Below are 72,089 nucleotides of genomic sequence, written 5' to 3' on the forward strand. Positions count from 1 at the left end.
ACCTACATTAGGTATTTCTTCTAATGTTATCCCTCCCCAATCCCCCCACCCCCTGCTATCCCTCCCCTAGCCCTCCTACCCCCAAAGAGGCCCCAGTGGGTAATGTTCTGCTCCATGTGTCCATGTGTTCTCATTGTTCAACATCCACTTAAGAGTGAGAACATGTGGTGTTTGGTTTTCTGTTCTTGTGTCATTTTGCTGAGAATGATGGTTTCCAGCTTCATCCATGTCCCTGCAAAGGACATAAACTCATCCTTTTTTAAGGCTGCATAGTATTCCATTGTGTATATGTGCCACATTTTCTTTATCCAGTCTATCATTGATGGGCATTTGAGTTGGTTCCAAGTCTTTGCTAATGTAAACAGTGCCACAGTGAACATACATGTTCATGTGCCTTTATAATAGAATGACTTGTAATCCTTTGGGTATATACAGAGTAGTGAGATTGCTGGGTCAAATGGTATTTCTATTTCTAGATTCTTGAGGAATCACCACACTGTCTTCCACAATGATTGAACTAATTTACACTCCCACCAACAGTGTAAAAGCCTTATTTCTCCATATCCTCTCCAGCATCTGTCTCCAGATGTTTTAATGATTGTCATTCTAACTGGTGTGAGATGGTATCTCAATGGAGTTTTGATTTGAATTTCTCTAATGACCAGTGATGATGAGCTTTTATTCATATGTTTGTTGGCTAAATAATGTCTTCTTTTGAAAAGTGTCTGTTCATATACTTGCCTACTTTTTGATGAGGTTGTTTGTTTTTTTCTTGTAAAATTGTTTAAATTCTTTGTAAATTCTGGATATTAGCCCTTTGTCAGATAGGTAGACTGCCAATTTTTTTCCCCATTCTATTAGTTGTCAGTTTATTCTAATGTTAGTTTCTTTTGCTGTGCAGAAGCTTTTAAGTTTAATTAGATCCCATTTGTCTATTTTGGCTTTTGTTGCCGTTGCTTTTGGTATTTTAGTCATGAAGTCCTTGCCTATGCCTATGTCCTTAATGGTATTGCCTATGTGTTTTCTTCTAGAGTCTTTATGGTGTTAGGTCTATGTTTAAATCTTTAATCCATCAGGAATTAATTTTTGTATAAGGTGTAAGGAAGGGGTCCAGTTTCAGCTATATGCATATGGCTAGCCAGTTTTCCCAACACCATTTATTAAATAGGGAGTCTTTTCCCCAAGCTTGTTTTTCTCAGGTTTGTCAAAGATCAGATGGTTGTAGGTGTGTGGCATTACTTCAGAGGCCCCTGTTCTGTTCCATTGGTCTATATCTCTGTTTTGGTACCATGCTGTTTTGATTCCTGTAGTCTTATAGTGTAGTTTGACATCAGGTAGTGTGATTCCTCCAGCTTTGTTTTTTGTTTTGTTTTTGTTTTTGCACAGGATTGTCTTGGCTATGTGGGCTCTTTTTGGTTCCATATGAAGTTTAAGGTATGTTTTTCCAGTTCTGTGAAGAAGGTCAGTGGTAGCTTGATGGAGATAGCATTGAATCTTTAAATTACTTTGGGGAGTATGGCCATTTTTACGATATTGATTCTTCCTAACCATGAGCATGGAACGTTTTTAAACTAACATTTTTTAATGCCCCCTGACCAAGACAGTCTTAACATTCTCCACATCTTGATGAAAGTTTAAATGAGATTCTTCCTGACTCTAGGCCCCTGACCTCTCTTTTCTTAGAGTGTTTACTTAAAAAAACTTGTAATCACAATTTTTTTCTCTATCTTTTTCAAATGCAGAATTTTACAAATGAGGAGTGTTTTGCCTGTCTTACAACTTAGGGATGTCTTTCTTAAGAACCTGAGGACTATCCCACTGAAAGGTAAACATAGAACTGATTTTTCCAGTTTCTGTGGGAAGGTAGAAGCCTAACTTCAATAAATGAGAACAGATGGCCTAATTACATTGACCAACCTGTTCTCTAATATCTTCTGGTACTTTATTACTAGCTAAAAAAGTACTGGAAGACATTTAAAAAGTTGGATTCAATCTCTATCCTCTATTACAACAGTCTTCAATAAAGTCTTCTTTGTCCAGTGCAACTTTACTTAGAGATCCCATATTAATCTCGTCTTGCTGCTGTAACAAATTACCACAAACTTAGTGGCCTAAAACAACACAAATTTATGATCTTACAATTCTTGCATTCATATGTCCAAAATGGGTCTCACTTGCCTAAGTCTAGCAGGCTGCATTATTTTTGGAAACTCTATGGGATGATTTTTTTTCCTGGCCTTTTCCAAATTTTAGAGTTTGCTGGCATTCCTTGGTTTTTGGACCCTTTCTTTCTCTTTAAAGCAAGCAACAGCATCAGTCTCACCTGTATGTCCATCATCACATCTTCTGTAATTCTGACTCTGATGCATTTCTCTTTCACTTATTAGGGTTTTGTAATAACACTGGAAACAACTGGCTAATCCAGGATGATCACTTCTTCTGAAAATCCGTAACTCAGTTACATCTGTCAAGTTCCTTTTGCCATATTAGGTAATGCAATCACACGTTCTAGATATTAGAATATGGACATCTTTTTTTGGAGAGGGATGGCATTGCTCTGGCAACCATACATCCTTAAATATTCTGACCTAAAATTAAGATAATTTGAAAGACCTACAAACATACTTTTTGTCAAGATAATTCCATGACTTTGATAAAGAAAACGCAATGTTTAGCAAATAATATGTATGTACACACAATATTAGATGTAATCATGTTTCCACTTAAAATTTTCTGGACTTATACTGGTGCACCGGTGATATGTATTCAGTAGAAATGACACTTCAAGTACTCTTGAACCATCCTGTTTTCACTTTAGTATTCAATACATTGCATGAGATATTTGACATTTTATTATAAAATATGTTATATAACTTTGTCAAACTGTAGGCTAATGGAAGTGTTCTGAACACACTGAAAACAGGTTAGGCTAAACTACAATGTGTGGTAGGTTAGGTGTATTATATGAATGTATTGATTTATAATATTTTCAACTTACAATGGGTTTATTGAAAAATGACCATATTGTAAGGCAAGGGACATATCTATTTTAAATGTAAATGATTCATCAGGAAAAGCTTAAAATTAAAGTAGCCAAATGGTTCTGCTGACTTGTAGTAAATAAATCTGAAGATAAGTAAAGAAAATAAAAAGTGTATTATTTTAATTTTTACATTTCTAATTTAAGTAAAGGTTAACTAGATATATTCGTATATACAAACATATACATATAAATGAAAAAAATTATCATGAATGGGAAAGCTAGAAACATGTGGTGTTATATCAGTAACTTAAATGCCATAAACCTTCTCCAGCAGTAGTGCAGTTTTTACAAAATGGTAAACAATCCTCAGGAAAAAATAACAGTACAACCATACCTCAATAGTCAAGTTGCCTTCATTTCTGGAAAGCTTATTATACACTAAAACCATACAAAACTTGATATTTCATGTGTGAAATGAAATAATATTTTAGTCTCAGATAATTAAAACCAGTTTTTTGTCTACATAAATGCATGGTCAGAATGCCAAAACTTATGTGCGATATATAGTAATACTTCACTGTGCAATATGTTATGAGATAATGTGAATCTATGGTGCCTATGCTTTCAATACCAGTAGCATACCTCCCATAACAAACATGCACAGGCTTCTCAAATGTTTTTAAAACAACCTGATGGCAATACCTCCAACCTTTGAGAGTCAGCAATCTTTCCAACTTTCTAATTTATAGGGGAAGCCACTGCAATTATCATTAATCAACTGATAACTGACATTTGGAGATTTAATATAGGGGCCATATTTGGTGTTGGAGATACATTACAGAACCAAATTTACCAAAAATTTCTTTATCAAAAAGATTTGTGTGTGTGTGTGTGTGTGTGTGTGTGTGTGGAGTGACAACAAATAATTTATAACATAGAAAAGCAAATTGTGTAATATATTAGAAATTGATGTTTTCAGCACAATCTATTTATTAAATAATATTTATTATATGCTTATTTCAAGACAGACACAAAAGAATGCTTGAGAGAAGGCAATGCCATGTAAAGCATGTAAAATGTTTGTAATTCATGTTTTTCTGCAGTGGAGCAATGAGACTCTGAGCATGGGAATGAATCTGATCTGCATTTTAAGAAAATCAAGGAGAGTTGGTAAGAGATTGTAGAAAGTACAGAAGGCAATAGTTAAGGATAGAGTAGATGAGAAAACATAGTGATAAATAAATTATCACTTGGCAGCAGAGATATATCAGACTATAGTAATGGAGACAGATAGGAGTAAATGATCTTAACAGATAGAGGTAGAATTAATAAGAGTCATTGAAGGATTAGATCTCGAAGGCTGTGGAAGAAGGCACTTTCAGGATTGACTTGGTTTCTGAATTGAGTGATTCATTGACATTTATTGATACAGAGTTGTAGGGACTTTAATCTGTGGGGAAAAAAATCTCAAATATTATTTTATTTGCCAGGATTTCAGAGTTGAAGTCTGCATATTTAAATTTCTTTGAATAATGTGAATTGAATAACCATATTCAATTAAATTTATTCGTGATATAAATAAACTCAGAGAACAGAAGGGATTGATTTTTCATCACTATTTATGACAATAGAAACAACTTTATATTTTGTCTCAGCTTTTCTCTAGAAAGTTCCTGGAAAATTTCTGACAGAGAATAACACTAAAACTCTTAGTTCCAACAACATTTGGTACCTCTTATTTTATTCTTCAAAACCCAGAAGATAAAAAAGCAAATAAATGAGGAGTAATGATGGTTTTGAGATGTGTTTTTTAAAAAGTTTTTTGCACAAATTATAAATCTAGTAAGCAGCTTCACATGTTGTTTTTTTAGATTAATCCTATGCACTGCTAAGTTTAAATATACTTAGAAGTCAATAGCATAATTTCTTTCATTGAACAAAATATTCTGATGACAGAAAAGAGCAAACACACTCAGGTTACCGAGAACTTACGATACCACATTTTTATAACCTTCAAGACAGATGATTTTACAAAAGTTTAGTCCATTAAATGAAACACAAAGGACCCCAAATTGAAAAGGAAGTGTTGCAACTCCAAGAATTGAATCTCATGAGTTTGCATATACCTTCCTTATGATTGTTTACTATGTTCAAATGTTGGCAATAACAAGAAACTATCAGTTAACAAAACTAATAGGTTGCATTATGGCACCACCTAATTTTGGTAGTGCCTCTTCAACCCACCCAAGTAGAATGGACTACTATCCAGCTGTATGGCTGGTCCTAATTTGGATTTGAGGAACAATTCTGCCTCAGGTTGGATGGATTATAAAGATGTCCATATCCCCAGTTCACTGTTAAAAATACATCCCCCTGTTGCCAACTTGCTTTTTTTTTCTTCTGTCTGCCCCGCCGCCCTGCCAAACACAGCTCACTAAGAAATATAGCCAAAGGCCTGTCCCAGGCCAAAACACACTCTTATCTTTGCCCCTATTTTATCTTCATAAACTGACTCCATAGCATCAAAAGGAACATAAAGAGTCTGTAGCTTTCTTGGTGAAGCCTAGCACCTCAAGCAGATTTAAAGCAAGGGTCTTTACCTTGGGCACTAGACTAGTCTTCATCTAAATTACACTTTCTCTAGATTTACATCTCTTATTAATTATTCGAATCCCCTTAGCTTTTATATTCCCCACAACTTCTCTGTAAAAATCTCAATAGTAGAAATAAACTATCTGTTCTACGTAAACAATGGCAAGTTATCTACATTCAAACCTCTTGGAAGCTATTTTTACTAAAATTTAATGTACTAATAGATCTATTATTACTGCTTATGTATTTATGTGACCAATGTCTCTTAAATACAAAAAAGCTATTAGATCCAGAAGCAAAAATTGAATTAGCTTATAAATGTAAATTAGTGCATACAAAAAAAAAATAAAAGCATTGAAAAATAATGTCACAAGACTGTTAAAATTAGTTTAGAAATTATTGTTTTAGTCATAATATTGACTTATTTTAAGACCTAGAACACCTTCCTAATCTGGAACATCTTATAGCATTATTTAGGGTATAAAACTTAATAATTTTTTTTTTTTTTGAGACAGAGTTTTGCTCTGTCTTGCCCAGGCATGAAGTTGGCTCACTGCAGCCTCCGACTACAGGTTTCAAGTGATTCTCCTGCCTCAGCCTCTTGAGTAGCTGCGTCTACAGGCAGGTGTCACCACACCCGGCTAATTTTGTATTTTTAATAGAGACAGGGTTTTACCATGTTGGCCAGACTGGTCTCAAACTCCTGACCTCAGGTGATCCACCCACCTCTCAAACTCCTCACCTCAGGTGATCCACCCACCTCGGCCTTCAAAAGTGCTGGGACTACAGGTATGAGCCACTGCATTCAGCAACACTTACTAACTTTTATAGCTTTGTAAAATAACTTATTTATAATAACACAATTAAAAAATACATTTTAGTTTATTTAGTTATATTAAGGTCCACAATATGTCTAAATACATGGAATTCATTTTGTATCACAGGTCCTCCATTCATGCTAAAAAAATTTATTGTATACATAGAAATAGCAGAAGTTCGTTCTGCTCATTTCAAAACTTGAATTTCAATATTAAGAGTTTATATGTGTGTGTGTTTGTTAATGTATTTTAAGAGATTACAGTCTCTAAAAACAATTTTGTTAATGTTATTTTTCTCTTTGATATAACAATCAGTATCTACCATAATGAATATGTGTTCTTTATTTTATATTTCATTTGTCTGTTGATCCTTTTTTATTATAATCTAGTTATACAAAATATCTGAACAGCCTATGCTTAGTAGCAAATATATGTTGTCCATCGTGTTCCTCAAATTAGCATTTCTAGCAACAAATTTATTGTGTTAAACAAAGGGGGATGGAATAGATACGTTTCTGAATGAGCTGCCCAGAAAACGGTCTCACTTATGGCCAAAAGTCTTGTAAAGCGCCATATTGATTTTGTTATAAGAAACATTTGATATTCTGAAAAGAAATCAATAAGAGGCCCAAATAATTTAGATACTATCTCTCAAATCAATATTAGCGTATATTACTTTCCATTAGCTATTTGATATGACATTACTTTCCATTAGCTATTTGATATAACTCTACATTTTGTGATTTACATTATTATTTATATAGTTGCTTATAAATATTAAAAACGGATCTCCTCACATTAGTTTTTAAACCATAGCTAGTTAAATTGACTTTGGTTCTGACATGTAAAATAAGAACTTTTTTCATTTTTGCCTTGTCTTTTAATGCATCTCTTTCAAAATAAGAAAATAATGTATCTATACATGTATAATTTCAAATGTTTTTATTACCTCAAAGAAAATTTTAAAGTTCAGTAGCATTTGTAAGGGAAAAACAAATTAAAAGAAACCCAATTAGTTACAATCATACAAAATTTACTTTAAAATGACCAAAATGCATTTTATTAATGTTTATATATTTAGTATTTAGCAATCATAATAATTGACTATGATTATGAAATATTTGTTTTGTTAAGCAAAACAGAGTGCAGTTGTGTTAATACAAACTTGTTTAATTAAGCAAAAAAGAATGCAATCCTTAGTGCAGAAATTTGCAATCACTTGGGATTTGACTGTTTTAAATATCGTAGTCTTAGACAACTCATTTATTTGAGGATTAGTTTTCTAAGTCAATTCCTTGTAATTGCTAAGGTATGTTAACACATAGCTTTAAAACATATATCTAATTTTCTCAAGTATGCATATTTATGTTTAGATAAGTAAGACAAACTTACCAGATCATACAATTTTAATTGAATCCCTGCCTAAAGATTAGCTCTTAAAAGAAGTTAACAGTGTCAGTTTACACATGAATAAATAAAAATTGAAAAAAATAAAAATCAATATTGATGTTTAATTTTATAATATATTCCTTTTTTAGTGAGTAACTGAGCTACATGGAATGGGGGCATTGAATTCGCCCATGTGTAGATCTGAATCATAACAGTACTCTATAACCCTGGACAAGTCCTTTAGCTTTAGAGACCATGTTTTCTATTCTATAAGTGTTATTAATAATACTACTTTCCTCAGAGGGTCATTGTGGAGATTTAATAAAATAATGCAACAGTAAGTTTTTAGAATATAATCTGATAAATGGCAAATTATTATTCTTAAATTATTTCACTTTTTAAAGTAAAACCTATTTTTCACAATTTCAGAAATTGCTATTTCTATTATAATGATCTACCATAGCTTTCTAATAGGCTATCTATTAATCATCAGATGATAGGTTTTCTTCTTGGGAATGATTTTCAAACAGAATGATAGAAATTTAAAGGTAGAGTCTTATAAAGATGATAACATAGGAATCAGAACTACTTGTTAAAATAATTATTTGTATTATATAGTTGTATCATCTTAGTGAGTTGGGGTGGGGTTGGGGGACAGTTGGGCTGAAAGTGGATTAACTGAGGCCAATTTTCCCTCATCTTTGTTACCCAGATTCCAGGGAAAGATCAATTACTCTGGACAGAAGGACCCCTTGCATAAAGTGGCTGCTTCAACTGCTCTGACCACAGCACTTTCACTGACTACAACTCTAGACACAGTAACTATTTGGGCACACCACAATAAACTGACAGGCACCTTCCACTCCCTGTGAGTCTCTTCTTGCCCTTAGACAAAACATAGCTGACAATATGTTAACAGTGTGTGCATGTGTATAAGATAGATAGGTACTAATAGATGAAGTGAATTTAAAATTTTTTAACTTCCTAAGTATTTATTTCTTAATTTTTAAATTGAAACTAAAAATCTCTGTGTTAGGTTACTCTGATTTTGCCTCAAAAGCATGTTTTGTGTGCGTGTGTGTGTGTGTGTGTATGTGTGTGCATGTGCATATGTGTATTTTCCTTTTCTGTGAATCACAGTTGTTCCTGAAAACATCTAAATTAATTTTTAAAATATATATTAAACATTTGCTCATCAAATATGTAACTTTAAAGTTTTAAGTGTAAAGGGAAAACTTTCATTTTAAACTTTGAGAAGTAGAATATACTCCGAGTTTAAAAGATTATGAAACCAAAATATATGAGTCAAAGACGGTTAGAGTAATTGATGGAAGAGAATAATAATTAATAGAAAGAAATGGGAAACTGCATAGGAATGTTTAAATAGAAAAACATGAAGCAAATTATAAACCATATTTGATAAACAATGACAAGAACACAGGAAATATAGGAACACTGCAGTATGCCTGAATAGCATTCTTCTAGTCTGTATCCCTTTCAGTGCATCTAAAGGAAACGACTTTAATAGTAAAAAGCTCATATTTTTTCTTATGTTTAGGCTGTTAAAAATACCAGTTTTGGGGAACACATTTTTCACAGACTTCACCATATCTATATTTTCTTACAAACAATTTCTAGACTATCTGATTGTCATTAGTAATCTTGTTGTCTCAATCACATGAGGTAGTACCTTATATGTAGTCTTACAATATGTAAATAGCATATTAAAATGGATTATCTGGGTATTTTATTGAGGCCAGGGGGCTTCTACATAGGAATTCATAGCTACACCTATGTTTTATTAGTAAATACTAAAATGGCAAAAACAGAATATGTCACTTTCTGTGTAATTACAATAATATGATTTTGGGTTGGCTGGAAGATGAGAGGCTTTAAATGCCAAACTTGTGCTAAAGATTAAGCCTCTCTAAAGCTTCTGCTTTAAGGAGAGATATGTGTTCTAATCATTTTACATTGGGAGAAATTCTCACTGGAGCTGACATTTCAATACCATTCAATTAATTTTGTTGATTAAGAAGTTTCCTCACCCAGAGCCAAAATTTACCTTTCTAGAACTCTTATCAAGTAACTCTAATCAAATTTTCCAACTAAATTATCTGTATTTTGTGGGAATTATGAGAACAAAATATAGTTTAGGTATTTGGAAATGTATACAATTATAAAATAATGCCACTCATAATTTTTATTTAGAGATAACTAGATAATCACTGTTAAAATTTTGAGGGATTTTTCAGATTTGTATACAGTTGAGACTATATACACATACATGCATGTAAATTTATGTATGTTTTTAACTTTAATATTATGAAAATAAGCATTTCCACATTGTATGTTTTGTGAATATGCTTTTAAGTATTGCGTAATAATCAGTAACATTGATAAGCTCCACAGTTTGCTCATTTTTAAGTTCCATTTCTGCTTATGCTATTTCAGGACAGGGCAGTGCAGATAACTTTTGCTTAACAATTAGTTTTTTCAGAATAGGCTACTGTTTCATTACACTTTAAATTCTATAGCAAATGTTCTCATTGCACCACAGTTGTTTCTTCAGGAACCTCGGACATATAATTCAATAGCATTTTGAATTTGACTTAAGGATATCATCTAGTGTAATAACTAGATTGAAACAAACAAATAGAATAAGAGATACAGGTTGGGAGTTGGCAATAAAAAGATACAATGCAGAAATAATATTGGTACTGTGAATTATAATCATTATGGTCTATGCACTTCCTGTAAATTTTGTGAAATAATAAATTTAATATATGATAAATAATTGGTGGTTGTAAACTTTGTCTAAATAAATTAAAATATTCAGCACATGTATTGTTTAGGATATTTTGGAAACAATTTTAATCAATGAGATAATCATTATTTGTTTTCATAAACGTCTAAATGTGTACTCTTAGATGAAATTTTGGCAATCCTGCTGAAACCACTTTTAAGCAGAAGAGGAATTAAACATTTAAAAAATCAAATAAATTTTAAATATTACTAAAAGGTAGTTTTATCATTTTAGTAAAACATTGTTTACCTGACAAATAGTAGAAGGTTAGAATATACTCCTGTCAATCAGGAATAACAGCTTAATGACTAGTTAGATGGACCAATTTCAAATCTCAATAGCATATATCACAAAACATAAATGAATCACATATCTAATGGATAAAATATTACTGAATGCAAAAAAACTAATATTTTTCCACAAATACTTATTGAATATCATTACATTTACACAACTATAATGTGTATTGGGTAGAGTCAAAGAAGACATTCATTTTTTTACTAAATATATACACATATACACTTACATATATCCATAAAACTATCTTAAATGGGCTTATAAATTACTCACCATAGAAGAAAAACAATACTGCCAAAAATATATTAAAGAATAGTTTTTTAAATTGATTTTCTTGAATTTTCTGTGGAGAAAATGTTACATTTAGCAAGGTTATGATAGCTTGCATATTTTATTTTTGTATATTTTTTCTTCTTGTTTTTGAAATTCTTAATATCATAAGGTATACAGTTCAGTATGATTTTGCATAATATAATGATACTGATAAGAATGTTAACAATGCTTTTTTCTGATAATCCAAATCACTTTTTATTATAATCCATTCAGTATGTCAGTTCATTTATTAAATTTGTCATTCTTATTAGTTCTAAAACTTTAAGTTTGTTTTCTAAGAATTTCAATTTCATTTTCATTAAAATCATTTTTTAATTAAGTGCTTTTCTAATTCTTTCATTAAATCTGTCATAATATAACTATCTATTTTGGTTGTTTGACTAGGTCTCCACCTTTAAGCAACTGAGTCCACTTGTTTATGTCATAATCTTTGTCTGCTAGTAAAGAGTTACTTCAAATTATTGTTTGGTTTTGTCTGTTTAGGTTTTGGGGCAGCGGAAGCTTGGATGATATTGAAAGAAAAGATTATTATTTTCTTGACTTTTGGAGACAATGAGCTTCAATAAACTTTATCCAAGGCCACAAGACTGGAATGATAATTTCTTACCTGTGTTCTAAAGAGATTCACTTGGTTCAATTCCACTCACCTTCAGGCAGTTTCTGACCTGGCCTCTCACCTTCAAGTTTCACTAGGGAAGGATTCTTTTTATCCCCAAGCCAATAAGTCCTGGAATTCCCTCCAGCTTTACACCCTGGAGGTCTGCACAGGTACTCTAACCTCAGTAACTATAGCAACTATAACAAATCTTTCTATGGCAACTCAATTACATTATTACCTAGATACAGTGTAAGGTGACAAGACTTCCATTTATTTAGACTGGCAGTTGGTAATCTCATTGCACATCAAGTTTTGCTTGAGAAAGTCACAGAAGGATAAAAAGCTATAATTGTTGGCACATAGATGAACAAATTTGCACTTCAATTTGCCATGCTTGATATAAATTGTGAATACACGTGAAAGGCTTCTGCTTCCTGGGGAGACAATAAAGTTTTTCAAGAAAGACATTTACTTGAAAACACTTAAATAAACAGAACTGAGATTTATGTGGGTCTGCTGGGACTCAGAAATTCTGCAGAAGTATTATGAGGCAGGATACAGAAAATGAGGTAACAAAAGACTGAAGATAAAGACACCTCTCTGGCTTACCTAAAATGAATGACTCTTTTCCTATATTTTTTTGAACAACTCTATAATTATGAATAACTTTGAACTATTGATGTCAAAAGAATCTTAGAATATAAGCACTAGATAAATGGTGATTGACAGAAAAAAAATTTAAGTATGTGACTGTTAGAAGAGTTAATTTCTTTGTCTAGCATTGTGGTCTTTTTACTGCTTTAAAAGCTGGTCTGTTTTACTGATCTATTTTTCTTGTCTTTAAAACAGAGCCTGGTATTGACATTATTGTAGTCTAAAACATTGTGGTCAATAATTACATCAATAGTCAAAACCAAAGCTAATTTTCTTTTTAATAAAAGGTACATTTAAAGAAATGTTTTTCTTCCATTTATACATCAGAATATTATAAAGTAGTGGGGTTTAACATCAGTTTCATAAGTTCTACACCAAAACATACTAATTTCATTCATTTAAGTATCTATCTTTCCATTTTTCACAAAAATAATAAAATCAGGGAACAAAATTGATTACCCTTTGTGTTCCAGACACTAAGTGTGTAACATATATTTACTCAAACAACTCTGTGAAATAAACGTTATCATTATCTTTCCATTGCAGATATGGAAACTGAGGGACAAAGAGATTAAGTAACATACCCAAGTTCATGTGGCCAGAAATGGAAGAATTGATATTTATTTTTATTTCTATTTTAAATTCTCATCACTTAGGTATTAAGCCAAGCATTCATTAGCTACTTTTCCTGATGCTCTCCCTCTTCCTCATCACCGTTATGCAGCAATGAAAGGGGACAAGATCATGTCCTTAGCAGGAACATGGATGGAGCTGGAGGCCATTATATTCAGCAAACGAATGCAGGAGCTGGAGATGCAGCAAGGAAGACAGCTATGACCACTGCTCCAAAGTACTTATGAGAACAGACTCAAAATTAACATGTGAACGAATAGATAATGACAGTGATAAGATCACAGAGGGGATAATACAGAGGATATATTAGAGAACTATTTGAACGTATCTAAATGGCAGAGGGGAATTCTCACTGAAGCTTTTTTTGGTGGGGTGACATTTAATCTAAAATCTGAGTAACAGTAGGAGGACTGTCTTTCCAAATGATTTGGAAAAGCATTGCAAGCAGAAAGGAAAACACATGCTAATAAAATTTTAAAATACCTGGCATATTTGAAGAATAATAACAAAATAAACAGATGTGGTTAATACTAATGAGTGAGGAGTCTTAGTGAGTGAGGCAAGATGCTATCTCAGACAAGGTCCTATAGATAACAGTCAAGAGTATGGAAAATTCTCTTATTCAATAATGAGCCATCAGAGAGTTTTAAGCAAGGTCTTGTACTGATCTGATTCACATTTTTGGAAGATGACACATGATCATAATCCAAAACTCAGTTTACTACAGGAGGCAGGCCAGTAGCCTAATGAGTCATGTGGGTTTGATGTACACAAATGGCAATGTACTGAACTGAAGGGCCCATTCTTTTTCTAAAGACATTCAAATTAATTTAAGTAAAGCATCTCCTAGCTAGATATGGCCTTCATAGATCCAGTTTGTGGTACTTGTCTAGGTATCATTTAGAAAATGAGTTGTGTAGGAGGCTATTTCAATAATGTAGGCACAAGATGATGCAATCTTGTTAGATTATTGGCAATAGAAATGGTAAGTGTGAGTATTTTAGATATATTTTGAAGTTGGAACCAATAAAACTTAGGCAAAATATGGAGAGAAGGTAGAGAAAAATAATGTGATTAAGTTTAAATCCAAGGCTTTTGGACTGAATATCTAGCTGATGATATCATTTTGTAAGATTGAAAATAATGGAGAAGAAACTTGGCTTTGAAGAATATATTAGAGATCAAAGGCTTTGATCAAAGGCTTGGAAATTTTTCAAATTTCCAAGAGGACATTTCAAGCAGTTCAAGACATAGACATGTCTAGAAGTCAGAGATGTTAGTGCTAGAATATAACTTGTGAGTCATCTTTTTGGAAATATTGTTTATGCAGTGGGACCAGATGAGATCTTCTGAAGAGATGCCGTTGGTATCAAGAACGCCAGCATTGACAGAAAATGTAGAGGAGGTATGTGCAGAAAAGGATACTGGAAAGGAGAAGCCAGGGTTTAGAAAGAAAACAAACAAAGAAACAGTAAAATCTGAGGTAAGAAATCAAGAAAAGAAAATATTTCAAGAATAAGAAACAGTCAACCTTAATCAAAGATTTGAATAATCTTCTATAGTGAAAACCAAGGAGTACCAATGGATTTGGCAACATAGTGGTTTTTGGTAACTTTGACAATGGGAGTTACAGTTGAGTGAAGAGGACATAAATTAGAATGATGTAAACTAAAAAGTGAAAAGACTAGGATGTACAGATACACAGATAGAGGATTTACAGACAGAGTACACTCACCTCTTTAAGAAGTTTTATTCTGAAAAGGAGGAGAGAAATGGGGGATAACTGGAAGGGTATTTATGGTTGAAGAGAAGTTTTATTTTGTCTTCGTTTTAACAAAATAAGACTGAAATTGTGTTTTTACAGAATAATATTGGAACATTAGCATATTGGACAAGGGAAGAATTTTGCATAGTAAAACAAGGATTGACATTGTTAAGGTGAGAGGGAATGTATAAAGAGCACACAGAACAGAATCCATTTTGAGAGCTGTAGGGATATTTCTGTGTGTGTAATAAGAAAAAAATAGACGTTTACACATTTACTTATATTGTTATATTTAGTGGTAGAAGATGAAGGAGTCTGTTTAAATTGCTTCCATCATCTCAGTGTGGTATAAAGACATCGTCATCAAATGAGGATGGTAGGGGGCACTGGATAATTTAGAAGAGGAGACTTTGTGAAATTCCCTTCTAGCGTGTGGGGAAGTAGAACTGCTTAGGAAGTGTAGTAGGATTGTCAAGAAGTATTCTTTTGAGCATTGCGGTAATGAATTCAAGAGAGATGTCCACATGGTTTTATGGTTTTCTCTACCATTTTAGATGGCTCTGTGCACAAAATAAAAAGTAGATTCGTGGGTTGACCTAACATATTAGTTTCCTAGGGATGCCATAACAAAGGACCAAAAACTGTGTGATATGGAACAATATAAATTTATTGTCTCTCAGTTCTGGGGGCCAGAAGTGAAAAATCAAGGTGTAAATAGTGCTGTGCTCTCTCTGAAAACTGTAGGGCATCCTTTTCTTGCCTCGTTTTTTAGCAATTGTTGCTGATTTAAAGCTTGCAGCTGCATAAATCCAGTCTCTACCTTTGCAGTCACATAGCATTGTCTCTGCATGCTGTCTTCACATGGCTGTCTTCTCACAAAGGCACTAGTTATATCGGACTGGGACCCACTCTACCCCAATGTGACCTCATTTTAAATTATTACACTTGCAGTTAATCTATGTCCAAATAAGTTCACACTCTGAAGTTCAGAGGTCTAGGACTTCAAAACATCCTTCTTGAGGGGCACACAATTCAGCCCATAACTTTAGAGTTGGTGGTTTTTGCCAAGTAAGACCGAAGAAAGGGAAAAAGTTAAGCATTTTCTTGTAATGCCAGGAAAGTAAGGTATGTTTTTGGAACACCCTTTCCTCATGCAGTGAGACCTTTAGTCTCAATGATCTTTCATGTACATTTCAACCTTAACATTATATGATGTGTCCATCTGAATTCTGAACTTAAACTTCATTTTAGCATTAGGGTGGTAAATCTTACTTAGCATTTTAGATAATATGAGACATTTTAAAGTTTTTTTTTCTTGATCTACTTACACAACACAAAATAAAATGAACACGTAGATTCAGCTATTTTAGGAAGATTTCAAAAAGATAAAAGGTGATCACTGGGACCATGGGTTCTAAAATATTTAGTTGGTGCATATAAATTCATAGATATTCATTATATTATTAATGTTATACCATGCTTAATAAAAAAAATCTGAAAGAAAATAAAACAAGTGGCTGAATTTGGGGTCTGTGGGCTAACTGCAGCTTACCGTAGGACTGATACTACTAAGCTTATCTATATGAAAAAGATATAATATCTTACATATCATTGATGGATGTAATTAGTGGCTTATTAGAAATGTCACTCAATTGTTATATAGAACTAAAATAGTTTATTATTATAATTTTTATAATTTCAATATCTACAGAGTAAGAAAACAAAATGTTGCAGTTCAAAAGCACATCAAATGCTGTGAGGTGCTTAATTTTCCAAGTCTGTACCTTGCTTCTAGTTCTGCTTCTAATTTTAAATTATCCAGCTTGCTGAATATCTTCATTCTGCAGGATTTTATTAAGCCTTTTGGATTACATATTGCCTTTCATCTCAGGAAAAAAATGCATATGTGCTTTTTGATGGATCTGTTATTCAAATGACAATGCTATTTGGTTTACTACATTGCATAAAACTTATATTTCAAAATATTATAAAATATTTCATTGAAATGTAATAGAAAATTAAAAATGCAAGGTAAGTGCTTTTTCTGTCCACACAATAAAGTGAAATTGACATTTTCTACAGGATAAGAAAGACTCATTTTATTTTTCAGGCCCTCCAGTAATCTTTAAGACCAAATACCTTAACAGATGGAATTAAAATGCTTACATATAATTACTAAACCTTTCAATTGAAAATTATCCCTCTGTTGTAATTTTTAAAATATTATTATTGTAAAGATAATACAAATTCATGAGAAAAATGCAGAATCTAAATGTTTCTATGTCTTGTATGACTGTTATAATCTAGGTCAATCTCTATTCTCCTTTTCTCTATTTAAAGAACTAAAGAAAGCTTTAAATACGCATTTTGAAACAAAGAAGTACACTACTGTAGCATCTGATTCTTGCATTTTGTTGTTTCCTGAGCTGCTCTAGAGACCAATCTGCATGGAATTCCTAAGTTTTATTTGACTTTTTATCGTGTGATAAATTTGTGAAATGTAGGTTGCTACCTTTGATCATCAACTCACAGATATATATAGTCACATTTATGCAATTCTTTAAATATAACTAAAGGACATATACATTTTTATTATATATATTTTTATTACATAGAAATAATATTTAAAATAATGGATTAGTATTATTACTATGTTATTTATTGCATGCATACAATAAACAACCAGTTATTAGCATAATTGACACTTTTTTGAAAGTATTACTGTATATGAGAATATTTAATATAGAGTTCTTATTAAGAATTTATATTCTAGTTGAAGAGAAAGCAATAAATTGTTATAAAACTATGATTTTGGTCTCAGATACAGAGCTAAATTCAGATCCTGATTTTCATCATTTGCTATCAGTGAGACACCGGGTTTTGTATTTTTCAGGAGAAATCCAAATTAAATTAGCTCAAACATAAAGGAAATTATTAATTCAAATACCTCTTAGGGGTAACATTTATTTCATTAACTACTCAATCTAGGAGCTCAAAAAAATTAGGCCAAGTTTCATGACGTGTATTAGTTCTGTTTTCCTCCATGTATGGACTTCCTTCTGCATGAAGTTTTGTCTTCAATGCCCAGAAAAACGGTCCCTAGTAGTTTTAACATACAATGTACGTACATGTGGGATAAAAATGTTGAGCTATCTCTCTCTATCCTCATTTTACATCTGAGAGAGGAGTCCGGTTAGCCTCAAGGGGGTTTACATGTCCTCCCACATGGCAGGAGGGTATTGATATTCATGATGGCTTGTCTAGTGGAATGAGAGAGTGGACATCACCAGAGGAAACACAGTTGTTGTTAGTGAACAAAAGGGAAGGATATGAAGAAATGATGAGAATTTTAAAATAACACAAGTCCAACTACATGACCCAATTTTAGCTTTTAACTTTTTTTTTTTTCTAAGACAGAGTCTCACTCTGTTGCCCATGCTGGAGTGCAGTGGTGCTATCTCAGCTCACTGCAACCTCTGCCTCCCAGGTTCAAGCAGTTCTCCTGCCTCATCTTTCTGAGTAGCTGGAACTACAGGAGTGTGCCACTACACCTGGCTAATTTTTGGTATTTTTAGTAGAGATGGGGTTTCACCATGTTGGCCAAGCTAGTCTTGACCTCCTGACCTCACATGATTCACCCACTTCAGCCTCCCAAAGTGCCAGGATTAAAGACATAAGCCACTATGCTTGGCCTAGCTTTATAACTTTAAAATATCAATAATAATATCTATCTGATTAACATAAAGGTATGTGAAGTGTTAACTTGCTATCTGGGACATAGTTACTGCTCATTAATGACATATATGTATAAAAAATATTTTGTTACATAAAATAACATATTATAATGATTATATTTCTTTTATTGTATACATAATATATGGTTTCTAATAATTTATTATATAATATATATTATAAATTATTATAAGATTATAATTATTAGATTATAATTATTAATATATTTTAAAAGTGACTGTTAATACTGACTTAATGCATATAAATATGTACCAAGCACTTGTGCTTAGCAATGGAGAAATAAAAATAAATCACAGTTCCTTTCTTCACAACATTAGATTAATTTGAATATATTTTTCTACTTGTATACACATACATAGATCCTTGAACATGGGGAAAGGGAACAGATAATAGGTACTTAACAAGAGGACATTATGCAAGATGCTGTATTTGACCTATGATGGTTATATGGAAATTCAGCAAGAGACTTTGATTCTAAAATTCTAGACCAGGGACATCTTCAAAGAGAAGACAATTAAGTGGAACTTAAACCACACACAGGAGTATTTTAGGTGGAGGTAGTGGGAAGGATATATCAGCATGAGCAATGGCTAGAGGTATGAATAGATGTGGCATGTTTAGGAAGTTAAGAGCATGTATTAGTTTTCTATTGCTTCATGGAGTAGTCACCACAAATTTATTTTATTCTATTTTATTTTAGTGATGGCGTCTTGCTATATTGCCCAAGCTGTCTTCAAATTCCTGGGTTTAAGTGATCCTTCTGCCTCAATCTCCCAAATAGCTTGGATTAAAGACATGAATAATCACATCTGGCTCACTACAACTTTGTAGCTTAAAGCAAAAACAATTTTAAAAAAATGTTTATTCTCATGTTTCCATGGGCCAGGTGTCTGGGAATGGTTTGACTAGTCCCTCAGGTCATGAACTTCCAAGGCTAGAATCAACAGGCTAAGAGTAAAAATAATCCTCAAGTAACAGGACTTCACAGTACCTTTTGAGATGCATTCTCATCTGGAGGTTGGACTGAGGAAGGATCCATTTCCAAGCTTATCTGGGCTGTTGGAAAAATTTGTTTTCTGTGGCTGTTTGACTGTGGTCCTGTTTTCTTACTAATGATTGTCCAAGAGCTACTGTCCACTCCTGGAAACAGCCCACAGTCCTTGCCAAGTGGCCCTTTTCACAGACCCTCTCACAATACAGCAGCTTCCTTCTTCAGAGACAAAAGGGAGAGTCTCTCTGCAGTCTGATGGATGGAGCCTTCTATAATGTAACATAACAATTAAGGTGGCTTCACATCACTTTTGCCATATAACACAATCTAATAAAAGCTCAGACAGGCCGGGCGCGATGGCCCACACCTGTAAGACCAGCACTTTGGGAGGCCGAGGTGGGTGGATCACGAAGTCAAGAGATGGAGACCATCCTGGTCAACATGGTGAAACCCCGTCTACTAAAAATACAAAAAATTAGCTAGGCATGGTGGCACATGCCTGTAGTCCCAGCTACTCGGGAGGCTGAGGCAGGAGAATTGCCTGAACCCAGGAGGCGGAGGTTGCTGTGAGCTGAGATCGCGCCATTGCACTCCAGCCTGGGTAACAAGAGCGAAACTCCGTCTCAAAAAAAAAAAAAAAAAAAAAAAAAACCTCAGACATCCCGTCATAGTTGCTATATCTTATTGGTTAAAAACAACTCACAGATTTACCCTCACACAACAAGAGGTAATTATATAGAAGCATGGAACATTTGAAATCATCATGAAATATGTTCACTGTAGAGCAATTCAAGTATAAAGTTTGAGAAGAATTGGTTACAAGACTAGAGAAGAAACAAATAGAAGCCATATTATGGAAGGTCTTGGATTTTTGCAAACAGATTCTAACATTATTTCCTAGGAAACTGAGTATCATTGAAAATGTTTAAACAGGTAAAGTGACATAGTTATATCTGTGTTTGGAAAAGATGACAGTGCTGAGAAAATGAAGAAAGAACTGGAGTAGGGAGAAAGGAGAGACAGAGAGAGGAAATAAAAGGCAGGGGTCATGAACAGCATACTGAGCCTAAATATCACAAAATGTTCACATTTAATAAATAAAATTTCCTTTAGATATTTATATATTAGAGTATTATTGATATATTGAAAACATTTTACTTAATAAAGACAAAGTTTAAAATTATTTGAACATTCTGACTCTGCATGGGATCCCTTTGGCTCTGAATATCAGCAGTACACATATCGAACCCATTTGTATTTTCTGTATTTAGACTTGGGAAATTATTTTGCAACTGAAGATACTTTACCTTTGAAATTCAGGATTAAACACAAATATTGTGTGTGAATTTCCACATTGCTCCTTTAATTCAGATAACATTTCATTTTGCCTTCAAAGGCTAATGTTCTTTTGTTTTGCATATGCTGTGAGGCCTAATGCTGACAGCAAAGCTGAATACTAAAACCATCTGTCAGGACCCAGGGGATTTTGCCATTATTCACTGCTTCCTCATGGTGTAAGGTCAATAATACAACAAGGTATATTTCAATAAATATGCAGTGAGAAGATAAATTGTCTCAAAGTAGGAACTACCAGCTGTCAATACAATTAATGACAAAAGAGCAGAGAAGTAGCTTTGAGGGAATACAGATCCATTTGGGAATTGATTTCCTTGGTTCTAAGCTTTGTTCTGCAGAACGTCTATCAGCTGAAAAGAAGCATGTGTTAAAAGCGGCATCTTTTAAAAATATTGTCATTCCACACACGATCTCTCAAACACTATTGTTACAGAATCTATGTATGTTTCATTATTGACAAATACAAGATGGGACATATATATATATATTCCTACAAATAGAAAAATAACCCATTGTGTTTTAAAGGAAGAAAGAAAAGTGCTTTAGCCATCTGTGGTGCTTGCTATAGGTATTGTATACTGTCAGTGGACTATTGACTGCTGAGATAATTAATTCGGAATGAACTAAGTTTAATGGCTTTCAAGAATAAGAAAGCAGGGTGAAACATGTCACAACCCACATTATATACACAGTTTTTGTCCAGAGATGCAATATCTATTGAATTATTTTGAGGTAGATTCACATTTCTAAGAAGAAATAATGAAAAAAATGTAAGATTAAAGAATTATACACCTTATGAATAATGAAACACCTTAAGTATTAACAATCTAATGATGTCTTAATCCCTTTTTTAAATTTTTCCTTGAAAATAATTCGTATTATTGGTGCAACCCCATATATTTTCCCCTTTTTAGGAAATATGGTAAGCAAATACTTTTTCGCTATTCCTTTTTACAAATAATAGTTCATTTGTTTTCAGTGACAAATACTTTCAAAGGAATGAACATATCCCAGTAAGGTATTTAGAAGTGGCATGGCACCGCTGCTTAGAAATGTGATTTGTTTAGTCATTAATAGGAACAGTTTTAGGGTCTCCTGAAGCTAGTTTGTCTAGGCCACTATTCTCTAAGTTTGGGTTTCCTAATGACAAAAATTAAAACAAAAGGCTTAGTTTTCCCTGTTGAAAATAAGGGAAGAGACGGGGTGCAGTGGCTCATTCCTGTAATTCCAGCTCTCTGGGAGGCCAAAATGGACAGATTGCTTAAGGTCAGGAGTTTAAAACCAGCCTGGCAACATGGTCAAACCCTATCTCTACTAAAATACAAAAGTTAGCTAGGGGTGTTGGCAGGTGCATGTAATCCCAGCTACTGGGAGTGCTGAGGCAAGAGAACCAGTGAGCTGAGATGGGCCATTGCACTCCAGCCTAGGCGACGGTGGGAGACTCCGTCTCAAAAACAAACAAACAAAATTCTTACTTTGCTACTTATATTGTGTATGTGATCTTGAGCAATTAAACCTCACTATGTCCAACTTTCCTCATCTATGAAAAGGGCATATATCAGGAGTGTGGGAAGTAGAGAGAAATATGTAAGTGAAGCACAGAGGATTTTAGGGCAATGAAATTACCTATGATACTTCCATACTGATGAATATGTGTTGTTGAACATTTGCCCAAAACCACAGTGTGTACAACACCATAAATGAACCCAATGTAAACTATGGACTGTGAGTAATTATGTATCAATGTAGTTTCATCAAGTCTAACAAATGTACCACTCTGGAGGGGGATGTTAATGATGGGGGAGGCTATGCATGTGGAGAGGAAGAGGACATGTGGAATCTTTATACTTTTCTTTCTCAAATTTTCTTTGAACCTAAGACTACTCTTAAAAAAAAAGTCTTCTTAGAAAGGGCATGAAATACATCCATCATTTGTTTTACTGGAAAGATACTATGAGGTGGTGAACTTAAATAAGTCAGTCATAATAGCATATTTCATGAGTAGTAACTGGTTTTGTTAATAGCTATTATGGTGACCTAAACCCTAAAGGGAATTTTTAAGAGGAATTCTAGAATTTTTTTTTTAGTAATGTAAAATATTATTAAACTAAACATTTAGTCTCCGAAAGTGACTGTTTCGAAGAAAAAGGAATTCATCCAAAAATATATATATTGAGTTATTAAGAATTATATTACTTACTTAAAGTCATAATTTCTTTGAAAGTGGCTTGACCTCTGATGACTCGTTTAACCTAGAGAAAATAAATCCAATTTGAGACTGGGCAAACTTTAAGATAATCACACAAGTTTCTTACTTAAAACTAATGTGTGAAATCCTGCATTTTCCTGAGGTAGAAGAAATTCCTCCTATACTAATTAGTCTTAACCAGCCTAACAAATAACTCCAACTTATAAAATATTACTAAATAGTAAGGGCTAACCCTATAAAAATCGCTTAAGAGATATAGTATCAATTTAAAAACTATGACATAATGTAGATACATTTGAAGATAATATAAATAGTGTTTAGTTCCTTTGAAATGATTTTTCTAGGCCATTGTTAAATTCCCTATAGATTGTTTACTTTGTTTCACTCATGGAGACTTCTGTAACAGCTATTCAAGAAAGATTTTGGATAAATGCCTTTCTGTTTTCTTTCTTTCTTTCTTTTTTTGACAGTCTTGCTCTGTTGTCAGGCTGGAGTGCAGTGGCACAGTCTCAGCTCACTGCCACCTCCCTCTTCCAGGTTCAAGTGATTCTCCTGAGTCTGCCTCCTGAGTAGCTGGGACTACAGGCAGGCGCCACCATGCCCAGCTAATTTTTGTGTTTTTAGTATAGGCTTGATTTCATCATGTTGGCCAGGATGGTCTGGATCTCCTGACTTGGTGATCTGCCTGCCTTAGGCTCCCAAAGTGCTGGTATTACAGGCATAAGCCACCACACCAAGCCCAAAATGCCTTTTTAGAAAAATTACAACCATAAGCATTAACACAGGATGTCAGTCTCACTCAGAGCCCTGAAAAACGGTGGTTCAAGTGAGAATGCCTGAAGTCGAAGATTTATTAGCTTTATATTAGGTTCTCTCCCTATTTATTCTCCTTTTTTACCCAGCCTAAAATCCATTGTCAATAATTATAATAATTGCCTTATAAATATCCCCTTTCTTTTCTCTTCATTTATAATATTAATTTGATCAAGCCATAACCTTGGTACATTCAGTTCTATCTGATCCCACAGAGCTAAGCAGGTCTGAAAAAAACCACATTATCAAACTAATTAGTCTTACTTTAAAGTCATAGTTTTGTGATTTAAGTTGGCCCTTAGTACAGCCTGGAATCACACAGTATTTTCCTATTCCAATGACTACCTTCCTTTCCTAGACAGCAATTTCATACATTCTCTTTCTTCCTCAACCCTATAGTGTCTAACATCTTCACTCACAGCTGACCTAGTCTTCTCCTTTATTAAGAATATGGAAAACATTAGAAGAGCTCCAAAAATATTCAGCTACTTACCAGCATCTGTACCTGTACTTCTTTAAAATCCTACAGTCCAACTTCTCTTCTTCCCTTTCCCAGGAGGAAAGGAAAGGAACTTTTCCTCCCTGTTACTATGGGGAACTTGTTCCTAGGCAAAGACTAATGACCTGATGTGGGAGTAGCACTTCACCTTTTTTTTAACCTCTTCAAGATCCAAACTCCAACAATTACCCCTTAATTCTATAATATCAGCTTTCACTGTGTCTGCAGTTTATGACTCCAATGCTGACTTCTTCCTAGATTCCAGATACTTACTTCCAGCTACCTACTTAAAGTCTATGCTTGGAAGAGTAATAGCCATTTAAATTTTATCATCATCCTCCCTACTCAAAACTTTTACCTAATGCAATATCCCCATCTCTGTTAGGGCAACACCATCTTTCTAGAAGTTCACGGCCACGTGGCGAAAGTTGCCTGAGACTATCTTTCTCTTCCAAAGGATGTCCAGCCATTTAGCACATCTTATTGGCCTTGTCTTCAAACTAGACTCAGAATTAAACTGATTACCACCATCTTCACTGCTATAATCCTAGCTTACACTTCTCTTTCTTGGATTAATGCAGTAGTCTGCTCATACTTCCCTTTTCTGACTTCTGCTTATTTTATTTTATTTTATAAGTACCAGTGAGTCAGTTATGGTGGCACATGCCTGTAGTCCCAGGCTACTTGGGAGAATGAGGTAGGAGGATCCCTAGAGTTGAAAAGTTCCAGTGTAGCCTGGGCAACAAAGTGAGACTCCCATCTCATTAAAAAAAAATAAATAAAATGTTAAAATCAGGTCATGCCATTTCATTGCTTAAAATACTCTACTTTCTATCTATTTTTGAGAGAGAGAGAGAGAGAGAGAGAGAGAGAGAGAGAGAGAGAGAGAGAGAGAGAGAGAACATAGCCCAATTACCTGCAAGATCCTAGACAACATGAACTGAATGCCTTTCAGAGATGAGCCCTGTTTTCCCACTTATTCTATCTCAGACCCTCAGGCTTTGTTCTCTGAGTCAGATACCTTTCATTTCAAGAACTTTGCACTTGCTGTTTGTTTTTTGCCTGAAAATCTTTTCATACAGATATTCATTCCTTTGCTTTCTTTATATTTTTTTGCTCAAATGTAACCTTTTCTGACAATTTTCTTTAAAATCCTACAGTTCAACTTTTCTTTTTCCCTTTCCAAGGTTGGTATTCCTCCATAACAAACTTATCACCCTGTAACATGCTATATATATATATACACACACACACACACACAAATACAAATTTGTTATTATTATTATTACTATTATTTCTTTATTGTCTGTCTCCACTCATTCTGTTATAAATTCCATGCAGGCAGACATTTTTGTCTATTTCCTTCCTTGCAGTTTCTACAGCATTTAGATTTTTTTGTTTTTGTTTTTGTTTTTTGGGACGGAGTTTCGCTCTTGTTACCCAGGCTGGAGTGCAATGGCACGATCTCGGCTCACCACAACCTCTGCCTCCTGGGTTCAGGCAATTCTCCTGCCTCAGCCTCCTGAGTAGCTGGGATTACAGGCATGCGCCACCATGCCCAGCTAATTTGTTGTATTTTTAGCAGAGACGGGGTTTCACCATTTTGACTGGGATGGTCTCACTCTCTTGACCTCCTGATCCACCGGCCCTGGCCTCCCAAAGTGCTGGGATTTGACACTTTACATATTAAAAGAAGTTTAAAAGCCTAACTTAATGACTGAAAGAAAAATGTTATCAATGATAAATGAAAAAATAAAGTTAGATGCTTACTGCATACCAACACCAAATTTAATTCTGGATGGATTAAAAAGCTTATTGTTTTTAAAAATGTACAAAGCTAGAGAAAATTAAAAATATATTGTCCATCACATTACTGACTGGCTCAGGATCTTCTCTGAATAAAAGCAAAAGAAAAAATTTGAAATTAAAAAAATATTTTAAAGAGATAGAAAATATAATGTAGAAAATTATCAATAGACATGACTACCTCCAAATATCTATAAAGAACTTAAACAAAATTTAAAACTAAACCTTTAAAATAAAAAGGATCAACAAGTTTTTAATAACCTTAAGGAAAATACAATAACAACAACAACAAAAAACCAAAATGAGTGAATATAGGAGATTAATAGTAAATTCAGAAACAGATATTTATGACTCCTGGAAGAAGGATGTAGGCTGAGTGTTAATTTTTGCCATTGTTCTAGGAAACCACATTTGCAACATTATTAACAGCCTGTTTTGCTGTACCCTTCTGTAGTGAGTTGAATATTGCCATCCCCCACCCACCCAGCTCAGCCCCGAAACTGATAGGTCTATCCTGATGAATCTGTGAATATGACCTTGTTTGGAAAAACTTCTTTGCAGATATAATTAAAGTAAGGATCCTAAGATGAGATAATCCTGGATTAGCGTGGGCCTAAAATCCAGTGATAAGTGTCATAAAGAGAAATGGGATTTGAAGGGACACACAGAGGAGAAAGTGAGGTAAAGATGGAAGTAGAGACTGAATTTATTCAAAACAAGCCAAGGAACAGTCGAGCCACTAGAAGCTGGGAGAGGGAGGAAGGGGTTCCTCACTAGAGCATTCAGAGGGAGCACAGATCTGTTGCTACCTTGATTTCAGACATCAGGACTCCAGAAATAAAAGAAAATAAATTTATATTGTTTTAAACCACCCAATTTGTAGTTATTTCTTATGGTGAACACAGAAAACAAAAACATTGTCCCAGACCTGAATGGATCAGAAAACAAAACATATTCATACACAAACACGTAGGCACACACATACACAAAAATACACACTGTTTATAGACTGAAGTAAAAAAAAAGGCATCAAATTGTTTTAACTAGAATTACAGTTTTTTCAAGAGAATGTGATTATTTTTCTGCGTGTTTGCTGGTAACATATCAAAAAATATGTATTGCCAGAGAATTTTCCCTGGGTCTTTTATGTTTCTGCACATTTTGTGTGTAAGCCATTGAATGTCCTTCTTTTCAACTACTTTTTCAAAGGTAGTCGAATAGCCAACAGCTTTGAAAAGTAGAGATAATGCCACCTGCTAGAAGAAAGAAAAAGCATATTTACTGCTCATTATGATTGGATTCCTCAGCTCAGAGCTCCTCTTCTATAATTAACCTACTGTGTGTGTGTGTGTGCAAGTGTCATCTTTCTTCTGGACCTCTTTATGTGGCCCTGTGGTAACTGAGGCTTGTGACAACAGCACAAATAGTGATGCACTTGCTGTTGCAATTGCTGTGAGTAATGAACTATCCATCTCTGATTCGGGGCTGTCATATCTTCTGGCAGAATCCATAGAATTGTGGCAGGCTAACCGGTTAGCATACAAGTAGTGTAAAACCTCAACAATTTGCTCTGTTTTTCAGACAGTCTCCATATTATGTATGATTGTCAGACATGCATCTCTGGTCTTTGTCCCCTCAGTTCATAGCTAACACTTGTAACAACCAGCTGGGCCTCATTCCCCAGTGTGCTCATGATGTCTCATATTGAGTATATTCCAAAATTGAACTGAAATTTTTGCCTTCAACTCCTTTTTATCCTATTTTTGAAACCTGTCAATATGATCACCATTTTCACAACTTGAGTAGTATATCATTCTTCCTTCTTCTGCTTCAATAAAATAAACTAATATTTCCTGTCAGTGTTACTGTCAAAATTGCTTGCGTATCCTTCTGTCTTATATTATCTCTGCTTTTGTGTTAGTCTGAGTCATTCGAGAAAAACACATGAAAATGGGATTAAACATGAAAGAATATTTTTAGGCAAAGCACCATGTGAGAGAAAATAGAAGAGATCTAGAATAGCTGGAGAATCATCAAACCAGGATGTAAAATTGCTCTTGAATGACAGAGAAAAGAAATAAAGATTGAATGGGAACTCCTGAAAATACCATGCAGTCTAAGGGATGTTGAGCAAGCCCTGGGTGATCTCAAGCCTAAACCAACTCTCAGAGGATATTCATGTCTCTCAGGAATGAACCTGTCTTCGTATTCCTGCTTTCATGTTAATATTCCTGAAGGCGGTCCAGAAGAAACACAGATAAAGATTGATATAAATGCCGTTAATCACTTTTTCTTTTTAGAGTTCTGTGAAATGCTTTCTGTTGGTTGCCACAGTACTCATGCAAATTCTTATGTCTTAATAGTAATAGTATTTGGCATTATTTAGAAATTCCCTGTGCTAATTAGTCATGAACTTTATTACTAGAATTATGCTCCTACAGTACAAATCTGACCATTTGGAATAAACTATCAAAATTGTCTTATTCCCTAATTCTATCCCTCATTGTCCCATGTCTTTAGTAGAATGTGCCTACCTCATCATTCTAAGCAAAAATATCCTGAGCTCTGTTTCTAAATTCAAGGAGTTAATTAGACATAGCAATAACATTTTTCCTGATGTTTGGTGACTTAAGCAAAACTTGGTAAGTAGAGTTAGGAGTTTTCTCTGGCAATTTCCTCTGCCTGGCATTAAAAATCTCTTTGTTAGGGGCCCAAGTTCTTCTCACCTTTTTTCCTACTTCATTCTTCTCAGGCTTTCTTATTTTGATGTTAAAATCTCTGCAACTGGCATGTCTCACAACTTAATTAGATCTGCAGACAGTTCTGATGACAAATCTGGTACTCATTGGAGCAATTAAACTCACATGTATAGGGCTTGGGACTTAAGAACACATGGGATTACTGGTACAATCTCATGGTTTAAAGCTATACTTTTCATGAATTTTATGTGAGTCATACTTATAGACACCTGCTTACATTTATTACTCAAAGTTTATAGATAGATAGAAAATATATATAATATATATGAGAGCACTGCACATTTACAGATTTTTCATTTTTTACCTTTTAGTGTTTTCCTTTTTCTCTGTCATTTAATTTTATAGGTTCTGTTTTATCAAAATCTTAATTATCCTAATTCACGATCATCTAAAGAATTAAAAAATAAATGTAATTGTATTCAGTGTTTTCACATTTTGATTATAATTTTATTAAAAATTAAATTAGTCCCCAAGCAGTGGCTCATGCCTGTAATTCCAGCACTTTGGGAGACTGAGGCAGGTGGATATCGAGGTCAAGAGATCAAAACCATCCTGGCCAACATTGTGAAACCCCATCTCTACTAAAAATGCAAAAATTAGATGGGCATGATGACATGTGCCTGTAGCTCCAGCTACTCAGGAGGCTAAGGCAGAAGAATTGCTTGAACCAGGAGGTGGAGGTTGCAGTGAGCCCAGATCTTGTCACTCTACTCCAGGATTGCAGTGCAAAATACAAACATCAGATATTTTCTGTTATGAATTAATGTGCTTGTCAATTATACTGAGACTTTGTCTCAAAAAAAAAAAGAAAATTAAACTAAATGTAAAGGTAAATAAAATTATTTATTTTATTTATATTTTCAAAACAGTATTTTTGCCAAAATATTCAAAATCATATTTTAAAGTTAAAATATATAAATTCTAACTAAATAACCAAATGAAAATAAATAATTTACAAACCATTGTTTTATTTAATGTTTGGCATTTAAATTAAGTTTTATGAAATACTTTCCTACAAATGTAACTTTATAATTTAATAAACATTACTTTTCCAAAGTAAAAATTGGTACTATATTATAGGTAAATTTATGTGTCACCGTAACTGTGTCCTGATTCTGAGTGTTTCTGTGAGGGCATTTCTGGTTGAGGTTAATATAGGAAACAGTAGACTGTAAAAGAGACTGCTCTCCCTAAGGTGGGTTGTCCTCAATCAATCAATTGCAGGCCTGAATAGAACAAAAGGCTGACCCTCTTCTGGGTAAGAATAATTCTTTCTGCCTAAGTTCTTTTGAACTGGGCCATTAGCTTTTTCTTGCCCTGAGTCTCAACTGCAACATTGGCTCATCCTGGGTTTTCAGCCTGCTGGCCTTCAGACTGAAACTCTGCCATCAGCTTTCCTCTGTCTCCAGGTTGCCCACTCACCCTGCAGGCCTTGTGAATTGTCAGTGATATGGGTTGGCTGTGTCCCCACCTGAATCTCACCTTGAATTCCCACATGCTGTGGGAGGAAACCGGTGGAAGGTAATTAAGTGATGGGAGTGAAACTTACTCATGCTATTCTTGTGTTAGTGAATAAGTCTCATGTGATCTGACAGTTTTATAAAGAGGAGTTTCCTCTCACAAGTTCTCTCTCCTCTTTTTGCCTGCTGCCATCCACGTAAGACGTGACTTCTTCCTCCACGCCTTCCACCATGATCGTGAGGCTTCCCCAGCTATTGGAACTGCAAGTCCATCAAACCTCTCTTCCCAGTCTTGGGTATGTCTTTATCACTGGTGTCAAAATGGACTAATACAGTCAGGCTCTATAATTATGTGAGCCAATTCCTTATAATACATTTCTTTATATAGAAACATATATTTACATGCATAAATGTGCAAATATTTATATAGTATTAAATATACTTATACTTTATACTATAAATAAAAATATTTACACATTTGTACATAAATATATATTATGTACATGTATATTTATATGTAATATAAATATATAATCTAATATAATATTGTATCTTTACATATAACATATATAACTAATAAACATTTTAGTCATAATCCATACATATTATGTCTAAATTATTATATACATAGACATACACACATACTTAAGAATAAAATGAATTTGTTATTATTGGACACATTTCCTCAGTCACTGCATGCCATTATGATACTGTGCTATGAGTAATATGAGTACTTCTGGTTTACTAATTAAGACACCAACAAAATGAGAAAGTGGATCCTTGAAACTACTGGGAGACTATGCTTATTTGTTCAAGAATCAATTACATCCTTGCTACCTGAGAGAAAGAATTTGGCAACTTAACTAATTTGTCTTTTATCTGAGTACTTCTATTATGCAATTCCTTTCTGCAATGCAAAATACTATTTGTCATCAACACTGACATCAACACGACCTGCAAACCTTCACGACATTCAGATGTACTTGTGTTTTTTAATGAAGACTTAGAATAACATATATGGGAAAACATTTCTTTGGACTTTAACAATGAACTTTATGTCACAGGAGCAGATATGTGGACTTTATGTGAATGCTGGCTGGTGAGACCCAAGTGACATAATGGTGTGTACATAGGTTTATATGCTCACAACTTCCGAAGCCCTTAAAAATGTTAAGTATAAATCAGAGTTTCCTCTTGCCTGTTTGTCAAAATGATATTGATAGAATTAGCCAATATATTTACCAGATTTGTTGGAATTTAATATTAACTTCAGTGTTAATCTGTATGTTCTTCCTATAGAAGAAAAAGTAGACCTATTTGGGGTAGACATTGGTAATGTTTGTGCTTCAATAGTGAACAACATACATGATTTATATCCTGTATTTACCACAATGTAATGATGTATACTCATATGTTAAAGTGATAATTACTCAATGAGTTTGTGATAGGGACTGTATAGTAAAAACCTAAGGTCCAAAAGACATTTTAATTTATAGGGCATGGATCACTGCTTTAACTGAGAGAGTGAATTGTGATGAAAGTTAACTTTCACTAAATACATATATTAATCTTAAGAAGGGTAATTTCCCAAATAACAGGATTCCCTTTTTATGTAAAGATGGCCACATGTTATGAGAATGAGTATTTAAGAATATATCTGAACAACAAATATGAGTTACTCATGGCTGTTGTCTTATATTTGAGCTTTATTGTTATACCCTTTGTATTTGGATCAGTGAAAATCAATGAGAGCCTGAGTAAGAAATTATGGAGTGCATATCAATGGGACGAGGGTCCAGAATAATATTAATAGTTCATAATCAAGCAAACAAAACTGAGGTGCACTGGTCAGAAAACAGTTTGAATAGAATAATTAAAGCAGTTATTACAGAGTTTCCACTGCAAAGGCTGCACCCTTACTACATGTAATTGAATCATAACGCATGTTTTCATCTCTCTGTATCCTTCTGAAGCATCATTGTTCTCTGGAGATTGGCTGTGCCAGCAAATGTTTAATCATACCCCTTGGACAAAAATGGATTCAAATAGGTTAACAAAACCTTTATTATTAACTTGGGAATCTTAGCAAAAGTTTCTGAGACAGAATCATCTTCAAATATCAACAAATAAGTAAATTTTATTTATTTGTTTCTGAGACAGAATCATCTTCAAATATCAACAAATAAGTAGAGTTTATTGAATAAAATAAACTCTAGAACTACATCAATAATTTGGAAATGATGAGTCAAATATAACACATTTAATATGTATAAATGTAGAGTCTGATGCTACGGTATAAGAAAGAGCTACAAAATCGAAGAGAGGACAATGGCTCAATACAAAGCATTATATATGATTTAGGTATTTAAATTTCTAATAAACTCAGTGTGAATCATCAGTAACAGATGGCTGGCAAATATGCTAATAAAATTTCAAAATAGTTTAATAGAAGTGTAACATCTAGAATGAAGGCAACAATGTGTTTAGTTTTTAGAGTTTTAGACCAGCACTTTAAAGGTATAGTGACAAAGTAGAAAACATTTACATGACAATTATAGGAATAATGAGAGTAAATAAAACCTAGGGATATTTACGTTGTAAAAGACAAAACTCACAGTTGTCTGTTACTATGTGAAAAATTATAGAAAAAAAGTGGGTTAGAATTGCTCTGTAGATCTTACATTCTTTTTAGATAAGTTGGTCAAAAACCAAACTTTGAGTAAGTGGCATTTTATCAGAGAGGTGAAGTAGGTGATGGATTGAGCAGAATAAACATCTAGGAGAAATACATCTTGTTTGAGGGAACAGCAACTGCTCAGTGTTGAGATCAGAATGAAAAAAATACTAAGATCATAGACCCATGTACATGTGTCACATATAACATGTTTGCATATATACACACACACACACACACATATATATATACACATATATGAATACACACACACACATACACACACACACACACACACACACACTGATATATTCAACCATATATATTCTTTAAACAAATCATTTCACCTATGGGCAGTTGAGAGACTTTGGTTAGAGAGACATCTTCAAAGCAGAAGAAAGACGACAGGAAGCATTTTAGCAATGAAATCTCTTCAAACTAATCAGTGCTGCTTTCTTAAAGGGTGGTTCAGTGAATGCAGTTAATCTTTTAAATTGTTTTCCGGATTGTATCATTGAAAATAAATTATACTACATTATTTAACTGAAAGTTAGAGTTGTAATGACTGTTGTAAGCTTTTTCCACATATATTTAAGCAAAATGATTATGATTCAAGTTTATTTTCTATATGAAATAAGAAGAAAAAATAATAAATGCCATTAAAGAGCTGACTCTTTAAAGACAGATTTATTTCAGTTTATCTGCAAATATTCTCTCATTTATGATAAATTTGCTTATCATTGACTTTGCTAAATTAACCTTGTTGCTAGTATTGTCTTGTTTTCTTTGCTCCCAGAATATTATTTCAGGATTGTGTGTGTATGTGTGTGTGTGTTGTGTGTTATATTCCAAAAGTACCCTTTTGTTGATTATAATTTTCTGAGGACAATCTTAAAGATTATGTCAGATCCCATCTCAAATGTGAGTATTGCACTTAATTTGATTAAATTAAAAAATTAAAATTTATTAGATGTGATGATAGAAAGAAAGCAAATATGTAGTAAAGCAAACACTCAAACTAAAAAAAAGCTTTTATTCATAAAATACAAATAAATCCTTAAAGTCATATGACACTTTATTACAAAGCAGGTTCATATATATTTTTAATTTAATCTTCACATTAAAGAATTTGGTTGGATAGGTATTATGTATATTATTTTGAAAATCAGATTCATAAATACTCAGCAACTTTACAAAGTTACTAGAAAAGTCAGAATTTCCAGCTCAGCATCGTTTACACTTCAGTTGACCAGTTTCCAGAAAGATTTTGCTAAAAAACTCAATAAACTGATCAATTAAGAATAGAGAATGACCTATGCAAACCAGATGAATTTGTAATAACATATATCAATTACTACAGCATTCAATACTGTAACTTTTGTATTTTTTTAAAGCTCTTTGGATTTTCAGACCCTGGATTCCAGTCCATTGTCTTTCAATCTGTAATTTTAATTTCTTTTCCTGTTTCACATTTTATGCTGTGACACTCCATGTTCAACAGGGTATTTTCTTGTTCCTCTTTAAGTCTACATACTCCCATTTCAGGATTTCAAATTTCTGTTTCCATAATTCACCTGGTTTACCAAATTTCAGTGTTTTTTTCTGAGCAGACTATATCATCTGTGGATGTAGGCGTATTTGTGGGGGACAGGAATAAGAGAAGCCTGGCAATGTTTACAAAAGCAATTTGTTGAAATGCAATAAGAGACGCAAACTAAAAATAAGTAAGAAGCAGCTTTGCCAGCACTGAGAAAAAATATTTAAAATCTAAGGATTTTCAGGGAAACTGATTGACCTCTTCTAAGATCTCATTAACACATTTTTGAAATTCAAGGATAAATAGCTGAGAAAATTAACACGGCATTATTAGCAGGTGGAGAAGAAAAAAGGAACTGGAGCATAAGAAACCCCATCAAGACCAAAGGGCATCAAGATACAAGTTTTGTGGGAACATGGAACTGTCTATTTAATTCACTGATCCAGTGGTGGCGCTGACACACATGCTAGCAGGCAGTAGTTCCTTAATAAATATGGATATAAGTGCTGTGAAAATAAAAGACTAGAGAGGAGGACTCTTACTGACAGTGCATATTATGGATATTCTCAAAGACTTTTTCATTAATTTCTATTTTCTTCAAAATATAGTCACAGTGTTCAAAATGACTAGTTTAGGAATGAACTTGTCCAGTGTATTATTCTTCCTTCCTCTAACTGAACATAACCATCTAGTTCTGTGACAATGTCAAAAACAAAATTGAATCTGGCAAGGGTAAACTTGAAAAAAAGAGAATTGAATGATAAATAACATGTGATTTACTTCTTGACTGGATTATATTAGTATTGATTTTCTTTGTGTTTAAAGCAAAATGTTTTATGCCTCTTCAAGTTTATTCTTTCTAGTTCATTAATTGTTGATGGAATACACTAAATACCAACCATAATTTGATTACAGCACAGATCTCCTATTATCGATGGCAATTCTGAGATTATCAGAATAAAAATGAAGTGTTTAGAAAAGACCAGTTAATCGTTGTGCCTAAGGGATATTCAGATGCAATTTTTTACAAGATTGCTTTGACAACTAAATGTTTTTGATTTTTATATTGTACTTATTATTAACTAAAGTTATGACTTTGGCTTTTTTGAGACAAAGACATTTTGCTTTAGTGTAGTGTTATAATTGGCCCAGTTACAGCACATGTGCATTCTTTAGCTTGGAAACATGAGGAACCTAATAGTTCCACTGGTTTAAAAAAAATTTTTTTTAAATTTATTATTTATTTTTTAGACAAAGTCTCACTCTTTTGCCCAGCCTGGAGTACAGTGGTACAAACTTGGCTCACTGCAGCCTCTGCCTCTCTGGTTCAAGCGATTCTCCTATCTCAGCCTCCAGAATGGGATTACAGGAATGCGCCACCATGCTGGGCTAATTTTTGTGTTTTTAGTATAGACAGGGTTTCGCTATTTTGGTCAGGCTGATCTTGAACTTCTGACCTCAGGTGATGCGCCCGCCTAGGCCTCCCAAAGTGCTGGGATTACAGGTCTGAGACACTGTGCCCAGCCCACTTGGTTTTATCCAAAGGCTAAAAGATATGTTCTTCTGAGGATATTGAATGCTAATAGAAACAAGAAAAGATTTCATTTTTGTCTGATTGTTTTGTTAAATAACTGTTTCACGTCTGTATTTTGCACAAAACTAGGGTTTCAGCTTCAGAGAACTATCACTGGGTCAAAATACACATCATATTTTCTTTTTTGTAATTTTACCTTTTCTGAAAACATAGCCACAGTCAAGCACCTATGACTTTCCAAATTACTAAAAGCACATATTTTCATTTCAAACAAACATTTTTTGCTTAAAAATTTTGGATTTTAATTTTGTTCTATTTTCAAAGTGTGAAACAAAGCAGGAAATGTAAGAAGCCATGCTTGCTCTTTTCTGCTTGTACCCCTGACTCCATGACAATGTGCTGCTCTCCAGAGGGATGCTTTGAAAACAAAACAGGATAGAGCACCTGATTCCTCACATCTTTTCCCCGAGTCACTCTATTCCTTAAAAGATAAACGACCCTCGTCACTGTCTTTTTCTGCACATAAGATGTCTGATGGGGTTGGTTATGCTTCTGTAATGTATAACCAGATGTATTCTTACACCTATACTTTGATGTATTTCTGCTTCAATGTAATTTCTGAGCAAGTTTGATGTGATGTTACATGTACTGAGCCCCCACCTACCGTATATAAACAGTGGGCTGAAATACTGTGCTGGGATAGTCCCATATAAACGTTTCTGGGTTATAGGATTTACTCTCTAGTCCTTAGTAAGACTTCTAAATAAAACTAACTTTAGTTCTTTAAAGCTGTGCAAAGGCCTGTAATCCCAGCACTTTGGGAGGCCGAGGCAGGTGGATCACGAGGTCAAGAGATTGAGACCATCCTGGTCAACATGGTGAAACCCCGTCTCTACTAAAAATACAAAAAATTAGCTGGGCATGGTGGCGCATGCCTGTAATCCCAGCTACTCAGGAGGCTGAGGTAGGAGAATTGTCTGAACCCAGGACGCGGAGGTTGCGGTGAGCCGAGATCATGCCATTGCACTCCAGCCTGGGTAACAAGAGTAAAACTCTGTCTCAAAAAAAAAAAAAAAAAAAAAAAAAAAGCTTTGCCAAGTTTCTTTTTTAGTTGGCAAATGTTTTGCAAAAGAAGGACTTTAAAATAGGTGGTGACCAAGGTGTATGCTGAAGAAAAAAGAGGGAAAATATTAGAAAAAAATTGTTCACTATTATAATTCTTTAAGCCAGTAGAAGTATAGTAATAATAATTTTAAATTCTACAAATGCCTGGGCTATGGGCTGGCTCAGAGGGTGTGGCTAACCTCCACTTCCTAAGCAGAACAGCAGGGTTCATGCAGGGAACTGTGGACAAGCCACAGGGATGTCTGTTTTGGGCAGAAGAAAGAGATTATGCCCTGAAGTTATATTGGTGGTAGCCATGGGATGGGCATTTTGAGGACCTCAGTTCCACTGCAGCCTGCGGATAGGTACAGTGTTTATCTAAACTGAAAACCAGATGCCCTGGAATATAGGGAGGAGGTGATAGGAAAGCAGACTGCATTCCTGCTCCCTCAGGATGAGGAGCTGATGCAATCCTCTTCCCCATCCACTGCCATGGAGACCTTAGTGCATTCCACCACAAGCTCTCCAAGAAACTGTCAGGGCCATGCTTCTGCTCGTCATCAGGGTATCAGAGGATGATTTTACTCTTACTTATAAATGCTACCTACTAGATTACAAACCAAACAAAATCCTGCTGATAGAAGGGCATCGTGCCAGATAGGCTTCCTGAGACCCCAGCCCTTCCATCCCTCGCAGAAGATAGTGACCCGAGTCACATGCCCAATAGATTGCTACAACAATCAGCATTGGAGAAGCCCCACTCAAAAGTTACCTAAAGCCAAGGAACTCATATAGAGCACTGAGCTTCTGAAAACACCCACAAACTATCATAAATAACATACATTACAGTTACACCCTCAAGGGAGAAAATAATAGAAAATTTAAAAATCTCATCTAATGAAAACAAATTCAAAAATAAGAAGTGGCTCCATCTCCAGATGAGAATGACTCAGAGTAAGAATTCCAGTTGTACAATATGACAGAGTCTTTTGCCAACCCTAAGGATGGCACTGTTGCTACAGAATAGCAATGCATACTAACCAAACTGAAAATTCCAAAATGACAGATGAATAATTAAAAATATGAATTGCAAGGAAGCTAGTTGAGATCCAAGAGAAAGTTTTAAAACAATATGTAGAAAAACAATTCAGGATATGAAAGATGAGACAGATTATGCATATATATATATATATGATCTTAATGTATATGTATATATTATTTTATGTTAAAAACCAAACAGAAAAAACAAACATAATGTCTAGAAATAAAAAAAAATGCTGAAGGAACTTGAAAATACAGATGAAAACTTTAAACAGAGACTAATTTGGGCATGGTGGCTCACACCTATAATTGTAGCACTTTGGGAGGCCAAGGCAGGAGGATTGAGTCTAGCATTTTAAGAGTAGCCTTGGCAACATATTGAGATCTTATCTCTACAAATATATTTTAAAAATTAGCTGGGCACAGTGGAACGCCTGTAGTCCAAGCTAGTCAGGAGGCTAAGGAACGGTTCCCTTTGCAAGAAGAATTTAGGGAGAATATAAATGGGCCACGATGAGCTAGAAAATGAAACCATTTTGCTACAGCAAAGTTAAATTCTTCAAATACATAAAACCTAGAAATGAAATCCAAATCACTACCAAACAAATGTAGCATCAGGTTCATGATGATAAAATTGAGGTTATGGCATCAGATCAAACTGAGAGTGTAGTCTTAAGACCCTCGGTTAAGATCTCTAAAGGGTTTAAGTGGCCTTACTTATCCAAAATATAGAAAGCCTGTCTGGAAACAAGGAAGAAAATAGCTTTTTATCAAATGAAGTTGTCTATTATCTGATACATAGAAAGCCCACAATTTTTTTAAGAGTTTTATAAGTAAATGCGACCCAAATTGAAATAAAGGGACTGAGAAAATTGCATAAAAGCCTCTGTACCTTCCATTTTCTATGGACAGGAATCAGATTGAGAAATAAACTCAGTTTTTCTTACAGAAGAGGGAGCACATCTCAGAGGAGGAACCTGGAGTCTAGAGGGTAAAGTGAAGATCTGAGAAGACAAGAGGATGGATGAAGGAATCACTGTAATGATACAGTAGAGAATAGTGAACTGGAAACCACTTCCAGGAAGATAACTAGACGTTATCCTTAGAGAAGAGATCCTGGCAGCATTTGTCTAGAATTTCATCATACCAATGAACCAATGACTGCTTTGTGTCTGTCACTTACTTCCTCCGCAGTCGTGTTGTTCCTATCTCACCACTGTATGTTAGGAGTGTATGTTTCTAGGGGGACAAATACAGATAACTTAGCTTACTAGACACCAGAGGAACGTCATCTAGACACAGATCAATAGAGACCATGGGATCCTACACTTCAAGTTTGATAGTGTAATTTAAAAAGGTTTTTGAGGATTCTGGGGTGGAAGTGAGCACATATTTTTTGGAGGAAAAATGTGAACAATTGTGACCAGGAGTACTAGGACCTCAATACTTTGAAGTTCCTTTCATTAACAGGTGGAATCTATTTATCCACCACTTGAACCTGGATTAGCCATGTGACTTGCTTTGGCCAAAGTCTCTTTAGGCAGTCTAATGTAAGCAGGTGCTAAAAAGTGCTGTATCAAGATTTACATCTTGTGGCTTTTGAAGTTCTCCTTCCACTTTTTGAACAGCCTGGTCTAGGCTCCTGCGAGACAAGGTTGCCCAGGATGTGGCCTTCTCACAGTAATCAGCCTCAGGAAAACCTGGCAGTGGACTGCAGGCATGAGTAATCCCAGGAAAACTTTAACAGAGAAAACAATCAGTGAAACTGAGCTCATATTTTCATCGACAATATTAAGACATTAAAAATGGCATGTTTTGAGCAAAGATGTTTTAGAGTGGCTTTTTATATAGCAAAAGCTAACTAATTCAACACCATCCTGGGTTTCAAATTGTCATCATTTGGCTACATTTTCTTCCAAAAATTTTCTGCAAAAGGTAAAATAAAATAAAACATGACAAGTTAATATAAACCAAGAATCCTTTTTCCTTCTCTACTAAGAAGTAACCACTATCACAAATTTACTTTGAATTACTTCCATCCATATTACATGTTTAAGCTTTTACAAATACAAACTATTATTTTATAGTTTTAAACTTTTACAAAAATGATATACAGTACACTTTTTCTTAGTAAAGAAAACTAATATGCCTTGCAACTATAGACATTCATTTTTTATTTTTTGGTGAACATTAAAAATCAATAATTTACAAAGACACACAATGGTTGGTAGAAATCTGAGAAACAAAAATACATAAAATCTGGTTTCCTTGAACCACTAGTATGATAGAGCAGCTATAATTGTCCTATTTAAAAATATTAATCACTCTTCTAATTAAAATTTTGTGATTCTTTTTTATTTTACAAAGAATAAACATGAAAGTGTTTACAATGACCTCAGAGGTTCTTTGTGGCATTTCCTCTTCTTACCTCTCTCACTTCAACTTCTACGATTTTTATCCGTCCTTACTCAAACAATAAATAATGGAAGTCTGCACATAAATTCCCTAGCCTCCTACCCTTCAAATGGGCATTTTTGGGAGCCATTCTGTACACGTCTCAAATTCTGGTGGAACCACATCCACATTGCTCACAACAGTGACCTCAGTTATCCACCTCTTTAAATAATCTTGGCCCCCCTCTCTAGCTCACTCTGCCTGCTCCATCATTCATGTTTTCCTGAATTACCTCCCATATAAATTTAATTTTCTTGTACAAGGTGTCTATCTTATCTTTGTCACTTTTTCATATGTGACACTACTGCAGAATCTATCATCAAGCCAGGAACAGAAATATATAATTAAGACTCACCAGACAAAGAGAGGCTATTTCTATTTCATGGAGTGACTTACTATGATATGAAGGTTCAGGGAACTTGTAATTATCTGAAACCTTCCAAAGCCTTCACTGAAATTTGTCATCTGACACCCTCCTACTCAATCCCTGAATTTGAACGTTTACTTTACTCTTTTTTTTCTCTAGCATCCCTTGTCAGCTCTGAATTAAAATCTATTCAGAATCTGACCATTTCTCATTGTCTTTGTGGCAGACACCCTCATCAGAAATAAGCAAGCATCATTATCTCTTCCTTGGAAATGGCAATAGAATCCTACCTAATATTTTTATAACCATGTCTCTTTATAGAATGCATTTTATAGGAGAGCAAGAATGATCAAACAAAATTCAGATAATTTCAAACATCTTATTCTTAATGATCTACAGAGTTTTTCTATCTTCATTTAAATGAAAATCCTTACAATAACCCCACCTTTTATTTTACCTGTATGATCCTGATCCTGCTTTCCCCCTGGTTTATTTTTTTATGCCTTACCTTCTGCTCACTAGGCTATTGATACACATTACATGCAGACACATTTCCTTCTTAGCAACTTTGTGCTCTTAGTTTCCTCTATGTAGACTATTCTTCCTTCATTTTGCTGTGTGGCTTCATTCCTAACTCGTTTCAGCTTTCTGCTCTATCTTACCAAAGGGACATGAAAATATTCTGCTCAATTTTCTGCCCTGGGAAGCATAATTGACGGTCCCAAATTGTTCCACTACTTTATTTGGGTCAAGGCTAAGTTTCCTGTGGGCTGCTCTGAGCCAATGACTGATGTTGGTGGGGGTAGAAAGTCTGGTCCACTCCCGAAGAACAAAAAAACTCCTTAAACAGGTGACTTTGGCTCAAGGATTCCCTGTCTGTCTGTATGAAAATTTTAACGAATTGTATTGTGGTATAATATTCTACCTATTTAATTTTCTTACTTGGCCCTGTCCTTCATAGGTAATCTCAAAACTCTTTCCACCTTCTCGAACTCTGCCTGTTTATCCTTCATAGGCATTTCCCCCAATAAGTCCCCTATTCATTTAATCTCAACTTGGTGCCTGCTTTAGGAGGTGAGTGTGGGTATTCCCCAGTCATTTTCAGTGAAACATCATCCCATCTTTATCCAGTTTATTTAGCTTCGCTTCAGTTTTCCTTTCCTATCAGCATAGATGTTAATTTTCTATTTATTCCTACCCCCCATATACAGAATGCAATATCTTTGAAGGCAGATGATTTATCTATTTTTTTATTTTCATAATATAGTATTTGTACTGGTGCCTTTCATGTAGTTGGCTATAAATATCTATTGAACGAATAAGCACATGAAAAAGAGACCTAAAAGAGCTGCAGATTCTGCATATGTTGAAATACAATAATGACATCAGGTTCTGTGTTGCTAAACAGACCTGTTGCTAAATAATAGAAAAATAATTCTAAACATATCATAAAAACCTTTGGTTATCTGATAATGGTTGTTGTAATAATTTAAAATTTTGAACTTTTAAATTATTCTAAAACTCTCCAACACAGCTAGAATAGTCTACCAATTAACCCTAGCATTTTTGAAACCTATTAAAATGATGTAAATAGTAACCACCAAATTCCTCAGTTTATTTTAATTAATTTGCACTTCATTCCAGGTGACCACAGATATGTCTATTTTTTCAGTATGTGCCATGGAATACCAACTACTTTCTCTAATGCTAATGAATTCTTTACTGACTTCAAATTCAATCAGATGAGTTGATCAATTTCAAATACTCCTCCCCAGAACCTTTTTTTTCCTTAAAGAGCTAGATGCCTGAAACCACTGCTGAAGTAAATTACTACAGTAGTCATTCATTCTTCCCACTATAAGTCAATAGACTCTACTCTCACAAGTTTTTATTCATTTATTTTGAGACAGAGTCACATTCTGTCTCCCAGGATAGAGTGTAGTGACATGATCTCGGCTCACTGCAAACTCCGCCTCCTGGGTTCAAGAGATTCTCCTACCTCAGGCTCCTGAGTAGCTTGGATTAGAGGAGTGCGCCACCAGGCCCAGTTAATTTTTGTATTTCTGGTAGAGATGGGTTTCGCCATGTTGGCTAGGCTGGTCTCTAACTCCTGACCTCAAGCGATCAGCCCTCCTTGGCCTCTCAAAGTGCTTGGATTACAGGCGTGAGCCACCACTCCTGGCACACATTCACAAGTTTAAACAGGAGGATTCATTAAGATATTAATAAGCATCCAGGAACAACTCTCAGACCACATCACAGGACTAGTTGGTTAAGCAACTAATGCTGTGGATTTCACTGCTTCAGTCACAATTAGGAAAGAAATACCATTTTTGCTAATCTCATAAATTCACTGCTTGGCTCCTGTGTGCTCCAGCAATTTGGGTTCGCTATTCCTGCTGGTTTGATGACATGGCTTACTTCTGAGTCACAGTCTCATGCAGGTGTGTGAAATTGGCAGAACCTAAATCAGATCTCTGCAAGCTAGTGGAAAACATATTTGGGAATATTTTTCTCAAAATATTTTTCATCAGAAAATATTTTCAATTTGAGAAAATGAGATTCACAATAAGGGAGTTGCTGAAATGTACAAACGATCCTTGATAGTTTTTGGACAGCTGTTAATTATAGATTTACACTAAAATTTGTACCTAATATATAATGATACATTAGTACTTATAAAGAGCTTACTATGTGCAAGTTTGTTTTATGAACTCTAGCAATTTATTTTATCATTACATCTCCCCTGTGTAATTGATATCATTATTTACCATATATTAGAAATGAAACTGAAGCATATTGACATATTAAGAAATTTGTCCAAGGTCACAGTGATTGTATGGGGCACAGCTGAGATTCAGATGCAGGCAGTGGTTCTGAAGTCCAGACTCTCAGTTTTAACTAATATATAATATGTATATTAACAACATTAGCAAAACAATATGGAAAAGGCAAGAGAAGTAAAAATAAATTGAGTACAATATAAGAATAAAACTGTTACAGAAAATAATACTATGATGGCTAATAAAAATGAAGTATTATCATCATGGAAGGAACTATTATGTGATCAATTCATATTTCATTGAGCCCAATACTCTTATACATTATCTACATATATCATATAAATATTAAAGAAATTGCCTTGGACATCAATTTCTTTGAAAGTTCATTCACTGATTCTTTAAATGCATATTTCAAATTCACATCAAGCTGCCCCATACTACTGTCACAATAGTTACAGTACTTAACTGTAATATTTTTTCTTTCTTTTTTTTTTTAGTGTGTTAGAATCAGAACAGGTGCCCTGCTGGACATACCCTCAATGGTGCATCTAGCATTGGTCACACTCAGCCATTCAATATGAGTTCGTGTCATTTGTAGGGACATGGATGAATCTGGAGAACATCATTCTCAGCAAACTGACACAAGAACAGAAAATGAAATACCGCATATTCTCACTCATAGGCAGGTGATGAAAAATGAGAACACATGAACACAGGGAGGGGAGTACTAAACACTGGGGTCTATTGGCGGGAAAAGGGGAGGGCCAGCGGGCGGGGGGGGAGCTGGGGAGGGATAGCCTGGGGAGAAATGCCAAATGTGGGTGAAGGGGAGAAAGGAAGCAAAACACACTGCCATGTGTGTACCTATGCAACTGTCTTGCATGTTCTGCACATGTACCCAAAAACCTAAAATGCAATAAAAAATTAAAAAAAAATTTAAATAAAATACTTGTTAAATATAATCAAAATGTCTGCTATTAAATCCTCAAGAATTATTAAGTGATCGTGAGCACTCTCTGTCCTTAGAAATTTCTAATACGTGGTTTAAAAAATAAGCAAACTAACATTCTTCTCCACAATAAAACATGTTATAATCTCCTTTCTTATACTTTTCCTCCTATTAAACCAACAGAGAGTAAAGTTCTTTCAAAGAGATAAAAAAGTGCTACAAATTGTAACGATCCTTAATCAAAGCAGAAGATAATGAAATTTTGCTAGACAGAAATATATTCACTCCATGAGTTAAAATAACAAGATAAAAAGAGAAAAAAAGAAAAATGAAAACTATTCAAAGGGTTCTGAATTTAAGATAGAAAAAAGCTGTCATTAGAAGATTAAATATACCTTTGAAATAAAAGTCATTTAAAATCAGTCTCAATTAGGTTAAATTGCACTTGATGTGATTTCCTTTCTCTAAAAACTTCTGATATTAGCTTCTCTATTTGATTTGACTATGTGTTTTGCATATGAATATATTCATGTGTTACACTGTCTGGATTAATTTAAATTTGATTTAACTTGGTTAACACTAATAGTCTGTTTTGACAAATTAAAAAAACTTTAAAAGAATTAAAGAGAGTAAAAGCTCATGAAGATTTTACACCCATGAGAAACATATTTTATTGGCTGGAAGATGGTATTAAAATTTAGCAGATAAAATGGTTCCTGTAGACATTTTTATTGTAATATATATAAGAAATAAGCAAGGATGAAAACTTAGGACCAAAGACCAATCACAACAATACTGTACATCAGTGGTCCTCGATCTTTTTGGCACCAGGGACAGGTTTCATGGAAGACAATTTTTCCACGGGCTAGGTAGGAAAATAGGAGGGCAGTGAGGGGAGATGATTTCAGGAAGATTCAAGCACATTACATTTATTGTGCACCTTATTTCTATTATAATTACATTGTAATATATAATAAAATAATTATACAACTCACCATAGTGCAGAATCTGTGGGAGCCCTGACCTTGTTTTCCTGCAGCTAGATGGTCCCATCTGGGGGTTCTGGGAGACAGTGACAGGTCATCAGTTATTCGATTCTCATAAGGAGCACGCAGCCTAGATCCCTCACATGCACAATTCACAACAGGGTTCACTCTCCTATGAGAATCTAATGTTGCAGCTGATCTGACCAGAGGTGGAGCTCAGGTGGTAATGCAGGTAATGGGGAGTGGCTGTAAATACAGAAGAAGCTTTTTTGCTTACTGGACATTCACCTCCTAATGAGCAACCCAGTTCCTAACAGGCAATGGACGGATAGCCTGGGGGTTGGGGAACCCTGCTGTGTATTATAAGGAGAACTATCTTCAGATTTTAAAACAACGCTTATCTTCTTTTGAGATGAGATGCTATGCATTTGATGCTATCAATTTCACCTGAATCAATTGATAAGAAAGAGCAAGAGGTCCAGCAAAAGCAATTGGAAAGTATGATATTGCAATATGCATACAAACTGCAGGGAGACTGTGTCCCTATACTGAAGTCTAGAATGAAGCTAACTAATTACACAAAACACTGCCAAATAGGTCAGTGCTTGCTCTCATTGAGTTCCTCTTCCAAGGAGTATATTTGAATATAGTGCTCTCTGAGCAACTTCTCTCAAAATAGGAGAGACAGGATGGGGAAGATATACTTACTCCAAGAGTTTTCTCCTTGATTTTCTAATTATGTAAGCCTCTCTTCACTTCCAATCTATGTGGAGGAATATGCTAGGATACATTAAGATCCAGAGTAACACCTTATCAGGAGGGTGAAAAAAAGTGTTGTTCTCCAATAGTGTATGTCTGGCAAATACTGAGACTATTGGAAAGAATGAATTGACTGGTTCAGTAGTGTATATTTGCCTGATCTAAAAGAAATTCTATTAAATTCCTATGCTGGAGATGAGGATAATATACCAACACAGGAAAACAGGTGTGGAATTAAGAGACTCTCATGCTAAACTACATACTGAGTGTGGAGTCACGAGAAGAAAAGAATATCACCATGAATGCTGCCTATTCTTAGTGCTTCTTGTATGTTTCAAAATAGCTGGAAAATAAGAATTCAAATGTGTCCAACACAAATAAAAGATATATGCCTGAGGTGACAAATGTCTTAAGTACCCCGATTTAATTATTGCACATTGTATATAGGTATCAAAATATTGCATGTACTCTAAAAATACGTATGACCATTGTCTTTCCATATTAAAACAATTAAGCCTTTTCTCTGACCTGAGTCGAAAATGGACTTTTTACTACATTGTAATTTCCCTTTGACTTCATTTATGGTTATTTTAGGCAAACAAAATTTTTAAAAATTAGAAAAAAATAACGAAAGCATGCTTTCATCATTAGTACAAATACAAATTGTGTGTGTGTGTGTGTGTGTGTGCCTCAGACAGAGAGAGAGAGAGAGAGAGAGAGAGAGAGAGAGAGAGAGAAATCCTTATTCTATTTCAGAAATATTAATTCAAAGCCTTTTTTTTGTTTAATAGATAAGGTCTTACACTGTCATCCAGATTGAAGTGATCATTGTAACCTAGAAATCCTGGGCTCAAGGGATCCTCCCACCTCAGCCTCCTGAGTAGGCAGGACCATACGTGTATACCACCATGCCCAGTTGATTATTTTTTGTAGCAATTGGGTCTTACTCTGTTGCCCAGACTGGCTGCAAACTCTCAGATTCAATCAATTCTCCCAGCTTAGCTTCCCAATGTGTTGGGGTTACAGACATGAGCCAATGTGCCCAGCCCGAAAGCATTTTAAATAAATGAGCTCAGTTAAATTTCTTTCACAGTCATTTATATCAGGTGTTGACTTCGATTTAGATTTTAAAAAGTGGTAAATGGTATATACTTCGTATTTTACTTTGCCTTGTTTGAGTTGTATGTATGTGTTTGCAAGAGTTTTGAGTATGGTGTATGTTTTAGGAATTTAAAGAGAGCTTTTTGAATAGGTATATGCAAAGGAAAGCTTAAAAAATTGTTTCAGTATACGTTCATGGATAATTTATTCTACAGAATATATTTTTATAATCTTACCAAATAAGCAAATTAAAATATGCAGCAATGATTAGATATGATATCATCCCCATATACCAGTTTTTCCTTTACTTATATTTCCTATCTACCATTTTAATTTTCAGATAAATCGTAATAGGATTTCTAGCCTGATGGACTGCTCTGTGGCTATTCCAACCAGAAAGAGGCAGGTGGTTAGTGAATTCTATGTCTACTTTTTAAATGAGTCGCTTTCAATGAACCTCATTAGGCACGCTTTCTGAATATAATAGGCATTGCTTACTTTTAAGCTTAAGTGGGACTCTTGCTATATATTTCTTCTTAAAGCTTTTAAAGTATATATTTTTGTTTGATATTTTTCAAATAATCATGTAAACTGAATAACAATTTAAATTACTACAATTGACAATATATTTTATAAGCTTATAGTTTTGTTAATATGGTGATCCAAACCAAAAAAACACAGCTGCTTAATTTATACTACTGGCCAACTTCTGGGCACTTAAATATATCAGCAAACCATAAAACTGCAAAAATTAAATTTAAATAATGCTATGTTCTAGAGTTGATGATAAATTTATGCAATTCAGCCTAGTGTAACTACAATTGAATTGACAATTACTTTAACTGCCTTCATTTTCATCATTTACACCATATTTGAAATACCGCAGGACAGAAGATAGATTTTAGCTTGGGTAATTCATATCAACGGGAAAATGAAAATTGTTTCATGACGTTCAGGAACTAGTTACATAGTGAAAATTCTAATTAAAATAGAAGAAATTAAGCTATTATTGGTGAGTAACACAGACAGAAAAATCTTAACCAGATTCTATTCTAATGTTATTTTTTTAATCCTTTTATTCAGGTCCTAAAAAAATACTAAAACGAGTAAGTTAAATGTCATTCAATAGACTAGTGAGCCTTAAAGCCTTCTTATTTAGACTATTTGGTATCTATGAACAAATCTAGATTTTGAGTCTTGAAAAAATAATTTTGACCCTTCAATGCCTGATTCAGGATTTTATGGGAAATGTTTTGATTACTCTGACTCTAAGAAATAGAGAGTCCTAAGACTGAAACAAATAGTCTATTCAGAAATTAGGCCACTATACATGGTTCCTAGCAGCCTTCATGCTACACTTGGCAAGCCCAGTCTCTTTATATTCTCCATCCAGTATCTGGAATAATGCTTTTAATATAAAAACCTTGACAACATGAGGTCCCTATTTAAAACATTGCATACTCTAAACCATGGCCTCCAAATCCTGCAACATCTGTTTCTGGTGTTCCACTTAATCTTTATTACATTCTGATTTCTCTCATTCTCATTGCAGTCTGCCACATTAGCACTTTTATTTCTTTGAAACAATACACACATTCCCGCCTTCAGTGTTTTAGCACTTGCTGCTCACTTTGCCCGAAGCACTCATTTTGCCAGGTATCTAGAGAACTGACATGCTCATTTTCCTCAGCTTTCTGATTGCATGTCATATCTGAGAGGTTTTCTTTTATTACTCTGTATAACTGATGCATTAGCCTCTCCCATTCTTAAATTACTTACCCAGTTCTATTCCTTTTTACGTGACTATAATTAACTGACATTTCTGTTTATTATTTTTCCCTCCCCTCTGGGATATAATTTGCATGTGTCCAGAAACTTAGCTTTAGTGTTAGCACTTGTATCCACTGTACGTGTTTGATACGTGAATGCTTGCGAAATATTTCTGAAATAAAGAAAATAATTGAGTGCCTAAGTAAATAAAATGGTAATAAATTAATTTTCAATAGTCCATGCAAGGGGCACTAAAATGACATTTAAAATGAACCTAAGAAAAATTTTTTTTTTAATAATACATTTTATTGCACTTTAGGTTCTGGGGTACATGGGCAGACCATGCAGGATTGTTGCATAGGTACATACTTGGCAATGTGGTTTGTTGCCTCTATCCCTGTCATCTATATCTGGCATTTCTCCCCATGTTATCCCTCCGCAACTCCCTACCCCCACTATCCCTCCCCTAGTCCCCCTCAACAGACCCCAGTGTGTGATGCTTCCCTTCCTGTGTCCATGTGTTTTCACTGTTCAACACTCGCCTATGATGTTTGATTTTCTGTTCTTGTGTCAGTTTGCTGAGAATGATGATTTCCAGATTCGCCCATGTCCCAACAAAGGACACAGACTCATCATTTTTTATGGCCACATGGTATTCCATGGTGTATATGTGCCATATTTTCCTTGTCCAGTCTATCATCAATGGGCATTTGGGTTGGTTCCAGGTCTTTGCTATCATAAAGAGTGCCACGGTGAACATATGTGTCTATATGATAGAATGATTTATAATCCTTTGGGTATGTATACAGTAATGGGATTGCTGAGTCAAATGAAATTTTATTCTAGGTCCTTGAGGAATTGCCACACTGTCTTCCACAATGGTTGAACTAATTTACACTCCCACTAACAGTGTAAAAGTGTTCCTTTTTCTCACATCCTCTCCAGCATCTGTTGTCTCCAGATTTTTTAATGATCACCATTCTAACTGGTGTGAGATGGAATCTCAATGTGGTTTTGATTTGCATTTCTCTAATGACCAGTGATGATGAGCATTTATTAATATGTTTGTTGGCCGCAAATTTGCTTCTTTTGAAGTGTCTGTTCATATCTTCACCCACTTTTGAATTTTTTTTTTTTCTAGTAAATCTGCTTTAGGTCTTTGTAGATTCTGAATATTAGCCCTTTGTCAGATCGGTATAGTGCCAAAATTTTTTTCCCATTCTGTTGGTTGTTGGTTTACTGTGACGTTTGTTTCTTTTGTTGTGCAGAAGTTCTTAAGTTTAATTAGGTCCCATTTGTCTATTTTCGCTTTTGTTGCCATTGCTTTTGGTGTTTTAGTCATGAAGTCCTTGCCTGAGCCTATGTCCTGAATGGTTTTGCCAAGGTTTTCTTCTAGGGTTTATATGGTGTTAGTTCTTATGTTTAAATCTTTAACCCATCTGGAGTTAATTTTTGTGTAAAGTGTTAGGAAGTGGTCCAGTTGTGGCTTCCTGCATATGGCTATCCAGTTTTCCCAAAACTCAGGATACAAAATCAATGTACAGAAATAACAAACATTCCTGTACACCAATAGCAGACAAACAGAGAGCCAAATAATGAGTGAACTCCCATTCACAGTTGATATGAAGAGAATAAAATACCTAGGAATACAACTAACAACAGAGGTAAAAGATCTCTTCAAGGAGAACTACAAACCACTGATCAAGGAAATAAGAGAGGACACAAACAGATGGAGAAACATTCCATGCTCATGGTTAGGAAGAATCAATATTGTGAAAATGGCCATACTGCCCAAAATAATTTATAGATTCAATGCTATCTTCATCAAACTACCATTAACCTTCTTCACAGAACTGGAAAAAAGTACTTTGAATTTTGTATGGAACCAAAAGAGAGACTGCATAGCAAAGACCATCCTAAGCAAAAAGAAAGAAGCTGGAGGCATCATGCTACCTGACCTCAAACTATACTACAAGGCTACAGTAATCATAACAGTGTGGCACTGGGACCAAAACAGAGATATAGACCAATGGAACAGAACAGAGGCCTCAGAAGCAATGCAACACATCTACAACCATCTGATCTTTGACAAACATGACAAAAATGAGCAATGGGGAAAGGACTCCCTGTCTAATAAATGGTGTTGGGAAATCTGACTGGTTTTGATTTCAATTTCTCTAATAATCAGTAAGGTTTATATATATGCCACATAACAAGTTTTCATCAAGCATGGACCACATATAAGACAGTAGACTCATAAAATTAGAATGGAGCTGCCCTATACAAGTGTACCATTTTAAAATATTTTGTAACTTTTTTTACTGTACCTTGTCCATGTTGTTTAGATACACAAATATCATTGTGATACAAATGCCTAATGTATTCATTACAATAATATGCTGTAAAGGTTTGTAGCCTATGGACAATAGGCATACCATATAACCTAGGTGTGTAGTAGGCTACACCATCTAGGATTGTGTAAACACGTTTGATGCTGTTTGCATAATGATGAAATTGCTTAATGACAAATTCCCAGAGTGCATCCTTATTGTTAAGCAATGCATGACTGTCCATTCTCACATATATACATTTTTCTTCTTCAGTAAATTTTTGTACTGTATAAATAATTCATTAAGAATCACAACTCTACTGTGAAAATAGAAATAGAATTTCTTATGTGTTTTTTGTTATAATAAAATTACTTTTTGACATTGGGTTTTTAACGGCACTGTCAAGTAATGTTAATAATTGGATTATTTCCCAGGCTTATCTGGTTTAATATGCATCTTCCAACCTCAACATAGAAATAATTCTAATTCTTACTGAAGCAATTAATCAGAAAAACATAAGTAATTTTCACTGAAACCAGTTCCATACCTATCACTGCAAGCTATATTACAGATAAGGCTTGATAGTGATAGTATCATAACTATGGTGATACTAATGATCTAAATGAGTAAACAGAAAATCAAGAGAAATGCCAAAGTTATCTTTTCCTTGAAAAATGGGAGACTTGGAAACACCAGACTCACACTAGAAACTGAAGAAGAAGGAGGACAGGATAAGGGTAACCCATATGTGACATCTTACATTAGGAAAACACTTTTCTACAATTGAAAAAAATATTCATCTACTAATAGTTCTAACTAGTTTATTACCTAGAATTTCTTGTTTGAAAGCTGCCATAGATCTTTTTACAGCAAGTCATGACATCATTATAGAGAATTGTTTTCTAGCATGTGTCTCAAGGTAGATTTTGGGTAGAGAAAGATGAGAAGTTAATAAAGTAAATATACAATTAGGTGTTTTGTTTTCACACGCTTGAGTAGGTTTTATTTCTCTTTAATGTCAGGTTTAAATGTTAAGACTTGTTTAGATATTCATACAATTACTTCAGAGTTAGTAGATTAATGCCAGTGGTCTGCATTGTTTTGTTTTGTTTTACTCTGCATTTCCAGAGAAAGGTTCCAACTTGTCCTTTATCTACATCAGAATAAAAATTAGTCATAGCCTACTTGTTATCAAAATACTGCAATCTATGAAACTTAAAAACATTTATAGTAGGAAAATGGAAATGGAGGAGTATGATCAGCTTATTTAGAATACATGAAACTTTATTCCATGGGCACATATTGCACTTTTCAGCATGCATCAATTAGTGAACATGATTCTGCTAATTTTTTATGTGTTAATATGCTAATATGAAAGTTCTGCAAGCTATATGAAATTTTATAATTCTTTAAAAACTGCAAATAGAAAATACAGAAAAAAACTGCAAATAGGAAAGCCTATTTTCCTTTTTGGAAAGAAAAGTGCTTAATGAATTTGTGAAGTTTTGTCTATAGATGAGAAAACATGCACTGACAGAATTTAGAGAAAATTGTCATAAATAGCAAATTTCCTTTCATTATTAAAATGTATGGCTTTATACATAACATCAAAGCAAATGGGTGGAGAGTCTGCTTTCTTGTCTGTCTCAAAAATTTGTTAGAGATGGATTGTTTGATGTCTTTGGAAACATTATAGCTAATTTACTGAATGTTGATTTCATCAATTTGATTCTGAACAGTTCCTGAGAGACCGTTAAAGTGACCATTAATATTATACAAACCATTTTCTCATGCAGATTTTCTTTCATTTTATCTCCAAATATATGAAGAAATTTAGGCTTCTACCTACCTCAAAAAACATAAGGAATTATGTTTTGTAGGTTTGAATCAACATTTGGAGGCTGAATTAGAGTAGGAGACTATAATGATGTGATTCAATGTGTGAGTGTTAATTTTTAAAAGTTGTGTGAATATTTTTCCTGTATATGGCAAAAAAAGAGCTGTCATAGAAACTAAATTGCATGATATTGACAAGAGCAAAGAACACTATGCAGTATTTACTTCTGACAAGAAGCATAATATTAATGTCCTTAATATACCTTTCTCAGAGATCCCTTTCTATTGAATGCACAAATTCATGGATGTCATTGTGAGGGTAGCCATTGCTGGTATTTTTTTCTTTTACTTAATTGGTACTGAAGTGAGTTCACTTGCTACTACAAGTGAAAAAGAACAGAAATGAGTTTCCTATATTTATTTTTGGTGGCTCTTAATATGTGTTAGTTTGCTAAGGATAATGGCCTCCTACTCCATCCATGTCCCTGCAACGAACATGACCTTGTTCTTTTTTAAGGGCTATTTAACATTCCATGGTGTATATGCACCACTTTTTTTTTTTTTTTTTTACCCAGTCTATCATTGATGAGCATCTAGACAGATTCTATGTCTTTGCTATTGTGAATAGTGCTGCAGTGAGCATACCCATGTGTGTGTTTGTGTGTGTGTGTTTTTAATAGAACCATGTCTATGTATTTTGTTATACACCAGTAAACAGTATTTCTGTCTTTAAGTCTTTGAGGTATTGCAACACTTTTCCACAGTGGTTGAATTAATTTACACTCCCACCAACAGTGTATAACCCACCAATAGTGTATGAGTGTTTCTTTTTCTCTGCAACCTAGCCAGCATCTGTTATTTTTTCACTTTTTAATAATAGCCATTCTGACTGGGTTTGATTTCAATTTCTCTAATGATTGGTAAGGTTGATCCTTATGCACATATATACACATATATTTGTGTGTGTATCTTCTTTTGAAAAGTGACTTTTCATGTTCCTTGCCCACTTTTCAGTGGGGTTGTTTGTTTAAGTTCCTTACAGATGCTGGATATCACATCTTTGTTAGATACATGGTTTACAAAAATTGTCTCCCATTCTGTAGGGAGTCTGTTTACTCTGTTGATAGTTTCTTCTGATGTGCAGAAGCTCTCTAGTCTAATTAGATCCATTTGTTAATTTTTGCTTTTGTTGAAATTGCTTTTCACATCTTTGTCATAAAGTTTTGCCTGTGCCTACGTCCTGAATAGTATTGCCTAAGTTGTCTTCCAGGGTTTTTATACTTTTGGGTTTTACATTTAAGTCTTTAATTCATCTTCAGTTAATTCTTGTATATGGTGTCAGGAAGGGGTCCAGTTTCAATCTTCTGCAAATGGCTAGCCACTCATCCCAGAACCATTTATTGAATAGGGAGTCTTTACCCCGTTCCTTGTTTTTGTCAGGTTTGTCAAAGATCAGGTGGCTGTAGGTGTGTGGTCTTATTTCTCAGTTCTCCCTTCTGTTCCACTGGTCTATGTGTTCATTTTTGTACCAGTACCATGTTTTTTTGGGTTTTCTAGCTCTGTAGTATAGTTTGAAGTTGCGTAGCATAATGCCTTCAGCTTTTTTCTTTTTTCTTAAAATTGTCCTGCCTAATTGGACTTTTTTTTTGGTTCCATATGAATTTTAAAATACTTTATTTCTAATTCTGTGAAGAATGTCCATAGTAGTTTAAAAGGCATAGCATTTCTGAATCTATAAATTGCTTTGGACAGTATGGCCATTTTAACAATATTGATTCTTCTTATCCCTAAGCATGGAATATTTTTCATTTATTTGTATCATTTCTGATTTCTTTAAGCAGTGGTTTGTAGTTCTTGTAGAGATCTTGCCCTCCCTAATTAATTGCATTCCTAGGTATTTTATTTTTGTGACAATTATGAATGGGTGTACGTACCTGATCTGGCTCTCAGCTTTACTGTTGTTGCAGTATAGCAATGCTAGTAATTTTTGTACACTAATTTTGTGTCCTGAGGCTGCTGAAGTTGTTTCTTAGCTTGAGAAGCTTTTGGGCTGAGACTGTGGGGTTTTCTAGATATAAGATTATATTACCTGCAAACAAGGATAGTTTGATTTTCACTCTTACTATTTGGATGTTCTTTATTTTTTCTCTTGCCTGATTGTGCTGGCCAGGACTTCCAATAGTATGTGGAATAGGAATGGGGAGAGAGGGCATCCTTGTATTGTGCCAATTTTCAAGAGGAATGCTTTCAGCTTTTACTTACTCAGTATGATGTTCGCTGCAGGTTAGTCATATATAGATTTTATTATTTTGAGATATGTTCTTTTAACACCTAGTGTATTGAGAGTTTAAAACATAAATGGATGTTGAAATTTATTGAAAACCTTTTATGCATCTAGTAAGATAATCATGTTATTTTTGTCTTTTGTTTATGTGATACATTTATTGATTTGCATGTTTTGAACCAATCTTGCATCCTGGGAATGAAGCCTACTTGATTGTGGTGCAAAAGCTTTTTGATATGCTGCTGTATTTGGTTTACCAGTATTTTGTTAAAGATGTTTGCATCAGAGTTTACCAAGGATATTGGCTTGAAGTTTTCTGTCTTCTGTTTTGTCTCTGCCAGGTTTTGGTGTCAAGTTGATGTTGGCCTCATAGAATGAGTTAGGGTGAAGTCCTTCCTCAATTTTTGGGAATAGTTTTGGTAGGAATGGTACCAGCTCTTCCTTGTACATTTGATAAAGTTCAGCTGTGAATCCATCTGGTTCCAGGTGCTTTTGTTTCGTTTTTTTTTTTTTTTTGTTGTTGTTGTTGGCTGATAGGCTATTTATTACTGCTTCAACTTCAGAACTCATTATTGGTCTGTTCAGGGATTCAGCTTCTTCCTGGTTCATTCTTGTGAGGTTGTATGTGTTTAGGAATTTACCCAATTCTTATAGATTTTCCAGTGTATGTGCATAGAGGTGTTCATAATATTATCTGATGGTTATTTGTATTTCTGTAGCATTAGTGGTAATATCCCCCTTGTCATTTCTGCTTGTATTTAGCTCCCTTACAGTCTATTTATTTTATTTATGTTTTCAAAGAATAAACTGCTGGATTCATTGCTCTTCTGAATGTGTGTGTGTTTGTGTCTGTGCGTGTGTGTGTGTGTGTGTGTGTGTGTGTTTCCTTCAGATCAACCCTGCTTTTGGTTATTTTTTGTCTTCTGTTCACTTTGGGGTTTGTTTGCTCTTGTTTCTCTAATTATTTCAGTTGTGATGTTAGGTTGTTAACTTGAGAACTTTCTACTATTTTGATGCAGGTATTTTGTGCTATTCATCTTCCTCTTAATACTGCCTTAACTGCATCCCAGAGATTATGGTATGTTCTACCTTTATTCTCACTGGTTTCAAATAACTTCTTGATTTCTGCTTTAATTTCATTATTGACCAAAAAGTCATTTATGAGCAGGTTATTTCATTTCCATGTAATAGTATGATTTTGAAGGAATATCTTTGTCTTGATTTCAAATTTGATTGGGCTGTGGTCTGAGAAACTGTTTCTTATGATATCAGATCTTTTGCATTTGCTGAGGAGTGTTTTACTTTGTATGAAAGATCAATTTTAGAGTATGTGCCATGTGGCAATAAGAAGAATGAATATTCTGTTGTGTTTGGGTGGAGAGGTCTGTAGATATTTATCAGGTCCATTTGATTCAGTTTAGGTTCTGAATATCATTGTTGATTTTCTGTGCCAATCATCAGTCTCATATTGTGAGTGGAGTATTAAATTCTCTCACCATTATTGTGTGGGAGTCCATGTCTCTTTGAAGGTTTCTAAGTACTTTCTTTATGAATCTCTGTGCTCCTGTGTTGGGTGCATATGTATTTAGGATAATTAGATCTTTTTGTTGAATTGAACCTTTTACTATTATGTAATGACCTTCTTTGCCTTTTATGATGTTTGTTGGTTTAAAGTCTGTTTTGTCAGAAACTAGGATTGCACCCCCTGCTTTTCTTTGTTTTCCATTTGCTTGGTAGATTTTCCTCCATCCTTTATTTTGAGCTTCTGTGTGCCATTGCATGTGAGATGGGCATCTTGAAGCCAGATTACCAATGGGTCTTGCTTCTTTATCCAGCTTGCTACTGAGTGTCTTTTTTTTTTTTTTTTTTTTTTTTTTTTGTGAGACGGGGTTTCACTCGTGTTACCCAGGCTGGAGTGCAATAGCGTGATCTCGGCTCACCGCAAGCTCCGCCTCCTGGGTTCAGGCAATTCTCCTGCCTCAGCCTCCTGAGTAGCTGGGATTACAGGCACACGCCACTGTGTCCAGCTATTTTTTTTTTTTTTTGTATTTTTAATAGAGACAGGGCTTCACCATGTTGCCCAGGATGGTCTCGATCTTTTGACCTAGTGATCCACCCGCCTTGGCCTCCCAAAGTGCTGGGATTACAGGCTTGAGCCACCGTGCCCGGCCCTGTGTGTCTTTTATTTGGAGCATTTAGCCCATTTACATATAAGGTTAGTAATGATATGTGTGGATTAGATCCTGTAATCTTGATTTTTGGCTGGTAATTTTTCAGATATGATTATGTGATTTCTTTATAGGGTCACTAGTCTGTGTTCTTAAGTTTATTTATTTATTTATTTTTTGTAGTGGCTGATGATAGTTTTTCCTTTCTATATTTAGTAATTTTTTTTTAAAAAACTCTTATAAGGCAGGTCTGGTGGTAATAAATTCCCTCAGCATTTACCTCACACCCTTAAAAAAGAACCCTTATCCCACTCATGATGACTCTGCCTTTATGACATAATCATTTTAAAGGGCCCTACATCTTAATACAATTATACTGATGAGTGAATTTCAACATATGAATTTTAAGGGACACATTCAGACCGTAGCGCTTCCCCAGCTGTGAAACAGATGTGCTTCTAAACTATAATATGATCAATGGATGAGATAATGTAAAATCTTCATTTTTAATTATCCTAAAGAGAGGTTAAATAGTGGATAATTTTGCATTTTTGATAATTTTGCATTCTCTATATGGCCAATAGAAACTGTGAGATAATGAGTCTATATCGTTGTACTTACATATCCTTAGACATGGGTGTAGTTGTTGAGTGACAAAGCTCGATATATTTACTTGTTGGTTTTATTGAAAAGTATAAATCCCAAATTGGTATTTACAAACAGTATTCACCCAACAGAAAAAGATCCATTCAGCAAACATGTTTTAATAGACCACTAAATACAAAACAAGAAAAATATATAACAGAGGGAATGTCACTCTAGTTGTATCTGGGAAGAGTATACACAAGCAATCTTAGCTTGGGCAAAGATATTTCAAAACAGAAAACAGTAAGCAAAAAGGCCCTGACTCAAATCACAGTGGTTGCTAGGTTACTGGTCATTCATACATTTGCTCTCAAATCAATTTCTTGCCCTTCCTCTGCTTTACTCGCAATTGCATGGGGCTGACCAAGTAGCTGTAGCAATTGGGAAGCAGAGGGAGGTATTGGGGTTGGAGAAACAAAAAAGCCATCATGTATCTTCCTCCATTTTTTTTTCTGTCTGTATCCCTGGTAGAGGCTATGTTTCCTCTCTGTTTCTAGTTCCCATTACACTCCTCTGTTTTAACAGTTCCCTCCTGGTGGCTCAGACTCCTGGTATGTGATAAATCTCAGGGGATAGTAATGGTCACTTTCTCATGCAAAACTCTGGATTGTCTCACTATATCTTATTGCTTGCTTTTTTTTATCTCTTCTAAGAATCTTGCTACAGTTCTTCATAACAAATTTCTTGCAATGAAATTTATGATCTAGGCTTTTTTTTCCCGATTGAACCCTAGTGATAGAGTTTACCTGAGTAAATAAGCAGGAAATGAGTTATAAAATAATAAGCTATTGTTAAGGAAAGGGAGAAAAATGGTGGATAGGAAGCAGAACAAACTCACAGCTCCCACTGGGAGAGAAAACATGTGGAGACTCAGAGCGTGAACTTTTGCTCTGAGAACTACTATGGCAACATACCAGGAAAGCTGAGATACTCCATATATCCTTTGAAGGAGGGGGATTGCTGCTGCTGGCTCCATGGGACAGCCAAGGAACTGTGAGTCGATGTATCTTCTTAGTTGAAAGACTTGTACTCTGGGGCACGTTCTCAGCCTTGCTCATCTGCTGCCTGGAAATAAACTTGGTGTCATTGGGGGAGCATGGTGGAGTAAGACCAGTCTTTCGGGCTGCAGGCTGTGTGAGAGTTGGGTGAAGCATGTGGCTGATGGCTTTCTCCCACTTCCTTGGTGACCTCTGTGATGCAGCAGAGGCAGCCATAATACCTCTGGAAACAGAACTGCATTGGCCTGAGAACCACACCCCCATACACCACAGCTGCTGCAGCAAGCCCCACCCAAAAAGAGTCTGATCTCAGACACCCTTAACCCTGTGCCTACCTGACAGTTCTTCTCTATCCACCCTGGTAGTTGAAGACCAAGGACATAATGTCTTGAGAGCTCTATGACCTCACCCAATGCCTGGCCCTAGGGCAAGCTTGTATCCTATCTATACTACTGCAGTTGATGCACTCTTGAAAGTGCCACATCCCGGCTGGAGACTAACTGACACAAAACCAGCACACTTAGCAAAAATAAACCAAGGACCCTCACGGAATCTGTTTCACTCCTTTGCTTACTTCTACCAGAGCAGAAGCTGGTATCCATGGCTGAGAAACCTGAAGATGGATCAAATCACAGAACTCTGCAGACACTGCCCAGTATCAGTGTGGAGCCTGGTAGATCTGCTAAATTCCAGAAGAGAAGTAAAAATCACTTCAGATCGGCTCTCAGGAAGCCCCATCCCTAGAAGAAGGGGTAGAGAATCAAATCAAGGGAGCACCCCGTGGGACTAAAGAATCTGAACAGCAGCCTTGAGTCTCATATGTGACTTCTGACAGTCTACCTAAATGAGAAGGAACCAAAAAAAAAAAAAAAAAAAACAACAACAATTCTGGCAGCATGACAAAATAACATTCTTTAACACCCCCAAAAGATCACACTGGCTAACCAGCAATGGATCCAAACCAAGATAAAAATCTCTGAATTGCTATAAAAAAAATAATTCAGAAGGTTAGCTACTAAGCTTATCAAGGAGGCACCAGGGAAAGGCGAAGTCTAACTTAAAAAAAAATACAATAAAACAATGATACAGAATATAAATGGAAAAATCTCCAGTAAAATGGACAGCCTAAGTATGAAACAATCACAACTTCAGGAAATGAAGAGCATATCTAGTTAATTGCAAAATGCACTGGAAATTCTCAGCAATAGAATTAGAGAAGTAGACGAAAGAACTTGAGTGCTCCAAGCCAGGGCTTTCAAATTAACCCAATCTGACAAAGATAAAGAAAAAAGAATTTAAAAAATGAACAAAGCCTCCAAGAAGTGTGGGATGCTAAACCACCAAATCTAAGAACAATTGGAATAATTTGTGTTCCTGAGGAAGAAGGGAAATCTAAAAGTCTGAAAAATATATTAGAGGGAATAATAAAGGAAAACTTCTCTGGCCCCGCTGGAGATCTAGACATCCAAATATAAGAAGTTCAAAGAACACATAGGAAATTCATTTGCAAAAAGATCATTGCCTTGGTGTATAGCCATCAAGTTACCTAAAGTCAAAACTAAGGAAAGAATTGAAAGAATTGTGAGGAAAAACCATCAGATAACCTATAAAGGAAAACCTATCAAATTAACAGCAGACTTCTCAGCAGAAACCCTAAAAGATAGAAAGTATTAGGGTCCTATTGTTAACCTTCTTAAGCAAAATAATTAGCCTAGAATTATGTATCCAGCAAAACTAACTTTCATAAATGAAGGAAACATACAGTCTTTTTCAGACAAATGCTGACAGAATTCACTGCTACCAATCCAGCACTACAAGATCTGCTAAAAGGAGCTCCAGGTATTGAAACAAATCCTCAAAATACACCAAAATTGAACCTTCTCGAAGCATAAAACACACAGGCCCTGTAGAACCATGACAGAATGGAAAAAATAAGGCATTTGTGCAACAAATAGCATGATGAGTAAAATAGTATTTCATATTTTAATACCAAAGTTGAATGTAGATTGCCTAAATGCTCTACTTAAAAGATGCAGAATGGCAGAATGGATGAGAATTCACAAATCAAGTATCTGCTATCTTCAAGAAACTCACCTGACACAGAAAGACTCATATGAACTGAAGGTAAAGGAATGAGAAAAGATATTCCATGCAAATGAACGCCAAAAGCCAGCAGCAGTAGCTACTCTTACATAAGACAAACAAACTTTAAGGCAACATCACTTAAAACAGATGAAGAGAAACAGTATAAAATGATAAAAGAAATAATCCAGCAGGAAGATATCATAATTTCAAATATATATGCACCTAGTACTGATGCTCCAAATTTTATAAAACAGTTATGACTAGACCTAAGAAATGAGAGAGACAACAACATAATAATAGTGGGAGATTTCAATGTACCACTGATGCAGTAGACAGTTCATCAAGACAGAAAGTCAGCAAAGAAACAACAGACTTAAATTGCACCCTAGAACAAATGGACTTAGCCTATATTTAGATAATATTCTACCCAACAACTACAGAATATACATTATATTCATCAGCTCAAAGAACATTCTTCAAAATAGATGATATGGTAAGCCACAAAGCAATTGTCAATACATTTAAGAAAATTGAAATTATATTACATACTCTCTCAGATCACAGTGGAATAAAATTGGAAAGCAACTCTAAAAGGAGCCCTCAAGACCATGCAAATACATGAAAATTTAAAAAGCTGCTCCTGAATGATCATTGGGCCAAAAATGAAATCAAGATGGAAATTTAAAAATTATTTGAACCAAACAATAATAGTGACAAAATCTATCAAAACCACTGAGATACTACCAAAGCAGTGCTAAGAGTTAAGATCATAGCATTAAATACCTACATCAAAAAGTGTGAAAGGGCACAAATAGACAATCTAAGGTCACACCTCAAGAAACTATAGAAACAAGAACAAACCAAAACCAAAGTCAGCAGAAGAAAAAACTTGAGATTAGAGCAGAACTAAATTAAATAGTAACAAACAAAAAATACAAAAAATCAATAAAACAAAAAGCTGGTACTTTGATTGAAAACAGAAATAAAATTGATACACAGTTAACAAGATTAACCAAGAAGAAAAGAGATGATCCAAACAAACTCAACTAAAAACGAAATGGGAGATCTTACATTTGATACCACAGAAATAAAAAAGATAATTCAAGGATGCTATGAACACCTTTACATGAATAAATTAGAAAACCTAGAAGAGATGGATAAATTCCTGGAAATATCCAACCCTCCTAGATTAAATCAGGAAGAAATAGACACTCCGATCAAATCAATAACAAACAGCGAGTTTGAAATGCTAACTAAAAAGTAACTGATGAAAAGGTCCAGGACCAAACAGATTCAAAGCTGAATTCTATCAGAAATTCAAAAAATTGGTACCAATCATATTAACACTATTCCACAATATAGAGCAAGAGGGAATCCTCCCAAAGTCATTCCATGAAGCCAGTTTCACCATAATAGCAAACCCAGAAAAGGATATAACAAAAAAAGAAAACCACAGAGCAATATCTCTGATGAATATAGATGCAAAAAATACTCACCCAAATACTAACTAACCAAATCCAACAGCACATCAAAAAGATAATTCACAATGATCAAGCGGATTTAATACCAGGGATGGAGGGATGGTTTAATATTCACAATAAATGTGATACACCACATAAACAGAATTAAAATTAAAAATCACATAATCATCTCAATAGACACAGAAAAAGTACTTGACAAAATCCAGCATTCTTTTATGTTTAAAACCCTAAGCAAAGTTGGCATACAAGAGACATAAGGTAATAAAAGCAATCTATGGCAAAGCTATAGCCAATTTTATGCTGAATGGAGAAAAGCTGAAAGCATTCCCCCGGAGAAATGGAACAAAACAAGTATTACCACTTTTATTCAACATAGTACTGGAAGTCCTAGCCAGAGCAATCCAACAAGAGAAACACATTAAAGGCATCCAAATTGGTAAAGAGAAAGTCAAAGTGTCACTGTTTGCTGATGCCATAATTATATACCTAGAAAATCCTGATGACTCCTTCAAAAATTCCCTGGAATTGGTGAATGAATTAAGTGAAGTTTTAGGATGCAGAATTAATGTACACAAATCAGTAGCTCTGCTGCATACCAACAGCGACCAACCTGGGAATCAAATCAAGAACTCAACCCCTTTTATAATAGCTGCCAAAAAAAAAAAAAAACATATGAATATATCTAATGAAGGAAGTGAAAGACTTCTATGAGAAAAACTACAAAACACTGCTGAAAGCAATCACAGATAACACAAATAGAAGCACATCCCATGCTCATGGATGGATGGAATCAATATTGTGAAAAATGACCATATTGCCAAAAGCTATCTACCAATTCAATGCAATTCCCATCAAAATGCCACCATCAATCTTCACAGAGCTAGAAAAAGCAATTCTAAAATCCATATGGAACTAGAAAAGAACCCCAATAGCCAAAGCAAGACTATGCAAAAGGAACAAATCTGGAGGCATCACTTTACCTGACTTCAAACTATACTTCGAGTCCATAGTTGCTAAAACACATGGTGCTGGCATAAAAATAGGCAGATAGACCAATGGAACAGAATAGAGAACCCAGAAATAAACCTAAATACTTACAGCTGACTGATCTTCAACAAAGCAAATAAAACATAAAGTGGGGAAACATCCTGTCCAACAAATGGTGCTGAAACAACTGGCGAGCCATATGTAGAAGAATAACACTGGTTTCTCATCTCTCACCTTATACAAAATCAACTCAGGATGGATCAGAGACTCAAATCTAAGACCTGAAACCCTAAAACTTCTAGAAGATAACATCAGGAAAGCCCTTGTAGACATTGACTTAGACAAAGACTTCGTGACCAAGAACACAAAAGCAAATGCAACAAAAGCAAAGATAAACAGATGGGACTTAATTAAACTAAAAAGCTTCTGCACAGCCAAATAAATAATCAGCAGAATAAACAGAATGACCACAGAGTAGGAGAAAATCTTCACAATCTATATATCTGACAAAGGATGAATATCCAGAATCTACAAGGAACTCAAACAAATCAGCAACGAAGAAAAGCCACACAATCCCATGGAAAAGTGGGCTAAGGACGTGAATCAGCAATTCTGAAAGAAGATATGCAAATGGCCAATAAACATATGAAAAAATGCTCAGCATTACTATTATCAGGAAAATGCAGATCAAAACCACAACGTGATAACAGCTTACTCCTGCAAGAATGGCCATTAAAAAAATGTCTACGTGAATATCATGAAAATGAAACACTTTTACACCATTGGTGGGAATGTAAACTAGTATAATTGCTATAGAAAACAGTGTGGAAATTTCTTAAATAACAAAAGTTACATATACCATTTGATTCAGTAATCCCATTCCTGTCTAAAAAACCCAGAGGAAAAGAAGTCATGCAAAAAGAGATAGCTGCACATGCATGTTTACAGCAGCACAATTTGCAATTGCAAAAATATGGAGTCAGCCTAAATGCCCATCAATAAATGAGTGGATAAAGAAAATACGATGTGTGTGTGTATATATATGTATATATACACATATATATATTATATATGTGTTTGTGTGTGTATGCATATGAATGCTATATATGTTTGTATATATTCATCTGTGAATATATACATATATATGCATATGTGTGTGTGTGTGTATACACACATATACACACACACAATGGAATACTATTCAGCCATAAAAAGGAATGAAATAATGGCATTTGGAGCAACCTGGATGGAATTGGAAATGATTATTCTGAGTAAAATAACTCAGGAATGAAGAACCAAATATCATATGTTCTCATTCATAAGTGAGAATTTAGCTATGAGGATGCTGAGGCATAAGAATGATACAATGGACTTTGGGAACGCAGAGGAAAGGGTGGTAGGGGTTAGGGTTTGAGTGATAAAAGACTACACATTGGGTATAATGTACACTGCTTGAGTGAAATCTCAGAATTCACCACTAAATAAGTTATTCATGTGTGAAAAAATAGATTAAAATGATTTAGGAAAAAGGAAAAAAAACACTGCATAGTCATGTGGCAAATAAGCACATTTCATTCCATAATAAACAGCATTTATGAAGATAGACCCATAAAATTATGCTACTGTAGTTTTACTGTGTCTTTTCTAGTTTAAATACACAAATACTTAGCATTGGGTACAACTGCCTACAGTACTCAGTACAGTAACATGCTGTACAGGTGTGCAGCCTAGAAGCAATAGACTATACCATATAGCCTAGGTTTGTGGTGGGCTATGCTATCTAGATTTGTGTAAATATAATGTCACACAACAACAAAATTGCCTGATGATACATTTTTCAGTATGCATACTGCAGAAAGGTTGGTATTAACCTTTGCAGTTTCCATTTATGTGGTATATACCTTCTGTCCTCTCAAAAGTTTTACTCAAATGATGTACCTACTCCATAAATAAGAATAAGCATTTTCTCTCATCTTTTACAACACTGGTTTTTGTTAGTCTTCACTAATATGGAATTATCCTTCAGCCAAACAAAACAAAACCACCTGTTATTTGCATTTTCTTTGTTATTGGAGAAGCTGCACATGTTTTGCTACATTTATGTCTCTTCTTGGAATGGTTTGAATCTTCTGCTGATTTTCTACTGAACAGTCTTATTTTCTAGGAATTTGATAGTATTATTCTTGTTGAAAGTAAAGAATCTTTTCATTTCCTTTTTCTTTCTAAAAAATAATAACCTATTTTTTAGTTGCTTATGGAAATTCCAGATATTGCAATTCATTAAATATGTCTGAAAATCAGAAGAGAGGCGAGCATGGGAGTTCAAAGGAAATGAACAAAGTCATCCAGAGGCAGAAGATAGAGGAGAAAAATGGCTGAGGATAAATTTTTAATGTAAGCAAGTTAAGCAGGTAAGCAGACAGAGATAACTGGTAAGAAAAACATGAAAAGAATATAAATGAGAAAGATGAGAGGAAAAAAAAATAGTATTTACCAAAATATTTAGAGTAGAAATAAACCTTGAAAATTTTCAACTGGGCTTTGAATTAGAAGGTAATTGATACTGTTGGCAAAGACTTGGAAATGATGGAGGGAAATTCAGGAAATTCGGGAGAGGTACTAAAGTTTAAAAGCAGGAACTGCTAAATAAATTGTTAAATAAAAAGTGTTAAAGCAGAAAAAAACATGATATTTTTTTATTCCACTCAGAACTGTTTAATTTTGGGGGCATAATATTTGATGAGGCCAATTGTAGCAATATTCCAAGTTAGATCGACTCCCAGAAGCACAAAAAGAAAGACTCGTTGATGGTTCTAGTGATGTATACCAAAAGACCAGCCATGAATCCAGAAACTAGAAGAATGTCAGGCCATGGAGGAGTTACTAATGAGGAATAACTAGTTGGTCCAATGGTATGGGTACCATTGGGGTATACAATAAGAGGCATTTTATTATCTAAATCAAGGATGTGAGCAATGTTCATGACTGACATAGAGGGACAGGGGAAGGAGTAGGCATCACTGAAGATGGTTTCAAGAAAAATTCTGTCCTTTTGAGAACAAGGAGATGTATAAAGCCATCTGTGTAGAAGTTGAGTTTGAAGGAGAGTTTATTTGTAAAACGGAATGCAGATCCAGTGACCACAGTGGTGTGGGTTGTAAGCAACATCAGTAGGGGAGTGACAAATTCACTGGCTGAATGTGCAAATCAGTACAGAAAGAAGAGAGTATGACAATGGTTATAGTCATGATTACATTTTATCTCCTAATTGCTAGTTCTGAACCACTCAAAGTTACTCAATATATTCAAGGGCTGTCTTTGTAGCCTCTAATTAATATGAAGGCTTTGGATATTTTACACCGTGTAAGAGTTTTTATATTCATTTCTTTATCCCATCACTATTTCTTAAATGTCTATACACTTGAAGTGCAGGCAAATATTTGTATATGTGCTTATATAATCTTCCTCAGCCATTCTAAAGGGCTATATAGAAAATTTAGTACTCCTTTGTGAATTAGGCACTCAAAGTTACCATCAAAATTTAGGGAGATGATGTCAAAAATAGCTTTTCTATGTCAACTTTTTTTCTGTAGTTGACTAAAGAATTGATTTTTATATACCTATATATGTGCACAAAGAAACACATGAGAGGAAGAGAACATATGTTAATTATGAACTTTGGAACTCTATTTAATGGTGTAACATAAGAAAAATAAAACTAATTATAATTCAAGATTATCTACTGAACATCTTGGTACTTTCTAACTTGTGATGCCAAGTTGGTGATCCTCTTAACGCATCTTTTAACCAGACTTGTCTTCTTTTGGCCAAAATTTAGTGTCTGTAGAGAAGGCCAACTCTTCAAACCAAAATGGGTTTAATCAGGAAAAACTGCAGGTAAAAACTTTACAAACCCTTCCAAAAATAATTTGAAAAAGACTTGTATTTATAGACTTGCATTATTTTATGCTAATATTTCCTTCCACTGACTAATATAAATGATATTTGGCAGAGTTTCAGAGTACCACCAAAGCTTAAATTAAAGCATTTGGAGAATATTGTCTCTACTCATGCATGTGATTTCTAAACACTGTGAAATAATTAATCTGAACTGCTTCCAAAGATAAAAACATACAAGCAATGTATGAAACAAAATAAAATCCTAATCTTCTGTAGTTCTACCGCAGTGAGTTCTAGGTGGGAAAATCAAGCCTAACGTATAGTTGTTCACCTACAGATATCATTTACCCAAGTGTATATTATGTATGCAATTGGTTACAGAAGCCTGGTCACAAAAGCACAGGTGTTATCAGGTTGAAACAACTCTGTGTGTACTCTTTTCCAGTAATTCCATGTACCTCCTGGGCATGAATGTGAACTAACTAGGAAATTAGATCAGCTTTACTCTAAACAAAAATAAAAACTCCCGAAAGCATGCACAAGTTTATTTGAGTGAAAGGGAGTCAGATCATTCTGTCAAGTTCTTTTACATGTTGTGTTAGGGAAAGAACATAGTAAAGCTATAAATATAAAATAAGAAAGATAGAACTTAAGATCCCAAGAGAGATACATTTTAGCAGTTCTTGCTTTTATTTTTGTATATCTGAAGATGGAAATATTTTAGTGGTTCGTTTAGAAATATAAATGTATCTTTCTTTCTTAGGATAAACAAAATAAAAGTTTATTAAACTATTATTTTGTTTATCCTAAAAGAGATACATTTGTAGATCCTAAGAGAGAGATATTTTGACAGTTTTTACTTTTGTTATTTTTTTCTAACTTTATTATTGCTTAATAACTGTATTAGATAAATTTATTTTGGATATAAAGTGGTTTAACTATGTTTGCTCACAATGTGTAAAAATAACAGAAAACAAAGAAAAGAAGGGTAAGAAAAAGGAAAGAATATTAATACTTTCTGGATTAGACGTATTTCACACTTTGGTAAATATTTTATTCTGCAATTTTCTGAAATTCTTACTGATTCCACACTAATTTGCATGGAAAAAATGTCTTATTGAATTTGTTTTAAATGCCAACTATCCAAAATAGTATAATGATCTTTAAAATTTCATTTTTGGAGGCTGTAGGTAATAGCATAAATGTTTCCAGAAAGCTAGATAATTTTTTCCTTTTAATGTTGAAAAAAATGGTACGTAGTTTTGGAAGAGGAATATAAATATCAGACAGTATAATCTTCCTATCAGTTCTTCCTTTCCTTCTATATTCTAGATTATTGTCCATTAGCTATATGTTTTTTATGGGTGAGATGAAAAACTACCACGAACTTGGTGGCTTAAAACAACCTAACTTCATTCTCTAATAGTTCTGATGGCCAAGTAGCCAAACCCCAGGTGTTGGGAGAGCCATACTCTCTCTAGAGGCTCTAGAGGTGAATTGTTTCTATGGCTTTTCTGACTTTTGGTAGTTACTGACTTCCTTTACTTTTGGCTACATCACTCCAATTTCTGCTTCTGTCTTCACAACACCTAACCTGTTTCTGTCTCCTCCTCTATGTCTCTTATAAGAACCTTTGTTGCTCTTCTGGAAAATCCAGGATGATTTCTTTATCTCAAGACCCTTCAGTTAATTATAATGACAAAGACTCTTTTTCTAAATAAGGTAATATTCATGGATTCTTGGATTAACGTGTAAACGTATCTTTTGGGGGGCTACGAGTCAGCCCACTATATCTACCATCTGTAATACCAATCTGTGAAAAGAACTACTTAGTATTTTCTAAAATGACCTGCTTAAGCTATGATGCCAGGCTCTGTTTCACTGAGCCAAAATCTGTTTCTACATATTTTCCTCATAATTCCAGTTCTGCCATTTGGGTCTGTCCTATGTTCATTTTCTGTTGCCGTAACTGAATATCACAGATTGGGTAATTTATAAAAATAGAGGTGTATTTATTCCACCATACTAGTGACTGGGAAGTCCAAGAGTGTGGCACTGGTATCAAATGAGGACTTTGTTACTGTGGCAAAACATGGCAGAAAGCATTCACATAGTGAGAAGGCAAGAGTACATATATACATGTCCGTCAGGTCTCCCTTCCTGTTTTATAAGGCCACCAGTTCCACCTTGGAAGTCCCAAACTGATGACAATATCTAATCCTAATTACCTCCCAAAGAACCCATCTCCAATCAACATATAATTTGAAGATTAAATTTCTAGCCTAAAAAATTTGAAATTTGGGGGAGACATTCAATTCACAGCAGGGTCCCATTAAATAATTTACCATCTTCCTACAATATAATCCTCTAAATATTTGAAAATTTCTATTTTTTTATTGAAAAATTTTCATTAATTTTTCAATACTCCTGAATTGAATTTTCTGTATCTTCATTTCTGGGTATTTGTTTTTTATTTTAATCCTAATGAGTCATTCTGCCTCCTTCAAGTCTCACTTGAGGTTTACTAATAGGTAGAAAGAGTTTCTTACTATCACGTTAATCACAAAATGCCAGTTTATGATATAATAATACATTGCCTCTTGCAGTGCACTATTCCATTTCTATATTAATAGAAACATCAGGATGGATTATATGCAGTTTTCAATGGGCAGTTGAAATTAAAAGAATTTTTTTAACTTACTGCTATTTCTTCTATTCGTATTAAATTTCATGAGTAATTTATGACAGGTGTCATTCGTACTCTTGAGAGAGTTAGTTAAATCCAACAGAACTATTCATTTTTTTTCTCTAAAAATTGCATTGAGTGACCCCAGGGGCAGTGCAGAGTTACAAATAAAGTATCATCAGACAAAATCTACGGGCTGACAGAACACTGCAGAAGAAAGAACATACAAGCATACATAGGAAAATTGGTTTCTAATGGTGTAATAATTGATGAAGTGTGTTTATATAAATTTAGGGGAGACAATTTAGTAAATAATAAAATGGTTGTTGAAATATGTAATTATGTTACTGTTTATATTATTTCACTCGAAATCGATCCTCTTTTAGTCATTTAATTTCAATCCATACTAAGTATAAATCATAATTTAGGTTTTACAAATATCAAATCTGTCATTATTGTTACCATAAGTATATTAAAGATAATTTTGATTATTTCAGATTATCTGCATTAGTCTGTTTTCTCACACTGCTAATAAAGACATACCCAAGACTGCATAATTTATAAAGGAAAGCGATTAAATTGACTCAAAAGTTCCACATGGCTGGGGAGGCCTCACAATGATGGTGGGTGAGCAAGGGATGACTTACATGGCAGCAGGAAAGAAAGAGCTTGTGCAGGGGAACTCCCTTTACAAAACCATCTCATGAAACTTATTGAAATAAATATTGAAATAAACACTGACAAAAGGATAATGAGTCAAACACATTATAATTTTTTTAATTCATATAAATAAGGTCTAAAACAGCATTTCTGAGAAAAAGGCAGCTTTCCTACAAGAAGATCCTATGCTACACCCTTTCTATCCCTGGCTTCCTAGGTCTTTGAAGTCTTCTGTATTAAATCAGGGGGCGGGGGGAGTGGCCTGAAGAGTCAGAGAGTGGAGGTTTTTATGGGATAGTGCTAGAAGTAGGTCATGGCACTTATAGTCATTTCTCTTTTACTAGCATTCTGTCACATAGTCACACCAATGACCAGGGAGCCTGGGATACAGACAGAGAAGAGAAATTGGGTTTAGAGATGAGTTATCAACTCTGCCATGCCAGGCAAGATGCTTTA

The 72,089-nt window shown here is 34.6% G+C and overlaps 1 protein-coding gene across 9 annotated transcripts; it reads right to left on the reverse strand.

Annotated features, from left to right (window-relative positions):
* Positions 1–11,507: 11,507 nt before the first annotated feature.
* Positions 11,508–60,061, reverse strand: LOC144581936 (uncharacterized). 9 transcript variants are annotated; one of them, XM_078367874.1, is made up of 4 exons: positions 59,751–60,061; positions 45,953–46,019; positions 23,169–23,220; positions 11,512–12,250 (listed from the first exon to the last, which is right to left on the reverse strand). In XM_078367874.1, the coding sequence occupies exons 1-3, from the start codon at positions 60,048–60,050 to the stop codon at positions 23,216–23,218; spliced, it is 372 nt and encodes a 123-aa protein (XP_078224000.1). In that variant the 5' UTR covers positions 60,051–60,061; the 3' UTR covers positions 11,512–12,250; positions 23,169–23,215. The 9 variants fall into 9 exon arrangements, with proteins under 9 accessions (XP_078223994.1, XP_078224000.1, XP_078224002.1 ...); XM_078367876.1 differs by lacking the exon at positions 11,512–12,250 and adding an exon at positions 18,847–19,677; XM_078367875.1 differs by lacking the exon at positions 11,512–12,250 and adding an exon at positions 20,477–21,318.
* Between the last annotated feature and the right edge of the window lie 12,028 nt (positions 60,062–72,089).

Source organism: Callithrix jacchus, chromosome 3, assembly GCF_049354715.1.
Source record: "Callithrix jacchus isolate 240 chromosome 3, calJac240_pri, whole genome shotgun sequence".
NCBI classification, from domain to species: Eukaryota; Metazoa; Chordata; class Mammalia; order Primates; family Cebidae; genus Callithrix; species Callithrix jacchus.

Bases quoted from the DNA above. Each gene is read 5' to 3' on its own strand.
- LOC144581936 (XM_078367868.1), bottom strand. From the start codon at position 60,050: ATGGCTGCCTCTGCTGCATCACAGAGGTCACCAAGGAAGTGGGAGAAA. The intron at 23,221-59,750 runs GTATGTTGCCAT...TATTTTCTCTAG, and splicing joins GGAGTATCTCAGCTTTCCTG to GTTAAACGAGTCATCAGAGG. The intron at 12,251-23,168 runs GTAAGTAATATA...TTGTCTCCCCAG, and splicing joins CAAAGAAATTATGACTTTAA to GAAGCAGAAGCCTTTCACGT.